Genomic DNA, 71,905 nt, shown 5'->3' with positions numbered 1-71,905 from the left:
TGGTGAAAAAGACAGCTATAATCCTGGATATTTGAATCTCTCCTCACTTACAGATAAAGCAAGCCCAAGTCAAATTCAAAATGGAGCAGAGTTCTATGTCAGAGAAGAGGTTACTTTTATTTTACTCAGTACAGATAAAATTTAAACTCAAAATTAATGCAGACATGCATATTCCTGCACTAGAGCTGCATTGTCACTAAGAATCCTTGACTATAATTTTGGTGTCTTTGGTCTTAAGGTAAGTTCCTAGTGGCACTGCTACTGAAAAGTGCCAGCATCAACCTTAATTGGCTTCTCCACACAAAGCTTTGAGCTGTACCAAAGCTTGGGAAATTATATTGGAATACATGAGGAGTTTAATGTGCTTTCCTTCCCTATTCATGAAAATTGAATTAAAATTTTTAAAATACAGAGAACCATATTTCTCAAAATAACTTAAGAAAAATATTTTAATATAAATGATTATTGTGTGTTTTTATATTTTAATGATTAAATGTAAATGTTGAACCACTAACTTTCAAAAATGGAAGATGAATACCTAGTATCATTGTAAGAGGCAGCAAATGGTGAAATCAGTAATAACTTTGGCAATTTTTTTGGTTTCCTATCTTTCTCTAGCAGTCACAACAGAGATGTCAGTGAAGCAATTTGTCTCTTCGCTTTTCATGGCCACCTCCTCCATTGTACTGCCTGGCTTGCTGTCCAGGCTTGAGCGGTCTGGAAATGTGGATGAGATCATCAGCTGGCTTTAGCAGCACCACTGTGGTGGGCTCAGTTTTTATGCTGGGCAGGGAGGTCTCCACCTGAGTCCTGCAGCGAGACAGCCACAGTTTAGTGCAGTTTCTGTTGCCAGATGTGGATGTTGGACCAAGCCAGACCAGTTCCATAGCTCCCACCATCTCCCTGGCCAACCCATGGCTAGCCCATATGAGCTGCATATGAGTTTCTATACAAAGTCTCTGGGAAGAAAGACACCCTGGGAAGAGGTCCTGTTCTTCATCCACCGATCAGTCTTTAATTAACCTCAGAAGGATGAAGAAAATCATAATTTAGGAAACCTGTTTGCAACTGTCCTAAGGCAGAAAAGCAGTCAATGCTGCTCCATTGCTTTCATTTGCTCACCAAGAGTAGAGATCAGCCCTTCTGTCCCCCTGGAGTCCCCAGGCAGGTCAGGGTCATTCTTTGTTCCCATCACCTGCAAGCACATACTGGTAAACATCTGAATGATGTCATTCATCACACATAGGAAATTTTCCTTTTTTCCAAAGTAGAAAGAATCTTTTATTTCTACAAAGTTAAATAAAATTACTAACTTTATCAGTATTTCTTTTGACTAATTTTTCTGTTTCCCATTTCAAGCATCTGTGTGAAGCTGTATTTCAAAGGGACAACACACACATCTTGCAGGGTAGCTTCTTTTCAAATTATTTTCCTGGAAAGCATATAGTTTAGTCATTAAAAGAGAAGTAAACGCTGCCCATTGAAATAAAGGGGTTCCTTTTAGAAATGTGTTTTTGCCACTTTCAGAAAGCTCATCAAATTGCTATTTCTATCTACTTTTTATTCTTCTAATGGTACAAAATGCAGACAATTATAAAAGCTCCTTACCTACAAATAAAGTTTAATATAGAGATATTTCAAATGCAGTGTTCCGGGTTTACAACTGTAAGCCTATGAAAAGAAATTAAAAAATTATTAAATAAGCTGTTGAGTTGTTGATACCTGACCCCATATTGGTTCATAATTTACACTGAATTATGAATTAACTTCATCAGTCAGACAAAACATTAATTACACAAATAAATATTTCAGGGCTCAAATGAGAATGAGAAATCTCATTCACTTTCCAATAAAATCGTTGATCTGTCAGTACTGGAATCTCAGCCACTGAATGAATAAACTCTTTGCTTCTCATATGCTAATATTCTCTTTCTGTGATCTAATAGATTAGAGAGGTTTTCTTATACATAGGTTTTCCAAGGTCAAAGATTAATGACAAGTTATGATAAATATTATTAGCTAGATATGACATTTAACACACATTAATGTAATTAATCTTTTAGGATACGAAGGTAAATTGTGGTGTTTATTATACAAGGATGCATTGCAAAGTTATTTCATACATGAGGGATTTTCAAAGTCCCGCATGATGACATTGATATAGTGCTACTACTCTGTTATAATCTTTGTATATTATTTAAGTGTAACAAATACTTCATTCACTGCCTGCCCTAAACTTTGCATTCGATGACATTCTTGCTGCTGTGTTAATATCGGGTCTATTAAGCTGGACCTCATGGTCCATTACCCTTTCTTTAGGCCTGACCCCATGAAGTTTAAGGGTCTTGAGCACAGTGTGAAAAAGCAAAGGGTTTCACTCTCACCCAAGAAGCTCATTAGGACTTTATAGAAACACAAAAAATACTCACACAGTACCAACATTTGCACTGAGGGGTACTCACCAGACAAACAGCCTGGTGTCAGGAGGTGTTCATTGTTCTCTTTTTCCAGGCCTGCACACCAATTTAGCAGGCTAACTAAAGGGATCACTCATTTGTAATCCCCCATTTCAGCCTTTGTAGCAGAGATTCATTTGCCAGAATCTTTAAACTCTGCTTCCTTGAAATTTCCATTTCACTTAGGACAGTGTATTTGAAATCAACTGAAATACACTGGCTAGGATTACACTTGCCAAATGCTACAGTGGGATTTGGAGGCTGTCTTTGTTTGCTGCCTCAAGGCAAGCAAACAGTGATTCACAGTACATCTTTAAAAGACCTTTTTGCAAATCATTTACTGACAGAGGGCCAGGTTCTGCTTTGTTTACCTGCGTTGAATAATGCTCCCTTTTTCCTAAATTGTAGCTGATTTACTGAAGGAGTAAGGAACTACATAAGGTGCAGAGGGCTGTCAGAATCTGACCCTAACCAAGATAAGAATAAGGAACTGCTTGCTCTCTCTTCTGCCACTAACGAAACAAGTTTTTTGCTTCTTGGGCTAGAGTCCGTCTGTGCACCTGTCTCCACAAAGCTCAGCATCTTTGGCAAATATGCTGTGTGCTGTTAGCGGCTGATAGCACAGTTCACTATGGCTTTAGGTGCAGTGTAAAACATCTCCCTAATGATCAATAGATCATTAAAGCTTTTGCAGTATTCAGTCTCTGAGCACAATGATGTAGGCTGTGTCTCAACCATATTCTAAAGGGGTTTTCTTTTATTTTTAAGACTCTGACATGAAACCCCAAAGTACTGATTTTTAAATCATTCCCGTTTTTTGAAAATTGATGCTCATTGCCTTGGACAGCAGCAGCCAGCTGTCTGGGTGGTAACCTTTGGTATACTTTTCAGAATTTCCACACCTCCCGTAAACACAGGAACAACAGATCTGCAGACCAGAGAGATTCACTTTACACCAAATCCAAAGGGCTTTTGCTTTCTGGCAAACAGAAAAATTGTGTAGATAATTTCTTGTGGCAAAAAATTCCGTTCAATATATTACAATAAAGTATCTTTACATCAGGAGAAGTAATTTAACATCCTAGCCACATTTCTCACATTCTTTGTGAGATGTTTTGCTCTAAGAAAGGGAAACTGACATTAAAATAACTACAGCTTTGGGTTTGGCCATGTGTGAAATCTGAAGAAAGGAAATTGATTGCACATAAATAGCATTTAGGTGGGTATTACTACTATTCCCTCATGTTGATATATATTACACTATGAAATCAGTGGAGAAACATACAGCAAGAATTTGTTAATTAGTTTCAATTAAAAACAACAGAAAAGCAGCACTGCATGACATCTGTATATTTTGGTTATGAGCAAAACTAGTTTTGTTTGTCCATGTATAATTTTTCTGCTTCAGAAAGAGCTACCCTGTAAGTCAATTTGGTGCCATCAGTGGATATGATGTAAAAGAAATACAAACAAAACAGTCTGCTAAGGAAATATCATATCCCTTCACGTTCACCAGAATGGATTTGGGTCACTGTTACAGTTCAGGAATGCCGTGCATTTTCTGACAAATAAGTTCACATTTAGTTCTTGGTCACTGAGCCCTGCCTGGAGTATTATGTGGGATTTATTCCCTACTACAACCTAGCATAGAAAAGTCTGCTTGTCAGCCATTACAAAGCTAAGTCCTCAAATCTCTATGGCCACAGTTTGGTTACTTTTTAGTTGCTGTGCCATCTCTGTGTCATTTTCTTGACCCATAAATTTACATATCTGGGAGCTTCTTAGCCCCAGCCCACAACTGTTTCATCTCAGTTTACCATTAATTAAAATAGTGAATATAATATTGAAAGGCTTTACAGGGGGAGATGAAGAGGCAAATGAAAAATTCTGCACCTCATTCAAAGGCAATCCAAAGGCTAAGTGGAAATGTTGAAAAGGATGCAATCAGATGAGGTAGAAAAGGGAAGGAATCACTGGTCATCTGGGTCACAGGTAGACTAAATGGTGATTTTTTGGAAGACAGCAGCCATCTACGCCTTTTCAGTACCTTCAGCAAGTGACAGGGCCAAAGGACAAAACACCAAACCAGTTAACAGCAATTTCAGCATAGCCTGTAACAACAGCATGTCCAAAATGGCTCATGTGAAGACTCATTTTGTCTTCATTGCAAAGTCACTGAGTTTATCCTAACAGCTTTTCACAGACAAATAGATTGATCTGATACTACTGATATTTGGATTCAGGAAGTTGCAGAGCCAGTTACACAATCGATTTTGGCATCTCTGATTTTGGCAGGCAGAGATGTGAGCTTGAAGGGGCAGTGCCATTTCCACAGTGAATGTCTGACTGTTGCCTATTACTTTGGCCTTTGGCCTCCAAATTTATTTAATCTGAGACATGGTCAAGACACTGTAAACAGGAAGGCTCCTGAAGCTATCACATCAATAATCTGTAAATTTCACTTTGTTCTCTCACAAGCAAAACAAACAAACAAATGTAAAAGCCATTCTTCCAGCTGCTGTTGTTCCTAAATACAATGCAGAGGAAGAGTTAAGTCAGCAGTTAATTGAATGGAGTCCAGTAAAAACCACTGCTTTTTAATAGCAAATTTATACTGCTTGAAGGCTTGTTAGATAAGGTGTAGCATAATAATCAACTATAGGTCATTGAAAATTTTAATATTTCCTGTATGGATTTGTTTGCATTCTTACACAGGCAGAGGCTGTATGTAACATAATCTTGCAACATTTTTCAGGATAGTATTTGTATTTTAGATGAAATAATTTCTTGAAATAAGTGGCATCTTTATTTTGTGTCCTATTGTGTTTGCCAGAATTTCATGCCCAGGTGCCTGGGGCCAAGTCCTAGGTGAGGTGGGAGAAGCTAAACAAATAGCTCTATCTGATAAGTAGTGCTCAACTTGAAAGTGTTTTTCAGACTTACTTGAAAGTAAGGCCAAGGCCCACCTGGAATTAAATCTGGCCAAAGATGTCAAGGACAACAAGAAGGGCTTCTTCAAATACATCAATAACAAAAGGAAACCAAAGGATAATGTGGGCCAATTACTAAGTGCAGGGGAGGGCCTGGTAACAGAGGACACAGAAAAGGCCAATGGGATCTTGGGCTGCATTAGGAAGAGCATTGCCAGCAGGGTACAGGAGGTGATCCTGCCCCTCCACTCAGCCCTGGGGAGGCACATCTGGAGTGCTGTGTCCAGTTCTGGGCTCCTGAGTGCAAGAGAGACATGGAGCTCCTGGAGTGGGTCCCACAGAGGGTGACAGAGATGATCAGGGGAATGGAGCATCTCTCTTATGGGGAAAGGCTGAGGGAGCTGTGCCTGTTCAGCCTCCAGAAGAAACAACGGAGAGGGGACTTTATCAATGTCTAGCAATATCTGAAGGGAGGGTGTCAAGAGGATGGAGCCAAGCTCTTCTTAGTGGTGCCAAGCAATAGGACAAGAGGCAACATAAGGAAGAACTTCTTTACTGTGCAGGCGGCTGTGTGCTAGAACAGATTGTCCAGAGAAGTTGTGGAGTCTCCCTGCAGATACTCAAGATACTGTCTGGATGCCATTCTGTGCAATGTGCTCCAGGATGGAGGTTGGACTAACGACCCACTGTAGTCCCTTCCAATCTTACCCATTCTGAGATTCTGTGAAATTGAGGTTTCTGAGCACTCTCAATGAATAGTTTTAATGTAGCTATGGCTAAATATAACTCATACTGACTTTTACGTCTGCATATACAGTTCTTTGTACAATGGACCATAACTAGCCACACTCTTGACATTCCAATTATATTAACACCAAAAATGTAAAAGTAATATGGTATAGTAAGAATTATATAACAGTGCTGAGGATAACTAATAGGGCAACCAGAGTAACACTTTCCAGTGTTACTTTTGTAAAAAATAAACCAGATGTGCAGCACCTATAAAGAATCATATATGGATCATATATGAAATTCAACAGAACCTCAAACAATGGTATGGTCTCATTCAACTATATAGGAATAGTGGATATTCTAGTATGGTATCAAATGGCAAAAACATCACGAAGGCAGGTTTAGATAAGAACAAAGAAAAGGATGATTACATGAGATTTCAAGTGAAGAAATTAATGCATGAGGTGCAAAGATTGGGCTAAAGTCTAACAAGGGTGAATGATGCTGGGATATTACAAATGCATCTTCAGGATGAGTTACTATACTAAAATACAGCTATGGGTTTGATATCTAGGATAAAATCAGAGAGGTAACTGGACTTTGAACCAAAACAGCATAATATTTTTTAAGTTGGACACAATAATAAAAACACCCATGCTACCAGCAGTTGATAGGTATCAAAGAAAAGCCTGTAAGTGACAAAGAGAAAATCCTGTAGGAGTGACTGGCAAAAATGTATTTCAAGCAGCTTGAAAATAAAATGCCCTCCTGTTAAAGATGGCATGAGAACAGTCAGAAAACCACGAAGTCATAAATTCTGAAAGTGACCTATTTTGTGATCACTTCTAACCTTCAGAAATGGCATTCCAAATTTGGGACACTATCAGTTCCTACGCAGGGAAATTTCAGGGGAGTGCTTCCCCTGGAATGTGTGGATGATCTTACTGTTTCACACTGATTAGTGTGAAACTTGGTATTTTAGCATCAAATCAAGTGACGATAGTAACATAATACAAGTTTTCAGTTTTGTTAAAGAACTTCTAGGCAAAAAATGATCGTGGTATTTTCAAGAGAGTGTTTTCCAACTAAAACCATTTTGTCAGCAAGTGTTTGACTAGCTGTAATGACTCTTATATGGCACCATTAAGATGTTATTTTCTTCTTCAGAGTACAAAGTTAGATGTTTAAATGACATGCGTGTTTGGCAAAGAAAGAAGAAGTAATTGTATACAAAGGAATAGGTGCTATGCAAATACCTGGCTAGATTACAATCTACCTTAATTGAGTAATTGATCACATCCTTTTGACTTCTGTTTCAATGGGTTGAGAAGAGAGTTTAAATAGAGGTTGCTGGGTGCAGTAATTTTCTTATAAGTAGTTAATGCAGAATCAAAGTTTATGTGCATAGGACTGACAGAATGACAAACAGTGATAGGTTAAATAGCACATGGTAAAGATGTCAGAGTGCTTTTCCCCAGCAGCAACATTTCTTTGTAACATTAATATATATCTCCTAAACAATTTCTTCTTGTTGGCTCAGTGTTTCAGTTAAGTGATCTCCCAAACACATGCTACCTAGGTATAATTTGTTTTATTAAAGAAAAACACAGAAAACAACAAAAATTGTTTCAGTAATACTTAGAAAGATAACTGGCAAACATGAACACACTAGTCAATATGGATATAAAGGAAAATTGTGTTTAACTAACACGATTCACTTCTTCATGGGAAAGACAATGAAAACTGACAGGTGTGAAGTAGACATCCTAAGTTGACTATGAGGAGGCATTTTGATTTAGCATCACATAAAAGATTGATATGTATCATAAGTAAATGTGGTATTGATGGTGGCATCTTACACTGGGGAAAAATGGTTCCCTAAATGAGATAAGTGAACAATATATGTAAGTAATAAATGGATATAAATGTAGGGATGGCATAAGAATTGTAATGAGAATTATGTTTAGAATTTCCTTCAGTAATATATACTCCTTGAAAAATGCAAACTGGAAAAAATTATAAGCTTGAATTCTAGTGAAAAGAAAGAAAAATAGTGTTTGAAATATAGATATTTTAAAGTAATGAATCTTAGGCCATATTTATTGTCAAAATTTATTTTTGCATTTCTGAAAAAATAATTAGAGAAAAGGTTTTTTAAAATAATAACAGACACTCAAATAAAATACTTAATACCTGTAAACATTTGGGAAAAGAAATATCTTCTTTGCTATTTGTTTTCTTGAAGATCAAAATGTAAATGAACAGCTAGAGTTTGATATGTTAATTTGGCCTTAATTCAAAAGCAGACAGGCAAAGAATGCAAAAGACACAGAGCACAGGTAGTAACACAGAGAATCTCATATATGAGGACCTTCTAATCTACAGAAAAGACAACTCTGTGGCAGCCTGCAAGGAATAAAAAGAAGAAAATAGGGTCTCTTATATACAGACCTGTATTTTCACCATAGCATAGCTTACACTTACAGCCCTTCACCTCATGATACTCAGAATCTCATCATTCTTAAAAAAATTAAGGTATAATCTTAAGTGAAATCTTACCTGTATTAACATATGCTTGAAATAAGGGTCCATGTCAGAAAAAAGACATCAGTACACCAAGACAGTGAATGCTATTCTTATTTGAAAATTATTCCTAAAATATATAATGATCTTTTCACTAATTTTGACTTATGAATTTTCTAAGTGAAATTCCCAAATTGGGCAAGACCCATAACAGAGATTAGACAGAGATTTCATTTCTATATTTGTCTTCATTAAGCCTGCGTAACTCTATGGTTAGGACAAAAAGTAGTGATGCTGGTTCACACGGCTTATAAAACAGTTAATTTCCAAGGAAAAAAGTGACTACATTAGTTTTTGCCATTATTAGTTTGAGCAGAAATCCTTGGAAGTTTTAATCATACAGTTTCAGCCAGATCCTTACCAGACACAACCTTTGAAGCATGCTTATACACCCCTCTGTATGGCATTGACCCAAACAAATTTCTCACCAGCTTCTGGGCAACTACAAAACATGTATTTTCATGAGTTAAACACCTCATGGGCTCTGAGTTCTCATAGACTATGGGAGTCTGTCACCCCAAGGCAGAGGTTGGCACCCCAATGTCTGTCACAGGCCTAAGCCTTCACTGGAACAGACATGTAGGATTTGCTTCACCAAAATTTCTGTAAGCGTCCTTTTTGTTCAACAGAAACCAGGTATGTATAATGGATGGAAAACCAGATTAAACACAGTAGTTGTCTCTCCTTTAGCCAAAAGACATCCAGTTACAAGATGATACCCATTTTTATGCTTTAGCCAGGTGTACAGCTAGTCAGCCTCAGGTCAGCTAATGCTAAGCCTAGAAGCAATCCCACAGCAGAATGTGAGGAGTCACCCCCAGGTCACAGAGTGGGGCTTTTCTTAATGCCTTCTCTCTTGCCCCACAGACCTCCTAGTCCTCACTGTGCTCATCTTAAATGTCATGGTATGTGATACAAAAAATAAAAAAAAATTTAAAGAGTATTTTGGTTTAAAAAAGATTATCTGTAAAAATAGAAATCAATATTTTTTACCTAGAAGATGCCCAAATACACAAGGACTAGAGGTTTTGTGGATACTTGTCTTATCATAGTACAGGGACACATAAGTAAAGGCTTATGTGCTGTACAGAAAGATCTAGAAATACTGTTTCTTCACTACCTTCTCTCAGCTCAGGGAACTTTCTCTTGAGGTCCAATAGATACTGTAAAGACTGTTATATGAAATACTCACAATTATAACATGATTAAAAATTGATTTGTTGTTGCAGCACAGTTTACACAGACTTGTCATCAGGAACTTTGTTCCTGAACACTAGAATGATCTCATAGGATAATTCAGGTTGGAAAGGCCTCAGGATAGGTCCAATAGTCAATAGTCCAATCTCCTGTTCCTAGCAAGGACACTTCTGAGTTCAGACCAGATTGCTCACAGTTTTATCTGTAGGTCTTAAAAATCTCTGGGGATGGAGACTGCACAGTCTCAGTAGTTTCTACCACTTCCCAATTTCCCTCATGGGAAATTTTTTTCTTTCTATCCAGTCTGAATTCCTTGTTTCAATTTATGCCTGTTGTCTCCTGTTCTCTCTACACTCTGCTGTGAAGAGCCTGACTCTATCTTATTGCTAGCTTCCCCAGAGGTACTGGAGGGCTGTTGGTTGCCCCCTGAGGCCATCTGTTTCCAGCTGAACAAGCCCTTCAGTTTCTGCTCACTGGGAAAGTGCTTCAGACCCTAGTCAGCTTGGGGACAATGCTGAACTCACTCCCATTTATCAGTCTCTTTCTTGCATTGGTGTGCTCAAAATTGGATGCAGTACCTAGATGTAGTCTAACAAGCATGGAAGAATGGGGAACAAATCCCTTCCCACAGCCCAAAGGCTTCATCCCTACTCACATCTAAGGCAGCCTGGCTGTCCTTGCTGGGCCTCCAGGGTGGGCCATTCCTGCAGACCTGTTCCCCAAGCTGGGCTGCTGCAGGGGTGCTTCACTCCCAGGGACAGCACTTCAACTTTTCCCTTGCTGAATCTCACAAGGTCCTGTTAACTCTCGTAGTTTCCCAGACTGTCCTTTTGGGGGATGCTTGCAACATTTGCCTTTCTTGACCTTCTCCAGTTGTTAGGGGCCTTTAAATCTCTAGGACCTTCCAAAGACAACAGATAATAGAGAATCATGTTTTAAAGATGAGGACATAGTTAAAGGTAATTTGCTCCTATTTGTTCCAGAAGGGAAAAAAAAAAAAATTAACAATTTTAGGAAGACATCATTTTTTTAAAAGACCTCAAATGCAGTGGGTGAAATCTAGGCTCTCTAGAAGCCTCTGACAAAGATCATGTTGCCTCCAGACGGAAATGTAATGGCATTTATAGTTTGGTTAGGGCTTGGGTTTCCTTGCTCTGAAATTTCAAAGTAAATGAAAGCAACTTTCATTTTTTGAAAGGTACCTCTGCTTGCTCCAACCATAACTCAAACCCCTGACAATGGAAAGACTACTTTATTTAGGTTAGATTACATCAGATCAGATATTTAATATGAAAATTTCTGTAATTAATTAACTCTGTTAATCAAGGGAAAAATAAAAAATCTGCAGGGAGCTTCTTGCTGCTGTACAAAGTTAGGAGCATGTGTACTGTGTCTTTGCTATTGGGTATTATTTTAATGGCAAGAACAGAGGAAATTTTCAGAAGAGATTAAAATGATGCAACAAGTCCTTTTTTTCTAATTAATTTCAGAAAACTATGCATATTTTACTGCTGCAGGAACACTCAGGCAAAGCGTATTTATTTAACTTAGTCTAAATCTAAAAGTTACTTTATCTAAAATTGTCTTTCTACCTGACAATCAAAGAATTTGTGTGTTCCTGTAGGGATTAAGTCAGGAAGCAGTTTTCAACAACAACAAATTGAAACGTTTACACAAGGAAGTGTTGCTTTTATAAGTGATGGGAAACTTCAAATTTGATTACAAGCAACCTTTGGCTTCCTATCTGTTCAACAATAGGCCATGTTGTTAAGGGCAATTTCCATGCACAGCATGTGGGTCCCATTTTTTCATCCTTAGACATGGTTGTTTACTGTTCAGAACTGTTTATGCATTTTAATCAGGCTTATTCAGCAGCCCTTAATAAATCACCACTAAGTGAATGTACCAAAACAAGAACTATTATACAGGATTTGTTCCCCTTATGCAGTATTTGTTGCCCTCAGGTTCCACTGGATATAAAAATAGAGAGTAAATGGGTAATTGAGTCAAAAGAATAATTATGAGACATATGATTTTAATGCCTTTTGCTGAGAAGTTGCCTCCAGCAACTTCCGTTAGCTACAGGAGCCTGCCTTTAAATTCAGCTCGGGCCAGAATGACTTAACAATTGGAACCTGCCTTCAGCTCATGGCACTGGCAGGCTTTTTGACGGGATGAAGCTGACAGCCCAGTTCCTTCCTGGCAGACGTTTACGCGAGACAAGGCAAAAGTCACAGAGATAAGTGCTTAAACATTCAGGTACCTTGGGGTCTGCAAACAACAGAGGAAAGCACTGTTAGTAAGACACTGTTACAAAGAAATAGATCATTTTTGTTATTCCTATAAGAAACACCCAGAGAAGAATTCTTTTTGCACAGTCTGGTGGGCAAAAACTTTCCAAAAGAATTTCAATAAATAGTAATGGTTGCATTAATAAATGCTTTCTGTGATAGCTTTACTGCATAAATAGAAATATTTTCCAGGAATGAAGTTATTTAATTTTCAAAAAAGGCATATTTAATCTTGAAAGAATTTTCCAATCCTGCTTTTGCTGGATTTCACTGGATTACTATCCCTTCCTGTGACAAACAGGGGAATTTTATAGGCATAGATCACGTGCAGGAAAGATGTGACACACATGGCATGGTGCCCTACATATGTCAGAAAGAAATGTCTGGGAAAAACAAAGTAAAATACAAGGACAAAAAGGGTTTGTACTATGTAGGGCAGAGCTTCTCAGAAACTACCTTTGAAATGCAAAGTATAATTTTGGAGATTATTTTGCAGGTTACTTGCCTTGATCTGTAAGTTTGCCCTGCTGAGGCCACTAGGACAAATGAGGGTGGGTAAATTTGGGCTCTATTTCTGTTATTTGCAGAAACCCTGCTTTCCTTTGTTTGTTCTTGGTCAGGCTGTCCAGTCTCAATGCTGCTCATAGCTATAAAAACTTTGTCTAGCAGCCATGCAGGACTTCTCACCTATTCTCCTGCTGGATCATAACCCTTTACTGTAGCTTTGCAGACCTTTTCTCCTCTCCCCCAGCCTCCCAAACTGTTTGCGTAGCACTTAGGCTGGTTTCCTAAGAAGCAGGATATTTGGGTTTTTTGCTTCAATCTGTTATTGCTACCACGATAATGAACATTTGTGAGCAGAAGGATTACCACAACATAACAAAACTCTGATAGCTAAATAGTGAGATTTGCTTTGGGAAATTATACAGCTCAGTGTTCCATAAACCTAACTAATATAAATTATCATCTTGACTTTAGTGATGCTCAATTATCATGATCAGCATGGAATCTAACTTTTCAGCTCGCTGGATAAAGGAAGCTCAAACCTTTCAAGAATACCACACTGAAACACCAATTTCTTCATTAACACCTTGGCTAGGCCTACACAAAAGAGGGTCCTTGAACTGTGCAGGCAAAGTGCTCAGTTACTAATACCAAACTGGCAATCGTGCCATTCTTCCTTTGAAAACAGGTTGCAGTCATTTCAACTGCAGAAAGAGAAAATACCTTGTCCTTTGATAAATGAATAACTACTCAACAATAAGGCTGTCTTATTAAATTGTTTGTTCTTAGGCAAAATGTGGCCAAACCTGTTTCTTGTGCATCATTTTCAAACAATGCCCAGCTCAGATCATGTTGGACTCTTAGCTCTGAATTGAGATTTTTTTTTGTTATTCTAGTAACAGCCTTGCTCCCTCAGTGAAATAACCAGAGTTTCCATGACTCTATGCTGGTATGCAGTAAAGAGAAGCTGTCAAAGGAAACCAGTCCACTATGTTTCATGTAGTGTTACCTGAGTGGGACTTTTAGTTGACTAATGGACCTTGTAATTGTATTGTAATTGTTAGGTTGAGACCTAGCTGTATAGATTTTACTTCTTTCACAACTGCACAAGCTATATGTGTTTTTCTTTGCCTTGAAATTTCATTATATTACCTAACACTTCAGTTAGGAAGTGCCATGTTTATTCAAGTCAGCCATTTGGGACCTAACCAAATTGTGAACCTTCACCTCAACAAAATACTTCTAAATGCAGTAACTCACCTCACATGCTCCCCTGCATTATGTTACAAAGTGTAAAAGAATTTAATAATGTCAATAAGTGAGCAAATACTCTTTTTTTCACACATATAACTGCACTTGAAACCCTGCTGCTTTTTGGTAAACAAGTATTTCTAATGTTTAAGGACAATGTTTAAAAAAATCACTGAAATCTCTCTTTTCAAAGGAAGCATGAAGAGAGTATGCACGCTCTGATAATATGATGGTGACTGATTTGTCTCCTAACAGCCTTATCTGCATGTATCTTATTGAAGGGCCCTTCTAGGTACAGCAAAGAAACCAGTACAGTAATAGAAATATATATAGGGAATAGAAAAAGACTGTCCATCTATCCCAGTTACTTTGAGACAGACTCACCTGAGCTGGAGCAGCGCAGCAGCATGCTGTGCCCTTTGACCTGAAGATGTTAAAGCTTTGGAAACTGTGACAGCAGCTGTAAAATAGGAAATATGGGATAGATGGGCCATATGAGAGAATGGACAGAGGAAGCTGGCAGGAAAGGGAGGAGCAATAGAGAAAACTGTTACTCTCTCACCTTCTTTAAACTACTGAAATCTATAAATTGTTAGAAGAACATTTAATAATTAAGTCTTTTGTAAAACTGTAGCTTGAAACTATGATATGCAAGAGGACCACAGTGCTCTGATCACATAGGTAGCTGATACTTTTGACCACTATGTGGATTTCAGCTGGTTAATCCAAAATTTAAAAACTTTCCTTAAAACAATTGCACAAGTTTCTAACACCATCAGTATCCCCAGAGGACAAAGGTACACAATAGAAGTTGTGTGAAATACCCAAGACACCCAGAAAACACATTGCTCTGATTTTTGTATCACCAGAAACCTGAAGTATTAACACTCCTGTAAATCAGTATATGTAAATCAGTATGCCAAGGTATACAAAACAGTACTGGACAGACTACTGGATAAACTCTACATTTCATATCAGCAGAGTTGTAAATATGACTTATTCTTAGGAATATAAATCATCTTCTGAGAAATCACTGTATGTTTTAGATACTTTTTCTGGAATCCTTTGTACCAGAGTGGGGACAATAGATTGTGCTACTGTCTAATTTAATGTGAATTACAAGTTCCTTTATATAAACTCTCTCACATGCTTTCTGTTATTCCTGATATGTCACAAAGGTGAAAAAAAAAAAAATCCAAACCATGAAAATGAAATTTCTAAATAAAGTCCTGTAGGACTGAAGCATTCCATGTGTGGTTTCTGGAGGAAGAAGCATAGTTAAAAAAGTGTAGTCACATCCCTATATCTAGCTTTCAACATGTGTTAAAATCATGCACAAAAGTCAGGGTGCATGCTGCAGTAAGATTTGTGCACATCTGCAACATAACTTGACAGGGAATCAATTTCTTTTCACACTTCAGTATTTCACTTTAGTGTATTTTTTTGCAACTTTCTGAGCTCTAATGCCAAGCCAGATTTGACGGAAATTACTTCAGTCATTTGAAACTGAGCTCTTGAAGCTTTTTATGGAACTGGATTGAAAGAATGCTAATTCCATCTGTGTTTGTTCAGAATGATGGTGACTCCTAAGCACAGCAGTTTCCTGGTGAATGGTTAAGTTCAGCCATGAGTGCTGTGAAATTCTTTAGCTAAATCTAGATTTCTCAAAAGCCTGACTAACCTGGCAAAGTTTACATTGCTTTCAGGATGTCAGGACTGTAAAAAAAGAAAACAGCAGGAGGTAGGAAGAGAACTAAGTGTCAAGGCAAACTGCCTCCTAAGAAATTAAGATGGCAACAACAGGGCGCCCCAAATCTTCTAATGTGGAGGATGCCAGCCAGTTTTGCTCCTCCCCCATAAGGCAGCTGTGGCTTGCAAGAATTGTGAGGCTTGCAAGTGGCTTGTGTGGGCAGCTACAGCGGAAGCCAGTATCCAACACAAGCCCACCCAGGCTCTCCTGGAGGCTGCCCCTTGCTGCTGCAGGCAGAACAAGACGGCAGCGAAGTTTCCTACTCTGATTTCTGAACACGGACTGTGTCTCCTGATGCACAGAAAATATTTACAAGGCAAATGGAGAAAATACTGAGCTGTGACAGGACTCAAGCCTGCACAGAGTGCAGAAATTAAATTTTCCTCTCCTTTCACATCCTTCCTTTTCCTTGAAAGGTAGACTGAAGGTTTTCCCCAGGCCACCTATGGTACACCCAGTCTTGAAGTGGTGCAGGTAACACTCATATACCAAAACTTGCACACTGCAAGTAACCACAACATTTTTTGGTGCCAGCTTTGTTAAGAAGTCAGCTCATAACAGGTTCATGCCCCACATGAGGCAGCTGTCATACCTTGAACTGTGTCCTAAGCTTCGTGGTAAAAAAAGCAGCAGGTATAAGCCAGAATACTTTGGGGATGGTACAAAAATGTAGAAATTAAACATGTAGTCAAAACATAAATCCCTCCTGCAAGCTGGAGTTTGCTCCTAGTTTGCTGAGTATTACTTCTACCATTGTTGTTCTGAGGTATCTCTGAGTTGGAGCTAACCTGAGTGGTTTGCATCCAGGTTAGCATAACCTGACAGTGAGTTACTTTCTCAGACCAGGACACCCACCAAATGATCATCACCAAAATGTCAAGGGAGCATTTTTGAATGGGGAAATTTAGAGCAAAATCTGCCTAAAAGTCTGTAGCAGCAGTGATGACATAACAGAGGCTCAGATTGCCAAACTTGGTAATACTTTGAAGAACATACTTTAAAGACTGCTGTCTAACATGCTCAGGTTAGACAAAACAGTGTGAGACAATTATCTCCAAGAATGTGGAAAAGCCATCTAACTTGGAAAATGGCAGATAGCTATGTTATTACAAATACATTTCAATGTGTAAGTCCAAAGCATTTTTTTGCCAGAGAAATTCAGGATCAATCTCAAAAAATGCTTTGATAGGATTCATGTATAATTCCTTTGGCTAGAATGTATCACTCCAAAGCTTATAACCAGAAATGTAGAGATAATGGCATTTTTTTTACTGAAAAAGCAAAATTGGAAATAATTAATGAGTTCAAACAGATGCTTCCAAAGTGTTGTACACAGAGTCCAGCAAAATTATGACTGGGTTGAGCTGCCTTTAGCACATCTAAGCAAAGACAGACTCAGAAAAGACATGTATTCCATTACCTCATCTATGTCTCCTGCAAGTGCATCTGTTTCTATATAAAGATCCTTGTTCTTGGCTTCATGGAAGCTATATGGCTTCCATAAACTTTGAGCATCTCAGGCTGCCAGAGAGGAACATAGTGTGGATGCATGGAGGCAGATGGCTCACACCATGTCAAGTCTTCACAACAGAAGACATGGCAGGTATGCTGAAGTTTTTGCATATCTGATTTTAATAGAAGGTAAAAGGCACTTAAATGAACATTTTATCTTCTTATATAAATTTTAGGCATTTTATCCATGCTGATTTGAGGTGCCTTTGGAAAAACTTGTAGTCAGGAAAAGCAGTGTGAATTTGCCCTGGGCCAGGTAGGACTTTTCCCCTATTTACATGGTTCTTTTGAATTACAAGGTTTTTCAGCTGCTGCTGTTACAAGGTTCTGGAAAATATCTTTCCTCCTGGGATACCTATGCTACCAGTTTCCAGCATTGGTTATGCAGTAAAGCAGCCTCTCCATCATCCTTTGGACACTTTGGAGTAATGTAATTGAATCACAGAATCATTCAGCTCGCAAAAAGAGCTATAAGATCATTGAGTTCAACCATTAACCCAGCACTGCCCACTTCACCACTAAACCATGTCCCTCAGCACCATATGTGCGCGTCTTTTAAATACCTCCAGGGCTGGTTGACTCAATCACTTCCCTGGGCAGCCTGTCACAATGCTCAACAACCCTTTCACTGAAAGACTTTTTTCTAATATCCAATCTAAACCTCCCCTTGCACAACTTCAGGCCAATTTCTCTTGTCCTATTGCTTGCTACTTGGAAGAGACTGACCAACACTTTGCTACAGCCTCCTTTCAGGCAGTTGTAGAGAGTGGTAAGATCTAAGCCCCCTTCTCTCCAGGATAAACACCCCCAGCTCCCTCAGCCTCCTCATAAGAATTGAGTTTCAGCCTGTTCACCAGCTCTGTTGCCCCTCTCTGGATATGCTCCAGCACCTCAGTGTCCTTCTTGTGAGGGGCCCAGAACTGGAAAAAACACTTTAAGTGTGGCCTCATCAGTCCCAAGTACAGGGGGACAATTGCTGCCCTGGCCCTGCTGGTCACACTCTTGCTGATACTGGCCAGGATGCCACTGGCCTTACTGGAAACCTGGGCACACTGCTGGCTCATGTTTACCAAGATGTTGAACAGTATCCCCAGGTCCTTTTCTGTCAGGCAGCTTCCCACATCCTGTTCCCCCAAGTGTGTAGTGTTGCATGTGCTTGTTGTGACCCACATACAATACCCAGCACTTTGTGCCTCATTGAACTTCATACAGTTGACTTTAGCCCATCAATGCAACCTGTCCAGATCCCTTTGCAGAGCCTTCATGCCCTCTACCAGACCAACACTTCCATCCAATTTGGTGTCATTGGGAATGTGACTCGATTTCCTTGTACAGATCATTGATAGAGATACTAAACAGGACCCCAATACTGAGCCCTGGGAAACCCCCTAGTGACTGGCCACCAGTTGGCCTCCATTGAACACCACTCTCTGGGCCTGAACATCCAGCCACCATTTTACCACACAAACACTGTACCTGTCCAAGCCAAAAGCAGCTCAGCACCTTTGGGTGGATCCCACACAGCCCCAAAGGCTTATGTTTGTCTACGTGGTGTAGCAGGTCACTGCCCATTTCCCCTTGGATTACAAGGGCTTCATTCTGCTCCCTGCCCTGTCTCCCAGCTCAGGGGGCTGGGTTCTCAGAGAACTTGGTCTTACTAATAAAGACTGAGGCAAAAAAGGCATCGAGTACCTCAGGCTTTTCCTCATCCTTAGTTACTGTTTCCTCTCCCATCCAACAAAGGATGGAGAGCCTCCACAGCCCTTCCTTTGTTGGCCACAAAGGTATTTATTGAAACATTATTAATGTCTTTTATGCAGTAGCCAGGTTAAGTTCTAGTTGGGTTTTGGTCCTTCCAATTTCCTCCCTGCAAAACCTCATGGCATCCCTGTAGTCCTGCTGAGCTGCCTGGCCCTTCTTCCAAAGATCATCAACTCTCCTTTTTTTTTCCTGAGTTCCAGGCAAAGCTCACTTTTCAGCCATGCCAATCTTTCAGCACCTGGGGACAGCCTGCTCCAGTGTCTTTAAAAGTCCCTTCTTGAAGAACAACCAGCTTTTCTGAAATCCTTTGCCCTTCAGGACTGCTTCCAAAGGGACTATACCAGTGAGGCTCCTAAAAAGGACAAAGCCTGACTTTTAGAAGTCCAAGACAGCAATTCTGCTTAGCCCCTTCCTTAGTTTTCCAAGAATAGAAAATTCTATAATTTAATGACTGCTGTGTCCAAGACTGCTGCTAACCACGATATCACCCACATCACTCTGTTCACAAACAGCAGGTCCAGCAGGGCAGCTTCCCCAGCTGGCACACGCACCAGCTGTGTGGGGGGAGTTATCTTCCATGCAGTCCAGGAACATCCTTGAGTTTCCTCTATGCTGTTTTGCATTTCAAGCAGACATCTGATAGCTGAAGTTCACCATGAGGACAAAGGCCAGAGATGGGGATTTACTAAATGTTAACTGTTCAAACCTTAAAATAAATAAATAAATAAATAAATTGAGAGAGCAAGCTTGCATAAAAATCATATGTACGTAAATCTCTAAATCTCACAAAAAAAAAATGTAGATGCTGCTAATATGCATCCTTCCTATTAAGCGTCAGAAAGGTTTGTAAGAAAAGTAATGGCAGGATTCAGCTTCACAGGAATTGTTCCAGGGAAGGAGTTGCAAGAGAGAAATCCCTGGGTCAAGGATGGAAATGCCATCTGAGGAAGGGAAGAGCTGATGTAGAAGAAGGATCATTAGGGAGACTTTGATGTAGTTGCACAGATCTTGTGCTTGGTATGTTACCTAAATTGTCTGCTCTGTCAGTAAGACTGTACTCTGGACTCTGAGTAGGGAAGGCTTAACTGAGTGCTGAGAAGTTCATGTACGTTCTATGTATCCCATTTTTTAAGTTTTGCAACCTGAGAAGTGTATCTTCATGTTTTTCAAACACCTGATACAAACCAAGATAGCCAGTGCAGGCAAACTTTCTTCTCCTTTGGTCTGATTAAGGTAAATTAATAAATTGACAAAATCCAAATGGAGAGCAAGTACTTTCCAAGTTTGCATAATCAAATGAAAAAAAAAATAAATTATTCACCATGTGAATACCATCTGAATGTCATCGCTTCTTTCTGAATGTGTCTGGATAATACACATCCAACAACTTTTCAGGTCCATGGCTAAGGATCTATTAGTCATGCAATTCCAGGCTGCATTCACCAGAAAGGATCTGTATTTTAGGGATGCCACTTGTTTTACTCTCAAATCATTCCATACTCCAGATCTGAACAAAGAATCAGTATTTCCTGCGCTCTGCTCTCCAGCTTTTGACAGGTTACAAATCTTGGGCCTGACTGTACTCAATTATCACATGCCCAGAGGACAGATGGAATTTGGTAGCTACTGCTCAGTAGAGCTGCAGATGTGTGTGTCCCAGAGACCAAGTGCTCAGAGGCTGTCCTGGTTTAATGAGCTCATTTCGCTACTCTGCTCTACCACCCTTACTTAACATCACACAACCAGTTTGAGGTCTCCACTGGGAATCTCTTGAAAAATAGTATTTCCAGTCTTATTTAAAACCTGAGTCCTGTGAATTGTTCACAGTGGTTTTTTAGTACAGCTATGATGGCAAAGTCAGAAAAAGGGTGAGAGGCCATTGATAGATGAAAATCAGAGAGAAGAAAGAGATTGCTTAAACACACATTGTGAGGCAGGGGTTAAACCCTGGAAATAGAGATGCAACCTGACATGAATTGTTAACTCATCATGTGGTTGATCACTCTTTTCCGTGCAGTCAAATGTTACATTTGTGGGTCACTTCCAACTCAGAATTGCGTTGTGTTGTATTTCAGTGTGTTGTGCTTGTATCTCACAGAAACATGCAACTTGCTAATCATACTCTGCTGAACTACACAGCTGAGATGAACACATTAATAGCCATTCTGGCATCAAAAGTAGCCTTGGAGAAAACCAAACCCCAGGTCTGTCTTTGAAGGCTATGGTCTTTGACAACCATCATTTCCTTGGTGAATACCTTTTATTCAGGCAGCACAGCTGGATGGACTAACTGCACTTCCCAAGTGTTGAATTATGGTTTTCAGTGTCTTGGGCCCTTGGGAGTTCTCTGAGAATCTGATCAGTGAAATGAAAGACAAAATAAATCCTTAAGTGTGAATAAATTTATGAGGCGTAATTGGAAAGGCAGCTACTTGCAATACTCAGACGTGGGTGCCCTCCTGGGAAGACTTGTTTCTTCCCCTTAGAAACATAATTTCTGCACCTTATACTACAACAATGCACAGTAGCTTCAGATGTAGTCTGAGATACAACAGCTTGGATCCTGTCCATTCTACAGCAAGAGTCTCAAAATGCTCACAAGTAAAATACTTCCATGAATATCTTTTGATGAAAGCCTTCAGATTTGCAAATACAAGTGCTCAAGCTGTGGAAATTGTTTAAGCTGAGAACACTTATGGGAATGTATCAGGGCAAAACTATCAGACTAGTCTTGGACTTCCTGCTAACAGCCACTGCTTTAAGACAGGTCAGAATACATGGGCCTCTGACATGAAGCAGCTTTATCAACTCTTAGGCTCCCATTCACCACATCATAGTATCAAAGGAGTTAAGTGCCAAAACTCTACCAAGGCCAACCCACCCAAAGATATAAAGGAAAGCTTCAGACATGTGAGCATCTAATTTAAATTCCCCAAGTTATTACTTAGTACCACAGCAGTTCAGACATCCTTCCCATTTCTCATCTGAGGGCACAGAGGATTCCACCAGTCCAGCTGGTTTTAGCTTTGAACCACACCAATGTCCAAGGGTTATCCCTCTGTTGCTATACAAAAATAAGGGATGCACCTCCTCCAGAGGATTTTGCAGGGAATTTTGTCAAGATTAGATTGGCGAACAGCTGCTTTGAAATAAAAGGATTTCTCTGCAAAACAGGGAGGTGCTTTCAGGACTTTGGAACAGCATCCAATTTTAACTTTCTGCACGCATGTTTGAACTGCAAAATGAGACATCTTTGCCACATTACGTGATTTGTAAGCAAATAAAGACTACATGCAAAGAAGTAAAAATGGACTAAGCTATTCTGGACAAAGAATGTTTATGCCCACACAAAGCTTTGTCCAATATCTCGAGAAAAACATGATTAACAGTACCGTGTTGATCTTAATCAGATTTATTAAGACAAATGTTGAAAATCCAGCGTGCATGTTCTGTGTGGTTAACTAAAGAAAAAATAAAAAAAAAAAAAGGCCAGATAAAAATGCCCAGAGGGAGTGAGCTAATGACTATCTTCCCATTACCTCATGGGATCATTAGGTCGGCATGATCTCTCCGCGGCCAGCACCGGAGCCACTTCCCCGCCGGGACGGAGGCCAGCGGCCTTGTCCTTCCCCTGCCGCCGCCTCGCACAGGTGCACCCCTGGGCGGGAGGCGCGACCCGCCGCCATGTCGGGGCGGGCACGGCGGGACAGCCACCTCGGCTCCCGCCCTGCCCCCTCCCCGGGGGGCTGCCGGGCAGGGCGGCATTGTTGGCCGCGTCCATCACTCCTCGTCCCCGGCTGACATAATGAATGCGCTTGGACACACCTTCCAGCCCGGCGGAGAGACGCCGCGTCTCCACGGACAGCTTCGCCGAGCTCTCCGCTCCGCTCCCCACAGCCCTCGGGAAGGCGCCCCGCCAGCCCGCCCGGCCCCATAGCCCGGCTCCCCGTCCCAGCCCAGTGTGGGGCCGCGGCGGCCGGGCCGGGCTGGGCAGGGCAGGGCGAGGAGGGTAGAAGCCCTCGCTATGCTGCCCAGCGCCCTTTACTGGGACCTGGTGGGCTCCTCGGCTCTCCTCAACCTGCCGGCGGCGCCGGGCTTCGGCAACCTGGGCAAAAGTTTTCTCATCGAGAACTTGCTGCGCGCCGGGGCGCCGAGCCCTGCCCAGCTCCGTCCCCTCCCCGCCAACCCCGTGCCCCTCAAGCTGTGCCCCGCGGCGGAACAAATCAACCCCTCAGGGGGTCCCTTCCCGGCAAGATGGGCTTTCCAAGTGCTCAACCCCTCTGCGGCGGACGGCGGCCGCCCGCCAGCGCGGGCCGCGGCGGCGGAGAGAGCCGGCATCTTCCCGCCGGCAGCCACAGGTGAGCGCGGCCCCCTCCCCGCGTCCCGCCGCCCAAGAGACGGCACCGAGGGGCTTTCCGAGGGCTCGGCCCCGCGCTCCGCACGGCGGAGACGGCGGAGGGAGAGGCGCGGCCGCTCCGAGGAGCCCGCAGGCGGCGGCGGGACGCCGAGCCCGCTGGGTGCCGTACCGCCGGGGTGCGGCGGGGGCTGCCCCGGGCTCCGGCCGAGGGTCTCGCCCTACCGCTGGCAACGGGACGCCGAGGAGCGGGCGGGGCCGGTGGTGCGGGCCGCCGGGCGGCGGCTTCCGAGTGCGGCCGGGCGGCGCACCTGTGGCTGCGGAGAGCGCGGCAGAGCCCTGTGATGGCCGCGACGGGTGCTGTTAAATGCCCCTGATCGCGGTTCTTTCGGGTCTTGACGTCCCGCAGCCTCAAGGGGTGGTAAAAGGTTCGTCGCTAACAGGCGCTCCGGGAAAGTCTGAAATGCCAAGTTTTGGGAGGAAGGCGAACGGTCCCATCTTCCTAAGCAGCGATAGCTCGGGAGGCAGCAGCCCCCTTCTCCGCACGCCCTGCCTTGCGGGACACCAAGGCGTGGAGGACCCTGCCAAAAGGAGAATTCAGCCATGTAGAACAGTTAATTTTCTGGAAGTTTTGACAAAACCAGGGCCGGGGGTAAAAAAAGAAAAGTTTTAAAGCGGTGTAAATGTGCATTATCAGCCGCTCGGCCCGGTGTCACACTGAGAGCCAGCGCCCCGCAGAGTGGTGGGGACCAGCTCGCGGCCGCCGGGGCCCGCAGGAACCCGTGCCATGGAATTGGAAACAAACAGGTTTACAGAACCCATTCTGATTCTTGAATGTGCCGATTTTCGTATAAATACATTTTGTCTGCGCATGAACAACATATTTTAAGAAATACGTAGTTCTATTAGTCATGGAACTGATTGAAGTTGCATTCAATTACTTCAGTATTAGACTATCTATATTGTATTTTGCTTTTCTGTTAGAAGGCAGAAATTTATTCCAATATGCGGTATTAAAATTTTTTTTATTTATGGTCACGAAGTTTTAAATGCATTTAAAATTAAAGTCAGACAAGCAGAATTGTATTTATTGAATTAAGTCTTTGAGATGTGAAACCAAAATATTTGTTTCGAAAACATAAGTAATTGTTTTATTTTCAAACATAGTTTTGTTTCAATTAAATCGTGCAAACTCTTCTTCAAAATCCAAAGCAGTATTTGATCCTTTAGCATTATGTTCTTTCAAGGTAGGCAGGAGAGAGTCAAAGTGTACATTAACGTTTCTGAATGTTCCTGACCTCTCAGGTAGGTGTTATCTAAAGCATATCAGTTACTTAAACATGTTTGTTTTAACTAACTATAGGCCAGGGAACAGGACAAGTATCATCTTCCTGCAATTCGATGAACATTATCCCTGCCTGCCCTTTGCCCTTACCCTGAAAAAAAAAGTTCTAGAGAAAATGCTATATTTTTTTGTGAAAATAGAAACAGCTGATGCCCCAGCACTCTTATTTGCTAGAGGTAAAGGTATTTTTGGGGTTTTATTTGTTGTTGTTAGTTTGTTCATCTGGAGTTTTGTTTGTTTGTTTTAAAAAGCTATAGGTAAATTACTGCAGAAGGTCACATTTTGCAAATGCTTGCTTCCAGGATTATTTCTTTTTTTGATTGACCCATAGTAGTAGTTGTGATTTTAGTGTGGTAGGTCTGCCTAGTGACTCGGAGTCCAGTCCTATTCTTCTTCTGATTCCACAGATCTTAGCAAAAGCACCAGGCTCTCAGATTTGAGCAGGGAGAAATACTAGTGTTTCCTCATTTGTTGTGCACCCACAAGAAAATTCTTCTGTGTCTGTACACTTGTGACAATGACTTTTCTTTTCAAACAGGGGTCTATTGATTCTGATCTGACTTGTATGTCTTAAGGTGATGAGGACGCTTAGTTGTCTCAATGTTCATAAATTTGAATTAGATTGGAACTGTCTTGCTGGAACAGTTTGTGGTTTCTAAGGAGTCTCTTGTCTCTAGTGTAGGCGTATACTGAGGAAACTGTTCAGTCAGACACTGCATTTGTGAGTAAGGCTGGGGTGGTCAGGCTGTGTGTAATTCTTGTTTATACAGTGATAGGGCAAAGGAGTATTTTGGCAGAACAAGAATTTTAGGCTTCAGGGACTAGTGAAGATATTTTAACTAAAGAATTTGTGCTAGGTAGGTTTTTTTAATTTCCTGAGGTTTTTTTAAGAATAAACGCCTAATTGGAACCTCCAAATCACGTGGCATTTTGGAAAAATCTTTTTTGAAGTCTTCAGTAAGACTGTTGAAAATTATAAAGCAGGTTGTTTTCAAAAAACCTTTCTGAACTAGCAAGTGCTTTATAGATCAAGCAGGGACTAAAAGTCCCCTAATAAACTAGATTGGCATAAGCCAAGTTTTCTTTTATTTTTTAATTTAAAAAAACCAACAAAGACAATTGAAAAAGTACCAGACATTTTGGAAACAGTAATCTATATTACCCATAAATCCCAAATTCTGGTGAGGTCGCCAAAAGTTCTTAAAAAGAAGGAAGTGTAAAATCACACCAGAGGCTGAACTGAATAACCTGAACTTTTTTATATGTATCCACATTACCTACAAAGGAAAGACATGAAGAAAGCACTCCATTTTAGGGTACCTTTTAACACTCCATAAAAGTGCTAAAGAATGTAAATCCTTTATTCTTTCTGTAAATTGAAAAACTCTTATCCATGGTGGCAAAGAAGACCAGGTGGGGTGGCTTTCTTGATCTGGACTATCTGGTCATGGTAATTTTTCCTTTTGTAACTTCTCAGCAACTGAGTTGTATCAGCAAGTTTCCTTCCCATAATTTATAGGCTTCATAGTATTAGTTGGACTGTTTCAGGTGCTTGTCTGCATCTGTATTTTATTTATATTTCCTACAAAACTATTGTGAATAAAAAAACTGAACAAGTCCTCAGAAAGTGTCACACCCTAAATATTCCATCATCTAATGAGCATGATAGAAATAAATATATTTGTCTGTAAAAGTTTAAATAATCACTTCCCATCGTTACATACATTTAAAAAAATTAAATCATCATAGGTGTTTGAAATCAGTTTGGTTTCATTTAAGAAGAACATGAAGAAAGAGCATGTTATATAAGACTTAGGAAGGAAAAGCAGAGGGAGCGTTATTGCAATACAATAAACTCATGAGCCTTCTGCAGTGGTATGCCAATTTATACTGGCTTGGCATTCCCACAGGCTTTTTTGCACTTTGCTTGAAGCCCCTTTGCTCTTTGCTGTCCTCAATTTCTTGCTAATCTGGGTTTTAGTCCCTTGACTCCAAGCCTATTGTTGTCTTCTGGATAAATTAGAAGACTTGACAGCTTTCTTCAGTGTTTTCTGACATATAAAAATTGTCCAGATGATGCTGAGATGCTGTGCCTTGTAGCACAGGTGCTGTAAAGAGGTCCACCCCACATATTTATTTCCTCATGACTTAGTTTCCAGAAATATTGGCTGGCACTAGAGCTGAGTGACCTTCTTAGGAAATATGAAGTTACTCTGCTACCTGGAATAATTTTTCTGAATATTTCTGCTCTTCTTAAGTAATTTGCCCTGGAGGAGGTAGACAGTAAGTGCTTTACAACCTGAATATGTTCATGTGGAAGGAATCTGTCTTTCTGCTTTAATTTTGGCATTTTTATAGATTAACTGAGAAAGGAGATTGCAAAATGCAAGAAAACCAACTGTGAGATAATTCCATTGTAAAACCTGCTGAGAAATTTATCTTAGGGGATTTTTACCTAAAACATCAGAATACATAGAGCAGAATGAAGGACAGCACATGTAACACAAAAGAAATTGGAAGAACTATACAGTAAATATAAATTTGATTTACAGTAAGCATCTGTACATGTACTTTATGCATATCCAGATACATTTGTGCTATATATTGTGCTATTTCTGCATTCTTTCTGTAACATTTGTGTACTTTACATTTTGATGAAGTTATCACAGTGTGCCAGTGAGACAAGAGAAATTTCTACTGTGTAGAGGAGAAGCTGGAGCAAAAAGAAATGAGGTGACTTACCTAAGATAATACAGAAAACTGGAGGGAAATTAATTGCAAGGAAATTAATCTAAGTCTTTTGCAGGCTAAGTCTCTGGAAAATTATGTCAGTTTTTTCCTTCTAAGGTAATGACAACAGTTCTATCCTGTATTACTTACTTGAATCGAACATACTTTATTTCCCATATTTAATAAACTGTCTTGTGTTTCTTTATGGCAACCAGGAGATAATTAAATTACTGAAATTTAAGTGATATTTTTTACTTTCCTTTTGGACCTCTTCTTAGTGAATTAATGCATATTAATTATTGATTTTGAGCCAACTGGCAGCCAGGGAGTGTCCTCAAGCGACATGTAACACTAGCTTTCAGTAAAATAAAAGACAGGAAAGAGCCTAATGTTTTGTCTTGACTCCCTCTAACTCAGGCAACAACTTGACTGACAAGTGTTAGGATTTTCTTGGTTTGTTAGTGTTTTTTTGGAGATAGAAAGCTTCTTTAAGGAGGGGAGATCTATTTGGCATCTTTTCTTATTCCCTGATTGCCAGGAACACTGAGACACCGTAATTGTTTTGAAAGTTCTTCTTTGGAAGCAAAGAAGTTTTTGTAACTATTAGAGATCACATACTCTGTCCAGCACGTTTCCTGTTTCCAGTTAACTTCGTGAGCCATTTAATAGAATTGGTCTGGAATTCCCAGCATATCTTAAGAGTGGCTGCAAAATGGCTTTTAAAGGACAAACTGTTGTCCTCACTGTGAGGTTGCCAGAGCTAGACTAGTGCCAGCTACTCTCCAACCCAGCCACTAGTCTGGCAGTCTGTGCTCAGTGAGGAATATGAGCACTGGCTGGACACTGCTTCTTCCTTTGGCTACTCTCATGATGCCATCTCCTAAAAGGAAGAGGATCCTGACTTTGGTCCTTAGCAAGATTTAGATACTGCCAGAAGATCTCAGAGCTGCACCAGGAAGACAAGTGATGGAGTTTGTAGAAAAGAAATTGACTGAGGAGAAACCATGGAATCAGTCATGCCTGCAGTTAGTAAATTAACTTCTGTAAAATGTATTTTGTACAGCAGAAAGAGCTGGTCTTCTGAAATCCTGTAGTATATTGCTCATGATTTTAGAAAACACATGACTGTGGTAAGGATTAATCTCATCAGTAAACTCAAGCACAGATTTCAGGTTTTATTGTACTGTGTCTTTTCTGTTAAGAAATCCTCTTAAATTTTGAAAGGCAAGTTCTTTGCTTCCATTGCCCTCTGAAGGTGTTTTGCATTATTTTATAAAGCAGCTCTGCAAAATAGCTGATGTTTTACATAGTACTTTTGCAGTCAATCATGATCCCATAGCAGAAAGAGGAGGTATTTTTTTCAAAATGAAAACAACTGCAGGTGGACAGTAGGAGGCTATTTCAAATGTTAGGTATGTAGACCATGATATTTATAAAATTATGCATCTAAATATTTTCAGTAACCTGGACAGTGTTTCTTCGAGGTGACTTGTCACTTTGGAGAAGTGGCCTTTGCTTTGTGCTGAAAAGCTTATGAAAATTTTTCATGAGAGGCTGCTTTTGTCTGCAGTTGTAGCGCATAATTCTCTTAAAGTATTCTGAGTGTGTGTTGACAATGTTACCTCCTTGTGACCATGTGAATATCTCAACTTTCAACTTGAAAAAGTATTTCCTTGTACAAATGTAATAATGCTAAACCCCTTGTGTTAAGAAAAAAAGAATTAAACGTGTTATTTTTTATTCTAACACTGTTTATATTATCTTGAGACTTTTGTCTGTTTGGAGCTAGCAATACTGCAAAAAGTAAAGACTGCTCCAGGTAAAATCTTTGGGTAATCAGTGCATACCACAGGAATAAATAGGCATTTTGGCCTATTGTAAGACTTTGAATTAGGGCTGCAGCAATGAAATATCACTGAAAAGTTCTCTTGCAGCAGCTGACCTTAATTTTGCCATGCTTGAGGAAATAATATCTAAACAAATTGCAGTATGTTGAAAATCAAAGAAAATAACTAATGTCTTTCTAGCTGAATTTTTACATTTTTTAGTGTCTTTATGGCTGTACAGATGATAATACTCTTTTGATGTTACCTATGAAGGATATGAAGAATGTCATAGTAATTCAGCTGTTTAATAAAAAGCAGGAATCTTTTCTAATGTGTAGTCAATACAGAGAGATGCCTCCAGAGGATGAGACACTTTCTGTGTCTGTTTTAAAGTGATTAATTGTTATGTAGAGCTACTTATCCCTTCTGTACAGGATTGTACAGGAGGCCAAGACAAGGAGCTTGGGCAAGACATGGAACTTTCAGACAGAGAACTGACAGTGATGCCTGTTTTGACAAGAACTGGTAATCATAAAGTGCTGAGGCACACTAGTACATGGGCATCCTGAGGAAGGACAATGCCAGAAAAAAAAAGCTGGTAAATCCCCAGGTAGATTTCCCATCTTCTCAACAGCAAGGCTGTGTATGAGGCATGGAGAGGGTAGAAGCCACAGTTACTCCTGACACCAGGGTACCCATGGAGTCTGTGGCGAACATTGTGGAGATTGGTTGTTGCTTTGAGTTGTAGAGGTGAGATCTGACAATGCATTGTCACCTGCCTCTGGCTGCTGTATTTCCTCAGGCAGTGAAAATCATGTACAACAACTTACAACATAATAATTAGGCATGTGAATGATGCCTCTGAAAACTGACATTGATTAATGTGGCTTCAGATAATCTAGTGTGATGCTCCTGGCCATTGCATTGCTGTAGATGTGGTGATTATGCTGTTAACACATTTCAAGCCTGTTTTAGGGGCTGCTCTGCCCATTTTTAAAAGCCCCACCATGACCCAACATATAAATGCAAGCCCATTTCTTGCATCATGTTTTATATAGGATTTAAAAATATGTATATTTAGGACTTTAAAACCCTTTCCATGAATGTTTGACAGTTTTTTAAAACTGATCTGTGGATGCTACTCCGCTTTTTCCTTTTGTCTTGACTTCCTTTGAGCATTCATGTGGCTGTGTTTTCCAGGAATAAATAGGAAGCAAATGGTAATTTGAGAGTGCAGCTAAGCCAATTTTGAGGGGTCTTGCACCACAGGCTCTTGCAGTAAGTTTTTCCAGTTCCATGTGATGGCAGTCACTTTTGGGTGAGATATGGCAGTGGCTGCTGCTTTGTTCTCGCAGCTGGAGGCTCCTCTTCAGCTGGTTGAAATGCTTTGGGGGTGCACAACTGCTGCTGGAGCATTGCACTCTAAAGACAGTAACTGCTAGGGAAAGAACCATGACTCATCATGAGGTCCAGGACTTGTGGTTCAGGAGCGGAAATGCAGCTCAGCTGGATCACTAAGCTGGCAGAGCTGCTGCTGGACTGCTTTTCAGGGAGCTGTTCATGACGTGAAACTTCCCTGCAGCTTTGGCCTGCTTTAAACGTTGCCAAGAATGATACAGGTAGGAAATTGCAGTTGTGCTCATGTTATGGGCACAAAGGTTCTCAGATGAAATGTTGAAAGGCATCCAAGGTTCTCAGATGAAATGTGATAATTTTACTGATGATATATTTAAGGGTCCTGCCAGGGCTGGATCCTTGACATCAAGGTGGAAAGCAGTTCATGTAGATTTAGCAATATTTGGAGAATTTAAGTGTTCATGCAGCTTGAGGTCTCTCTGGTCCTGTTCTTAGTTTTGTTATCTGGCTCTGGGCAGTTTTCTGAATAATTTTTTTTGAGGTGTTCCAGCTCTCTTCACAGGTTGATACCACATTTTTGTCAGTTATCTTTAAAACCCCACAACAAACTAGCAGCATGTGCAGTGAAGGAGCCTGTATAATACCAGAAGTCCAGAAGTTTACCACCAGTTTCACCTTCCCTCAATAGCCATTTTTCTTTCGCTCCTTCCCACTTTCCCAATGGCTGATAGCCTACATACATTCTTTACTGAGTTATTTCACAACAGTAGAATTAGGAAGAGTAAACAGTGTCCTTAATAACTTATAATAACCTAATAACTGAACTGGACTGTATTTGGGAACCTTACTCTCAAAAGGATGGATAGTTGGAAGGAAAACTTCTGATCCCATTGTCAGTATGACTTCATAATGGAAGGGCTTTTGAATTTAGAATATTTTCAGAGCAGGCAGTGTATTTTAAAGTACTTATATCTGAACTCCTTTTTGAATTTTAGCACTAGATAAGCTTGAGGTTTAGTATAATACATGTTTAGTATTATTTTATTGTCTGTAAAATGATTTCTATTCACAAAGGTAAATGTAGTGCACATTATTATTAAAATTTTGCATGCAGCACCAGTGTCAAAAGAATTTGTTTTGTGAAAAAAAAAACAAAAAAGCAAAACCACAACACCAAGGTATTTAATACTTTTGTATGTATGATCCAATACATTTTCTTTTAAGACATATAGTACAGTTTTTGAAGTACCAAAAGGCACTTACATCATACTTCAATGCTTTTCATGCATGTGTGAAGCTAAACTTGTAAAGACTGGCTTTTGTGAAACACTTAGTTCCACACAGTCTCAGTTTTAATGAAATGAAGATGTAAAGCAGAAAAAGACTTAAGTGTCCTGAATACAAGTTATCAGGATTTGGCCCCTGCTTTAAGTTCCTATACATATTTGGGAGCAATGGCTGCCTTTTTGGTTACTGTGTACCTCATTCTGAACAAAAATTGGCAGATTAATATTCTTACTTTTCAGCAATTTTCATCCTTATGTGAACAGCAAGGAATGTTTGCTTTAGGTCCCTTGATCAACAGATATTGATAGAGTTGCTGTGATACATGTCAAAAGAAAATAATAGGTAGTGCTTCCTCTATATTGTTTTCAAAACTGATAGGCATTATGTCATTTCTACAGGTACAATTCCAGTATAATTCTGAAATACAGTTATAACAAATTTTTTTCTCTGGACAATTTTAATTCTGTTAATGGAGTTACATGCAGCTAGTGGAAGCCATTTATTGTGATGAACTGTGTTGTTTTTATCAAAGATAAAAAATGTACTTGGATACATTATGTTGAAGCATTAACATTTTTCTCTATGTAGAGCTCCCACGACAGAGTTGAGTATCCCTTGAGTATCACATTTTTTTTTACTGATGTAACTCTGCAAAACTGCTGCATGTTGGTTTGAGTGCAACAGCTTCAGTAGATGTAGGGATGTACTTTCATGTACATAATGTAAAATTCATCTGTGCATCAGTATGGCTGCAGCACATTAAAAAAGGCTATTTTTTATACATAAATAGCCTTTAAAAAAGGCTATGGACATACATGTTGGCTACAGGTGTAGAGACATTGTGGCATTGTTTATTCCCCAGGATCTAGACTAAATCTGGAGAAGTGAGCTCAGGAACCTCTTTGTTCAGAGTTATGTGAGGATATCACGTGCATCTTATTTCTTAAGCAAATATTCTGCTTCAGAGAGATATGTACCCTCCAGGCAGAAAAAGCAGCAGTTGGTTGAAAGAATTAAGTAAAATATCCAGGAAAGCCAGCCTCAAGATTTCCATCAACTTGAGCAGAATTAGGGTCAAGATCTCTTCTGTTTGCATTGTGCTACTGTGCTAGTGTATTAAATCATTGTCAGCAACTTCCATGAAAATGTATTTCTTCTTTGGAGTTTGCTTAAACAAAGAGTTCACGTAAGTTTTCACACTGATCCATCGTCAGACCTTTATGTATGCAGCTTACTTGTTGAGAGATGTAGTGAATGGAGGAAACTGTCCTTTCCTATTCCTGTCATTACTTGCAGGAGCATGCTGTCCATCTAAATCAATAGCTTGTTCCATTCTGATTTATCCAGGTGTCTCTGCTTTTATCACATATCATTATGAACCCCACATTACCAAAACAGAGCGAGGAACTGGACAGAGTTAAGAAACTACAAGAGGGAATATCAAGGACAGGACAACAAGTCTGACCAAAATTGCATGTCTGAATAAGGTGCTGGAGCAATGATTGGAGGGAATAGGACATTATGGCTGCCAAGACATTAAAGACATTTAAGAAGAAAGCAAAGGAATGGAGTGTGGTATCTTCTGTATTCTAAGTTATATTTTCAGAAGTGGAGAGTTTTACCTGACTGTAAGGGAAATTTGATAAAAGCATGAGGAATGTGCCTCCTAAGGAAGGGAGGAAAAGCTCCTTCACCTGTGATTCTGGGAGTTGCAGAGCATAAAACATACTGTCAATGACGAGCTCTCATGTCCAGGAGCTTGGCTGATATTTATCTTCTACAGCTCCTGTGCTTCTTGAGTTAGTCAAATCCTTTCCAGCTTACACACTTCCTCAGTTGCATTGAAACCCTTTGGATACATGGGATAGGTAGCATTTGCCTGCATGTTCTCTACTATTCTAAGTTTCTAAGGATGTGGTTCCACATTTGATGGTCTTGTGTGGTAAAGAAGCTTTGGAATACTAATGCCTAGTGTACATAATTTTTTTTTGTAAAGTTTTTCAAGTATATGTCTCAAAACCAGGAAATTAATTTGTATTTCATTAGAAACAGCAACATTTCAATAGAAAGCTGTTCCAGCAAAATGATTATCAATCAGCAATTACAAGTTAATACTTAAAAAAATGTTTTGAGTTAGACTTGTACAACAATAGTATTTTTGCTCAGGGATAACAACAAATTTAAGGCTCAGAAAACTTATTTTGAGGTCCTAATACATACTGAACAACCTAATTTTGAGTGATCTTTATTTTTAATTCCAGTTGAAAAGCTTTTAAAAATTAGAAGCATGGCTTAGATATGTTTAACTTCCATTGTGATTATTGATTTTTTTTTTTACCTAAGTGTGCAGTTACTTTTTTTTTTTTACTTACTTTTTTTTTCTGGATATTTGTACAACTACAGTACTGGCTCTAGAAGCACTTATTTTCTGCCTAAACCAAAACAAGAAAGTGACAGAGATGTTTTGATGCTGATCACATTTTACGAGTGTACAGTTCTAGCAAGCATGGTGTATCATTTTTCAAAACCAAAAAGTATTCCAGGTTTCATAGTTCACTAGTACAAGCAGAAATTGATAGGTAATTAAGATTAATGGAAAAAGCCCATAAGCCTTATAGAAAAAAAAATTAAGGGATAAATAGATAATTAAGATATTTCCATGATTTGGAAGCACTTTTTAGATATGAAAGACTTAGATTAAAAAAAAAAAAACTTAGAAAATTTACCAAATATTACCTAATTCTGTGAGTTGATTTTAAAGATTTTTTATTATTTTTTTTTTATTATGTAGAGCCTTCAGCAAGTGGTTTATTTAAATTTACAGCACTTTTCCAGAAAGACTTAAGTTGACAGAATAACAGAATCAGGTTGTTTAGTATGTGCCATTAGAGCTCAGCTGTTTCATCTCATGGCATTTTATAAAGTTTATTAATAAAGGTTTCTTGTGGATGTTACTGGTTTGAGTGCTGTTAACAGCAGTGGAGTACCAGCTGATTTTTTTTTTCTAAGATTACATGCTTACTAGAGTTATTTTAAATAACTTTCAGATTCATTATACTCATTATTTCAGCAACACATTATTGAAACAATGTGTTCAATGCAAATATTTAGGAAAACCCCCATAATTACAGAAATTACAGAGGGAAAGTTCTAGTCTGCAGAGCTTCATTCTCATACATATAGGGAGAATTTTACACATTATAGCTAGCTACACATGTAAAATAACCTTGCTAAATTAAGGAGCAATTACTTGGTTTATCATTGTTTGCCTTAAAAATATCACCATCTTGAAAAAAGGAAAAAGAACTTGTGGGGCAGGACTTTACACACTGACTTTTTGGAGGACTGTTGTTATGAATATCACCTAAGCTCAATGGATAATCAATTAGATCTATGCTTTCTTTGCAGCTCTTTCCAAACACTTTTTTCTCCGAGCCCCGCCATTCTACTCGGCATGCTGTGGTGGGTCCTGTCAGCACCCTGCATCCCCCACTGCTTTTCCAAGTAAGTTTTTATGCTTCATCAGTAATGCTTGAGTTATTCTGTAAACCAAAGCAGCAGGATTTAATGTGTTCTGGAAAACTAATTGGTGATGCAATGGCAGCAGCTAATTCCTTAGTAAAATCACAGCAATCCTATTCAGAGGGTTTCCAAAGATTTATCAAACTAAAGTACACTGAGCAATTGTGAGAGGTTTCTAATGGCATTGAGACACCCAGACAGAGCTAACCTAGGAAAGTGCCTTGTTTTCACTTTGCTAGAAACAATTCTTTAAAATCAGTAACTCTTAAAAATCAGTGTCAATAAACATTTGCAAATAAAATAGCTGGAGGATTGTAAAATGTGTGCTGCATTTTAATGTCTGTTAGGGGTAAATTATGATTCAGGAAGCCTTAGGATTATTTAAATACAACAGTCATTCTTTTTGTAGCAGTCAAATGTGTGCACATGTTTAATTTGTTTCTCTTTCTTTAATCATAATGTAAAAAATTGAAGAAGTATGTTGAAGGGAATTTTGTTCAGTGTACACGTTCTATTCAGGATTAAGAACTGTAGCACACTTCCATTTAATCCAAAACTAAATTTAACCTTGATTGGGAAGATTGCATGAAATAGTTTAAGAATGGACAGTCATTCATGATTTTGTGTTTATGGCTCAGGAATGCAAACAGAAGGAGCATTTCTTTTTTCTTCAAAACAGAAAAAAGCACAAATTGCTTGTCAAATCCAAATGAAAATTGGAGTTTATGTATGCTCTGGCATATACTTTTTTATCACAGTTGCATTCAAACCATTCCTGACTAAAGTGCATGCTTTTTATGAATGTTTCAGAAGGGCAGTTGCTAAGTTGAATGATTCTTGACAAGTGAGGCAGCAAATGCTGGCAGTTTAATGAGCTGCAAGTTTCTGAGCACCTCTTTAGGGGGCTGACACTTTCCCACAGAGCGTTTTACATGGCCTAGGCTCTCCCACAATGGCTGACAGCACCATGACCAATCACCACTTTCACTTTACTCATCCACACGCGACCTCACCACAATTTTTCACTGTGCAGATGAACTTTAGGAACCATTTCACATTGAAAAGGCCTGGGCAAGGGTCAGTTGCCCTTTTGTATGGCCATAAAGCAATACTCTATGTGCCAGTCTTTTCTCCTGTCTCACATTCCAAGAGATTTTCTGGACACCATTTAAAGCACTTGACTGAAAAATAAAGCAGTGAATGAAACTGACTTTTATAGACTCATTCTAGCTCATCTTCCCATATAACCCTGTCTACCTGAAAAGGGATTTAGTGGATGAGCTGAGTGTATACAGGGACTTGCTGAATACATAGGCCCATTATCAACTGTGGGGATTGTTTATTAACCAGGACTGATACACTACTATTTTGGAAGTGACCTATTAATTGTCCATTTAACTAGAATGTATTGAATTCTAATGAAAAAATGGAAACCATGACTAAAGCTTTTACTTGCTCCTTCAAGGTGGTCTCTGCCATGAAGGCAAATGAAGATTGTTCCACAGATTAAGAGGACATTTATCACTATATATTAGGATACAAAGGGAAGACTTAACAAAAATCAAACCAGCAACCTAGGAAATAGTTGGTCACATTTATCTCAGCAGCACACTAAACCTTCTGTTGCATGTTCAGAATCACGAGCTGCAAGCTTACATATTTAATTTTGCTGGAATCGTTGAAATGTATAAATAACTGCCTATCCCACTGCACTGAAAAATCCTATAATCCACAAACTGAAATTTAGTTTTTGTATAACAGTTGGAATGCATTCTAGAAAATGGCTTATTTTTAAAGAAATTCTTCATGTTACTCATTTGGTGGTAGGTTTCAGATTTTTGACCCGTGTGCTGCTTGTTAATGCTTCTGAACATTCTGCTCAACATTACACTTTGTTTAGTTAATCTTTTAAAATCCAGCACATATTGTGCCTTAGAGTGTAAAGATGCCTCACTATTAAGTTGGTCTAATATAGGCGTTAAACTGGACCCTACATACTGCCTGTACAGGAATTAATTGGTGCCTCAGGGCTCCAGCAGGAGGTTGTTTCCTTGCTGATTGACTGTTAACAACCAGCCAGGCAAGACAAATTTTAAGGGGTCACATAATTTGGCGTCCTCTGTCCTTGGCTGACAACTCCATTGTGGAATGGAGGCAGGGAGGCAAGGACCAGCCCTGTTACGCCTCTTCCCTTGCTGGTGTCTCTCATCCCCCAGTGGGGATGAGAGAAGGTACCAGTTCTGCTTCTGCTGGACTGTACCTTCCAGTAAACCTCAGAATAGCTGACAATTCAGCTGAAACTAATAAGAGGCTACCTGGAAAAAGGTACCTAAATTCACTAAGTTTGAGTAAGAAAGAGAGAAAACATGCCTGAGGAAGGAAGGCTCCCAGCTGGCCCCCAGTTTTGTGGCCACGATTGGAGTATGCAGTGGGGGTTATGAAGAGACTCTGCAGTCCCCAGAGAGATATCAACCTGGCTTGCTCCTTGTGGAAACCTCCATTGTGATATTTTGACTTTTGCTTGGTTTTTTATTTTATTTTCATTTTGCTTTTGTTTGTATGGTTTTGGATGAAGTCTGACTGTGTATCACAGAGTAATAAATATCAGGAAATTAACCAGTAGTATGATTTTTGTATCTGGTCTTAGATATAATTTTGAAAATTGAAATACATCTGTGTAAATTAAAGGTTATTTATACTATAACATTGTAAATCATAATAATTCTTTTTTACCACACATTGTTATGAGGGACATATATAAAGATCTTGAAAAGTACAAGAAAAAGTATAAGAAAAGAATTGGCAGAATGCAGTGGCCTCTAAATCAGTAATGTTCCACAGGGGTAATCTTATTTTAGGGAATAATCATTGTACACTTGCTCAGCTTCTGGTACTCTACTGGTCAGAGCTGGAAGCAGGATGCAGGGGTAATGTATGTAATATCAAACTGGTAACACATAGCTACAAAAGTATTTAGTCAACTCTGCAAGACATACAGATACACACTTCAGTGTCACATCATTATACTACAATATCCTCAGTATATGTGTGTTTGTTTTTCTGTGGGTGTTTAAAGATACATATACCCATGTGTGTGTATATATATACTATTCAGAAGTTGAAATGTGGTGTAGTCCCAAGGAACAGTTTGTGGAGACTGCATCTGGATTTCATTAATATTTTCAAGAGCACTATATAAATTGAAAAAATGTATTTCATTTCCCCCCCAGCCCATTACAGCTGAATAGAATTGATAGACTTTTTCACCAAAAAAAAATGTTTAGTATTTTAGAGAATCTGCTTTTCAGGGGGAATTTGCCTTTTGCTTCGATACGAAAATGATCAGATCTGTTGTAGGAATTGAGCAGCAGCACACCTTTGCAGCTGCTATAACTAGAAGATGGGAGGGCAACCTAGGCCTTGGATGTGAGAAGGTGGACAGCAGGAGGGCAGCTTGCATCTCCTACAGCAAGACTGAGAATTGCAACTCCTACAGCAAGACTGTAGGTTTCAGTGGCTGTACAGCCATGGCACAGGTCTCTGAGCCAAAGTGCAGCTGTTTCCTGGCCTGCTTGCATCTCCCTAGTTATCACATGCCTCCTTGATTATGGGCCCTATTCAACTGGTCCCTGCTCCTGCTTCATGTATGAGTATTTGAGGAAGCTGGGAACACTGGAAGCATATGAAACTTTACCAAGGACTGTTTCTCCTTTATCTTTCTAGGAGATAAAGGAGAAACAGTCACCATATCTTTCTAGGGGAGAGGGAGCATGGCAAAGCTCTAAGGCTTTAGGTTTTATTGAGTGTGAGGAGCATGAGGGATTTATCTTGGGATTCTGTGATCTTTGTGTGACCACTTCTACTTCACTGCAACTCTGTCCCCCAGTTTTGAGGCTGTTTTCCAGGGTAGGGCTCCCTCTAGCATACATTAAGGGGATGTGACTGGATTCACTGAAAACTGTCCTCCTAGGACTTACTATGAGATGTCAAAGGATTAGAAACGAGGCTGAAAGGAATAAGTCCAAGTACTCTCCAAATTCTCTAATAAAGAAATTGCTGCAGTTTCTATACTAACTAAGTGAATGACCAGAGATTTTCTGAGAAATGGTTCACTCTGAAAGCCTTTCCTTAGGAAAAAAAAAAAAAAAAGAAAAGAAGAAAAAAAGGAAGGCCTACTTAGTTTCTTTGTATCAATACCACTTTTATCTAATTTTACACAAGGAGTAAGTAAACTCATAGGAAAACTTGTTGCAGTTTATTCAGTGGCGAGCACAGGCAAAGAAAAGTGAAGTTCCTCCCTGACTGTATTTGAATTTTGCAGTAGAATGGGCTCTGTCCTAATATTTATCTTTGAACTCATCTGATTTACTTTGCACCATGTCAAGGGGAGACTCTTGAGTACTGACAGCACCTCTAGATCCAAGTGAGAATTTAATCCTTAATGTACATAACTGAAGCATTACAACACACTTATAACACCAACAAATCCAAAGTGGGACAAGAGTCTGCAAGCATTGAACAGCACTTAATATTCTCTGGTATGTGCTAGATGTTACAGGAAACTCTCTCTATTTCCACTAGGGGAGGAAAGTGTGCTGCCTCTTCTGACCCAGGAATCTAACTCCAAATCCCGGAGAGGCATATTAAGAAGAGCTGTCTTTTCTGAAGACCAGAGGAAAGCTTTGGAGAAAATGTTCCAGAAGCAGAAGTATATTAGTAAAACAGACAGGAAGAAACTGGCCCTTAACCTGGGTCTAAAGGAGTCTCAGGTAAGGAATTTTTCCCTTTTGGGGAAAAATCTTTAAAATGGCTTTGAAGGAGGAAAAATGAACAGTTCAGGGGCAGCCCTGAGCTCTTCTGCAAAGACCTCAACAAATCAATGGTAGTTTAAATCAGGGAATACTCTAACAGTTTCCTCTATGTATACATTCAAAAATTGATCACTCCATTTTCACACGAAGAGACATGACCTCTGCATTTCATTTTCAACTCCCTTTTCTTGCTGTCTGACAGAGCCCCCATGGAGACTTTGGTGTAGGGAACTATGCTCCATCCCACTACTCTAAAGGCAGTGGAAAAAAACATGAGAGCATAGATCATTCCTTCATTCCACTGAGCACCCTTTCCACTCACAGATGAACGACTAGGGATAAGGCAGTCAACAGCACTTCCTTTGGAATTGGTCTGCCCCAAGAGACAGGCAACCATTCCTATGGAGAGACACTTGACTGCACAAAGAAAGAGATTTTCAAGCTGAGAGATACCTTAGGGAGAAAAACCTTGCAGGATGACCTTCTAAAATACTCCCATTTTACTTACCAATTCACATTTTATGGGATTTTTTGCATGAGTCTGAGTTGGTCTACTGCAGGATTTAGAGTTTAGCTGAGGATCTAATACCTCCACTGAGCTGTTCTGACTGAACAACTACATTAATAGTGGTGCTGAACAGCAGTAGCCTAGTCTGGAATCCTGGGGGTCTCATCTATCTGCAGATAAAAACAAAGGAAAAGAGCCTGGCTTGAAGAGCACAAAATCTGAAAGAAACTGTGGAAAAAAAAAAAAAAGTTTGTGAGGGCATGTAACAGCAGAAAATTAACATGGTAGTTGCTGACAGGTAGGATTCTGAAGGAGCTGGAGTAGATGCAGCCCTCTAGATTGCAGCTGAAAATACTGAGAGGTCACAGTACAATTTTGTTTCTTTGCATGCAGTAGGAGTGAAAGTGCTTAAGATATGAGTGCAGAAGCTGTCTAGGGGACAGAAAAGCCTGGGAATGGTGGTGAGAGCTCTCATCATCTTTATCTTGGAGATTTTCAGAACTTGAAAAGGCTCTCAACAATTTGATCAAACTTTGCAGTTGGCTCCAGTTTGCACAGGAGTTTAGATCTGGTGGTCTGTGGTGGTTCCTTGCAACCTGATGACTGACACCATTGCAAGCACTGCAACAATAAACAAAAATAAGCAGTGTGGTGTTTCTCAGTGTGATGTACAGAACTGTAATCTCTGCCGAAAAACTAGTTCAATGGAAATGTGTAATTGCATTCACCAGTGTGCTGCCTAAAAAATTTCCCCAATTGTAATTCTTAATATTACAGTTATTTCCTCGAGATTATTTTCTGTGCTCATGTTATTCAAGAGAGCTTGGGGTTGTAAAAAATAGTATAATGATACACAGATAACAACTACTACTCCAAGAATATAATTTCACGACAGTGACAGACCAGATGATATTTGTCTCTTTTTTTTTATTCCCCTCATGAGAGGAAGAGAAGTTGCTGTGAAGGTTACTTCTTAAATTTTCTGACCAGTTGTGCTGGAGGAAAAATACCTGTCATCTAAGACAATGATTCTCAAACCTTTGAAACCATAGCCCCTTTGTCTTCATATCAAGTATCTGAATACTAGACCTAAAAGCAAATGTTCAAGGGAAAAGAGAACACAGTCTGAATAATTTGATTGATCACTCTCACCTTTCGTCTCTTCATGTAAAACCAGTTCCTGGTTGTATATTCCCTCAAGCTTTCCCCAGCATTTCATAAATGTCTTTGAGTGCCTGTGTTTAAGAGTTGCAACTTAAAGTTTTTGAAAAGTTGATTTTATCTCAAAATCATATGGGTTCTAGACAACTCCTTAAAAACTGTATGCAGGCAGACAAAATGTCTTTAAATCCTCAATCCTGTGTCCTACAACACACTTTTCAAAGCTGTATGGCCAAGCTGATTTTATCTATGTTTGTGGAAGGTACAGTCATGCTTCTTCGTACAGTCTGTGTTTAATAGAGGCCTTCACACCACCAGTAATATCACTTAGTTTTCTTAATGATGATACTAATTTTCTCTGGGAGTTATCTTCTGTCTAGAAGGATGTTGCTATAGGAAGCTCTTCTATCCCTAGATATTGGGCTGTCCATTTTCCAGTCTAAGCTAAGTAATCACCTGTTGTAGAGCGTGAAAGTCAAGGAGAATATTTTTTCCGGGTGTAATAAATAGTGATGGGAAAATCCTCAGATAATGTCAGTCAGCTGGCTTCACTGGATCTCTACTGTAACAATGAATAAGGAAGGAATATGAAACTGAGAGGATGGAAAGAGAAAAAGCACTTGTTAGGGCAAAGTTGTTTAAAGCAAAGAATGATAACTAACTCTCATTAACTTGCAAACAGGTGAAAATTTGGTTTCAGAATCGAAGGATGAAATGGCGAAACTCCAAAGAAAAAGAAGTGCTTTCTAACAGGTGCCTCCAAGAAGAAGGTCTTCAGGAGAACTACCTCTCACGATCCACCATGAATTTTACCTCCCCATGCCCATCTGTGTGGGAAACGTCTGAAGAGCGGGCAAGTCCAAGGTGGAGAGAGCATTCTCCAGGAAATTCTGAAAGACTGACTAGTACACAACCACCTCCAAGAGCAAATTCATTGCAGAGCCCACTCTATTTGTATCCTGACCAAGACACTGCAAATAAGGCATCATCAAGTGTGAGGGAGTAGGGGCAGTTTGTAAATGGAGTGGGAGAGTGCAGGCTTCAAATGAGCAGTCTTTTAAGATTAACAATATTTGAACATTGTAAAGTTAACTAGTTTATGCTTCAAAAATATGCTAAAGTCTAACACATTAAAATTGCAAACAACTAATGATTTAAGAAGTATTCGTCAATATTCAATCTTTTCTTGTGTCTTTTCCAGTGTTATACTGACCTTTAAGTAAAATAGGAACTGATGGTAAGTAAAATGAAGTGAAGAGCATGAAGCTGAATTTGTGCTCTGATTTATACATCTGCACTGTATGTGGTGCTCATTAAAACACACACTAATAGAGAGTCACTTTTATTTCTCATTGTAGTCAGACCAATTAATTTCTTCTGTGCATGAGATAAGAGTTCTGTTTCTCTCAAGACAGTAAATGGATTTGGCTTCTTTTAGAAATTCATTAACACAATAGATTCGTATGGACAAATGTAAGCATTTTTGTTGTGTTTTCTCCATCTGTCCTCACCTATGTCAGTATTCAGTTAGCTTTATTATGATCACAGGTCAACTGATAACTTTGGTCAAGTATGCAATATTATAAGGCAACCAACCTACTCTATAAATACTCTGTGTTTAAGGAACTCAGATGAGAGTATGTATTGGAAAGTGCAATTCACTGACTTCTGTCTTTTTGCCCATGCATGAATCTACTAGCATTGTTAACACTGCAGCTTCTTTTTTTGGGGTGTTGGCACAATCTTTTGTATTTCAAAACTGTAATGACAGTGTGCAGAATTGTAGTCAAAATGCACTAAGCAACAGACCTGTAACTGGAAAAATTGCTACTACAGCTAGTTCAGAAAATTACTTATGGAGATGACATAGCATAGTAGCATTATTCCTGACTTACTGCTGTTTAAACTTGTGCCAGTAAGGACACATTAGCATATATCTGTATCAAAGACAGAACAGTATTCTGTGTAATACAAGTAGCTTCGAATATTATTAAAGCTACTTAAAATTATTTGCTTGCTTAGTCCAATTTAAGAAGATCTTAATGAAGGAATCTGTGAATTTAGGTGTATCTTTCTTTGTTTTATTTGCAAATCTTTGTAGTTTAAGATGGGAGCATAACATTCATTTTCATACATTTATGGATGCCTTTGCTGAGAAGAGGGACTAAAGATCTTTTATGTTACAGGCAAAACCTTTTGGAGAACATTATGGTTTTATAGGGACTATTTTCTTTCTGGCATTCATACATTTTACAGGTGAAAGATTATGATAATCTAGTCTGGCTTTTCTTATCATATATGCCTTGAATGTTTCTGATTATTCTTGCCTAGAGCTCCAAATTTTTTGAACTGTATTGTACAGCTTTGAAAAAGCAGTGCAATTGTTGTGGAGTAAATTGTTATTTAATGTTTTACCTTTTGATAGAGGATCTACTATTCCCCTTGTTACATTGTATTATCTGGGAGGTGAAGTTTAGATATATTTGCAGCTAAAAAACTTGAGATTGCAATGATGATGCTTGTATCATAATACTTATGCATGATCAGGTGAGTTTTGTATCTTGCCTTGTGCATATCTTGCCTTCTCAGTGGCCAAATATGCAGTCCTAGTCTTGCATTATGTGGCATCCCTTGCATGTGATCTCTTCTGTTTGATTTAAAGAAAAAAAAATTACAGAAGAATTAAGATTTATAAATTAAGATAAATTAAGTTATCTCTTCCTGCATTTACAAATCTTCATTCGTGTAAGTTACCTCAATACCTACCCTCAGAAAGTCCTTGAACATGTGTTATACACTGGTCAGTAATGAGTTTATTCCTGTCTTGCAATTGAAATCCTGGAACCAGCTCGGATTCTGTGAGAAGCCTTTGGGGGTGGGTGGGAACAGACAGATTGTGTACACATGGGGGTGAATTTGGTGTTGAAGTCCTGCAGTGTTTGACCAGCTCCTGCCTGAAGGACCAGCAAGGGTTAGTAGCCCAGATAACATGTATTCATCAGTGCTTCCTGTTTTGGAGGAAATCTGGGGTGGTGGGTTTTTTTAATCTCACCTCTAATGGAAAGGGAGCCTTCCCAGCTGCTCATACTCTTTTACTACAAGCCAATGAAGCATCAGTGTTACAGGCAACACTTTTGGAGATGGGAGATGCAATTCAGAATGCTCCTTGGGAAATCCTTGCAGTTTGTGGTGTTGCAAGCACAAAATGTGAGCTACTGTCAAAACCGTGAGCTGATGAACAGAATTCATCTGAAGGCTATCTCACAGAGGCAAAGATCGAGCAAGGCTCATTCAAAATTGGTTTCACAGTTGTAGTATTACAGGTATTTTAAATTGAACAAGTTACAGCTTCACTGTAGTTTCAGTATGCCAGATAAAACATTCTTTACCTGAAAATGCTGATCAAGCTTTTTAAAAAAACCCTAAATGCATACATGCAATTCTTGAATTATATCTAAAATAGTCTGATTAAATTAAGATTTAGGCCCATGAGACATACAACCTTGATTCCTCTGATTTTGTGCTACATAAAGGATATGTTTCCCTTCAGCCTATAGTGTGAAGACTTGGTAAATGAGAAAAAGCATCCTGTACAAATAATATATTTAGGGTGCCAATCTTTTCGTTATGAAGGAACAAGTAGTACTGGGTTGGTTCAAATACGGTATGCATACTAGTTTTAAAAAGAACAGAGAGGGCACAAGTATGCAAAATGCCCAGCAGATATTTGAACTGCTTCATAACAGACACAGTGCAGAGCTGAAAGTTGTAGTGCAGCTGGTATAAAGGAGTGACATGATAGATAAGAGTGACACCTAGGTTAAAACCAGCAGTGTGTTACTTGGATTTCAAAGATTTGACCTGATAGATGATCTTGGTTGTAGGCTATAGAGGTATTTCCTGTGTGTAGCATTTTGAGACTATAGTTACTGGCTGTATTATGAAGGACATTCATTGGGATCCTGGGACTGAGGAGAGTCTGGGTACCTCAGATTGCAAACCACAGTTAAAAACCTCATCTCTTCAGAGGCCACAAACAAAGCAGATACTTATACTTGCTGGGCACTTCTCTGTTGGTTCTGGCAACTTATCAATGCTAATGTAATACAGAATACAACACGGAAAGGGAGGAAAGGCTGAGACTCAGTACTCGCTTTGTTAACTGAGCTGCAGACGTCCATGTTCTCAGGCTGCACTGCTGACACAGAGATTTCTGCCCAAACCAGCAGCCTCAGGAACAGAAGAGGCTTTTCTCATCCCACCTATTGAAGATCCTCCATATGGATCTTCAACACATACATACATGCAATTCAATACGAATGTGCATCTTGAAAGTATGTTCTTAACATCAGTCAGAGGAGCTTCCATGATACCTAAGAAGCTGATTTCCTTTTAGACCTGGCTGTTGAACTTTAAAAATGTGTCGTAATGCAGATTTTTGCAGTCTGTATCAGGCACAGCCACAGTCATATTTTACTGCATGTGACAACTGAGAACCTGTGAACATGAGAGGACAGCAAGCTCCTCCATGGACCTCATAGAACCTTGTTAAAAGCTGGATTTGCTGACCGCAGCTATGTCAGCATTTAAACTTTGGTTGTACAGATTTACAGTATAAAATGATTTTCTGAAAGTTATCTTGTTTTTATTGATCCTTTGCCAAACAGAAAATAAGTGTTATGATCTTCTGAGGAGAACAGGGTTGCTTTAAGGCACAAAATTGTATTATTAGCTTCAGTGTCAGAACAGTAGTACAAAGGTCAAATGTCACTCCTGAGCTGCAGTAATACATCAGATTTGTTTTATCTGCTGTGATTTACTAGTACTGGGTTTTAAATACCAGTTGCCATCACTGTAGCCACACAGCTCCTCTGACGAATGTATGTTCTGCAGTCAAAAGACTGACATAAATTAAATACATTCACATGCTTCAGCACCCTCTACCATCTAGACTCTTCCTGATTTTCACATACTAGAAGGAAAGACAAACCAATTTCATGATGATAGCTGTAAATTCAGTGCCTTTAGAAAGGAACAGAGAGAGTTCAATTAACTTGAGACTCAGCTTTGAACCAGGGGAGACCAAAAAATCCCTAAAGAGAAAGGTTCACAGTGAATTAAATTGTCATGGACTGAAGAAGTCTTTAAATGAGCGTGCTTCTAAGCCATGTACCTGGTAACTGCTGCTCGCCTTTACTGTAAGGTAAACTGGGATAGTTAAACCTGAGTCTGAAATGCTCCCATGCAGACTTGCACCAAAATTCATGGCCAGAAAATGGCAACTCCTTGTTTTTATATTGGTTGTAATTCTGAGCGCTGAAGCTGGGCATGGTGAGCAGGGATGTCAGCAGGTAGCATCTCTGTAGTGATCTTCCAGTGCTTGCTAAAGCACACAGAAATGTCACTTTCTATAAGCATCCAATCCTTCAGGAATTCTTCAATTTTTCCAAATAAATTTTATTTACAGGTCAATATTTGAATGCGGGTAGCTGAACATGGATGTATTGTGTAAAGAAGACTTTCAATTTGTTTCTGTTTTGCTATCATATGGGTTTAGATAAGAGCTAAACTACAAGCGACATTAGCCACTTTATCTACCATGGAAACATCAGCATATACAAGATTCAGCCTAAATTTAAGATATGCCATCAAAACCATTTAGCACATTATGAAAGGAACAAAATTAATTTTCAGTCACTGGGAGTGTCTCTGTTGCATCCTTCATCATTCTGAATAAATGGGAAATATCTAATAATTAAAAAAAAAAATAATTTGACTGTACAAAAATGGCAGTGTTCTGGGATTATCCTGCCGTGCTTCATGGAATAAGGTCTGAAGAACAATGGAGATGCTTTTAATTCTTAAATTTATTTGGTTTACAAGAAAGTTTAATGGAAACAGATTGTTGCACAAATGGAAATTATACCATTACTTACCCATTTTGTTGCACATGATGCCAGTGCTTAACTGGAAGCCAATCCTGATTTTCTGATTTTCCATTAATTTACAGAATTGTTTCTCCTAAAGTAATATTCTGATATAAAAGCGATGAATTCTCAAACTCCGAAGCATTTGCTAGTAGCACGCGATTTTGCATTATTGAATTCTGCTAACCGGTTATGGTGCTGTCGTGGAGGAAATCATGCAGGAGATGAAGTATTCCCCTGTGCAGAAAGCAACCATCACTGTATTTCTGTTTGAGGCATCGGTGGCCACAGAGCAAAGCATGGCCTTTTCAGCCCACTGCTCAGTTGTTCCCTCAGTCACAAGAGGAGGCAAGGCAATAATAGCAATATAGGAAGGCTTTTGTTTTACCAGCGTGCCTCGCTTCGGCCAAAGGCAAAACTGAAATATAACACTAATGAGTATGAATGACTGTGGATAACACATCGGTGCGCTGTTGTTCCTCCTGTGCCACCCACTGTCTCATTTTCTCTGTTTTCACATTTCTGTACAGCAGTTCCCAGGGTTTAGCGCTTTGGCGGAGATGAGAGTTTTTTGTATGACCTGCTCCGTTTGCGACGTTTACCTCCTGACCCTCAGCTGCACCCCTCGGGAGGTGCTGCGGGTACGGCTGATTTCTGAGTCCCCTTGCAATTACTTGTCACCAAGCAGGACCAAGGGGGTCACGGCCACCTCCCATGGCAACACGGCCACCCCTCACCCTGTGGCGGCGCGGGGCCACAGCCAGTCCGGAGGGAGCTTCCTCCTGGACGCCGCCCGTGTGTGTGACCCCTGCGCTCTGACGCAGGGTGGCTGCCGTGCCTGTGCCGGTACGCGGGGACACTACCCTGGCACCGCTTGTCTCCTCAGTGAGGGCGTTTGGGAGCCAGCAGTGACCCCTCGCTGGCACGGGAGGCACACAACGCCAGCGGGCTGCTGTGCTCCGGGACTGAGGCTGCACAGATGGCCGCGGTGCTACAGCTGTTAATTGCTACTGCATCTTCTGTGATCGCAGGTAGATGCAGACAGTGTGGGCATCCCCCTCTGGTTGTGTCTGCTTGCTCAGAGGAGTCTTCCTTTGCTCTCTTTGGAGCTGTGTTTTGTTTCCTCAGAATTTCCTCAATATCTGCCATGAATGCTACTATTTCATTATGTGTTTGTGGTATGTTAGTGCATAAGGAACTGCAGCTAATAACTTCAGAGCAAGCACAGTGTAACCCATTGCCTTTCTACTACACCTGGCGTAGCAGGGACCAGACATGAATTGTGATCACTCACAGCTTCTAGCTGCAAAAATATGGCATCCATCTACCAGATAGGACATATCTGAGGATATTTTCAGTTATGGGGATGAAACTTATATTGTTGTTTCTCTGGTCTGCATAAATGTTTCTTTGACATCTTTCTCTGCTAAGTTTCTCAAGCCCAAATTCAGTTTCATTATTAAATGATCATTGGCATTTTACTCCTTGTTCTTGCTTGGCTGACCTCCTGCTACTGTCAGCAACCATCAAGATCATGGAAGGCCAGAAAAGAGCATTTAGTGGTAAAAGAGTCAAGAATATTAAAGATAAATCCATGTTGTTAAATCTACTTGTTCAAATGTCTCGGGCTCTGAATGCAAGGAAGTTTTGTTGTATGCACAGCCAGCAGCACCACCCTGCTGCTAGGAAAATGTGATTTCTATAAAATAACTGACAGCTTTCATATTTTTATTTGCAATGGAGTTTGTCATCATTACTGTAAAACCCAAGTCCTGTCCTATGTCAGCATGTGGAATGAGAAAGAGATTTATTGCTACTCCCTGCTCAGCCCTTAGACTAAAATGCTATTTGGACCAGAATTCTGACTTACTTTTCACAAACTTTTTCTTTAGGAGTTTCACTAGGTCTTTCACTGAAATCAGTGAAGCCATTACAGATAGAAAAGAGCATTCAAAATGAATAAAAATACTAGATTTTATGGGACACATATGAAAGCCCTCAGAGATCTGTAAAAAGTACCACATGAACATAAAAGTCTGGTATAGGCCCTGCAGTTAAATGAGCTAATCAACATCAATGCCACTCTTCAGTGTTAAGCAATACTCTACAGGTAGGTATGTATGTAGAAATGGGGGGAAATATTTTCTTTATGTAAAAATACACTTTATTGATAGTATACAGATATAGCAGGGTTTAACGAACTGAATCTTACTTTCAACTATGTTGTAACTATGTTATGTTTCAACTTCTCTAAGGCTTTCCACAGGGTCCCACTTGACACCCTTATCTCCAAATTGGAGAGACATGGGTTTGAAGGCTGGACTGGTGGTTAAGGAATTGGCTGGTTGGATGCAGCCAAGGAATTGTGAGCAGTGGCTCTTAGGTCCAGGGGGAGGCCAGTGACAAATGGTGTCCCTCAAGGTTCTGTCTTGGGACTGGTGCTCTTCAGATCTTCCTCAATAACACAGAGAGTGGCATGGAGAGCATCCTCAGCAAGTTTGCAGATACGAAGCTGAGCAATGCAGCTGACAAAACAGAAGGAGGGGATGTCAGCCAGGGGAACCTGGACAACCTTAAGAAGTGGGCCCATAAGAACCTCACAAAGGTTGAGAGAATTTGCATCGTTTAGCCTATAGAAGAGAAGGCACCAGGGAAATCTCATTGCAGCGTTACAAGACTTAAAGGTTGTCAAAGCAATCATAAAAAAGGGGGACAGCAGCTTAGTACATGGATAAAGAGTGATAGGATAAGGGGAAATTATTTTAAACCAAAATAGGAGAGATTTAAATTAGATGTCAGGAAGAAGTTCTTTATTCAAGAGCATGGTCCCTCACCAACCTGGATGGCATCCCTGCCAATGATGGAATGGGGGCTGGAACTTGATGATCAATAAGGCCCCTTTCAACCCAAGACATTCTGTAATTCTGTATATACATATATACCTAAACTGTGTGAATCAGCCATAGTATAGTCTGCCACAGTGTAACATGAAAGAACATTTATTTATCTAATGCTAGACCACTCCTTTTTATTGGTGCATTAACTGACATACACACATGAGGCTTTATTTAGTATTCCATCTGCATTGCTCAACTGTGTCAGCTTCCAAAGGATTTCAAAAACATTTTCCTATTAAAATTACTGTGAAAGTTATAATTAAGAAGTTCTATTTTGTAAATCTTTATAAGCAACATGCTGAAGACTACTTGTCAGGGGATTACAATTTAGCAACTATTTTCTGGCATAATCCTACATTTGAGAATTTTTAAGTAGCTTTGTACTTTATTGGAATCTCTCCTAAAACAGTGAATGAAGTCAGAGTCACTCATCATGTTTGCTTCATTACTAATTGATAAACCAGTGCCTTCAGATGATGCTATTCCATTTAATGAATTGCTGATGATCCCCATTGACTGCATCTGTATTGAAAACAAGAGAAGTACAACTTGTAACTACACATAAAACAAATCTTGAAACTACTACTGCAAAAGACAACTGAGATGTAACTACATTAGGCTATGCTACTCCAGATCTTTCACCTACTTAGGAAATTACATGTAAAGTTCCTTACATAGAATAACATTGTCTTTTTTATCCTTATGGTATCACTGCAACTTTTAAACTAGACTGAAATTTTTTGATACACTAGTAATGAATACTTCTAGGCAGATGAACCCCTGTTTGGTAATCCTTATTTCCTCTTGAAGTATTATAGCAAATCAGTCTTGAGACTTTTTTAACCATTTGTTTTAATGTTTTCTGGGAAGGAAAGCTCCTAACATGAGTATCCACCAGTGCTGTTTATTTAACCCGGTGAATTCTGCAGACTGTGATCACCTCTCAGAGTAGGTGCTTCACAACAAAAGCAAGTTTAGAATTTTCCTGTTTTAACAGAAAAACACAGATGCAAAATATGGAATGCATTAATTTTTGCAATTATATTTCTATCCTGTGGTAGGTATATCCATGGTACAGAGAAGTAAATACTTCAAAGATTTCCCTCTTAGTAATACTTTCAAGGGTGTTTTAGAAAAAATAAAGCAGGTGAATATACCAAAAGTATGTAGCTAGTTCAGAGTTTGTTTCAGCTACAAAATGAAACAAAGGTCAAGCTTTGAGGTTGAAGACTTCTGAACTTTAAGGCCATTTTAACCCAGAACCGTGGCTGCATTTGGATGATAGATTTTCCATTTGTAACTCTGAGTCACCTTAACCAGGGCTACGTTTTATTGTAGGGTACAATTCAGCCTATTCTAGTGATGAGCTGCTTACCATTTTAAAACTTGTATTCCCCAGCTGTGTTCATAAAGTTGAAAGGTGATCTACTGGTGTAAGATACTAGTTCATTAATCACTTTTTTAGTGATACGGACACCCTCGCAGCTTAGCCATTTTAGAGAATGGGCTCACAGATTTAATTTCTTCCAAAACCACAGTTAATTTTAGATATAAATGCAAAAAAATGAAAGGGTCAGGACTTTCAGGTAGTACTGAGAAGACAGAAATGGAAATAACAAATAATTTCATCTAATGATTTGTATATGATGTGGCATAATTTCTAATGGAGTTTTGAAATGATTTTTTGACTGACACCAGACTTAAGGAATGCCACTGTTGTCTTCAAGAACTTATCCCAACAGAAAAAGATTCCTTGCCTTAGGAAGGAGCTCTTTGCATCAGACAGCAGTGATACTTGAATTACTTAGAATGTAAATCCAAATAAAACAACACAATTATTAAGTATTTATCACGGTCTACCCACATCTTTTCTACTGGCCTAGAAAACTCAAGTTATTACTCATCTATGAAGCTATGAAGGGCTCTAGTCTTTGTACTCTTGTATGTTGTTCATATATTTCATATTAATAAAATACTGCCTCACATGTATGGACTCCTATAATGCCATCTACATATCTGCCAATCTATAACTAAGTCACATCCTCTGACAGAAACATTGCTGTATCTGAAACAAAATCCTGCATTTTGCTGAATAAGAGCCTCCAAACCCAAATGGGAGCAGACATTGCCCCCTCCCTAAAGTCACCCATACAACACAACTGGTATATATAAAAAGTACATCAAAAATCTTACCTTTTCTGTTACTTTCTCTACTCCAGTCTTCAGCTCATGTACCATATTGCTGATTTGCTTAGCTTTGCTAAGGCTGTCATCAGGTAACTGTTGATGGTGCTCAATATGCTGGTTAAAGTGGAAAAGTGGTTCTTTCCAGGCTTGCAAAAGTTTCAGTATCACATGAGTTAGTTCTTCTCTCTTATAAATTGAAATAGCAGAGAATGTCTCTGTTACTTAGCAGCAGATCATATGAATACTCTTAGTCTCATTGTGAAATCTCAGTGGGATTAAAATTTACATCTGCAATTCACTACTTGAACACCACTCATTATTTTTATATATATCTAATAGCACCCAGAAGTTGTATTTGTTGTGTTTTCAGCTAACACAAGCAGGGCCTCATCTCTCATTGCCCTTCCAGGGGACCTTCTAGAAGGATGTCCTGGGGGAAGCTCCTTACTCCATCACAACCAAAAACCAAAATGGTAACATTTATCTTTGTCTGTCTCCTAGAGACATAAGTTTCTCCCACTAGTGTATCCCCAACATTTTTGGGGGATACACTAGTGTATAGTGGGGATACAAACATGATTTGCTTTCTCTCTGTGTGAACAAACTCTTCCTACTCTTCTCTGAACTAATAATGATTTTTTTCTCTTTGCCATCACAACTGTGATTTAAACAAATTTGCTGTTTTCCCCCCTTACCTAACTACTGATTCAGAGGTGACTGTTATTTCTTTCTCCCGATTGCTATTTGTACTTTGCAGTGATACTGATTGATTTAACTTCTTTGCCACACACATAAGTTTCTAAGTTTCTGTTCCACAGAGTTTACCTCAACAAAATCAAAGGGTGTCTGTCAGTCATTCTGACAAAGTACTACTGCAGTATCCTTATTATAACCAGTATATACGATCCAAGTATAGGTAATGGCATGCAGATTTAAAATGAAACTGATTTAAAATTCATATGCAGTACCTCTGATGTGCACCTGTTTGGGGCAAAACCTTAGAAGCCTCTTTCATCTAGACTGTTGAAGCTGTGGGAGCATAAAAACCTCTCTGCCTATCTCCAACCCGACTGGAGTGAGGGGACCATTATTACAGCATGATGAGACATTTTGGAGTTCTGACAGGAAAGGAGGTACATTTCCCTTTTGTCAGGGGGGAAGAAGAAGGCGATGTGATCCGCAGAGTCCCCTTCCCGTCCCCCAGCCCTCGCGGTACCCCTTTCTGTCCTGTCTCTGCCCGCCGCCCTTGCTCTTACCGGGATTTTTTGGGCGTACTCTTTGCCGTTGGGGGTCAGCATCCCCGACGTGTGGCACTTCCGAGCGGGCCTTCCCAGCTCGTTGTCACGGGGAGGAAAGTGTTTTTGCTACGGGGGAACAACACCTAAACGTACACCGAGAGCACCACCACTACCCTACATCCTCCCACCTTTTTTCCTTATCCCGCCCGTCGGCAGCCGCTCCCAGGGCGGCGCAGCCCAGCTCCGCGGCGGCGGGGCCGGTCCGGCACTCACCAGCTCGGCGTAGAGCGCCGTGGAGAGGCTGTGGATCCTGCCCGAGTGCCGGATCACCCGGTCGAAGAGATCGGCCACGGTCAGGGGGTGACAGCCGCCGCCCCCCGGAGCGCAGACCAGCAGCCACAGCAGCGCCAGCGCCGCAACCGCACCTGCGGAGAGGGCGGCGGCGTCGGAGCGCGGAATGTCGGGGTGTGCTCTCTCCCGCTGTGCCTCCGCCTGCTGTGCCCCGGCCCGGTGAGCCCCCGCCCGGTGAGACCCTGACCTCAGTGCCCCCGCCCGGTGAGCCCCTGCCCGCTGTGCCCCCGCCCGGTGTGTCCCCGCCCGGTGAGCCCCTGCCCGCTGTGCCCCCGCCGCCCGCCCCTCACCTGCTCGCTCCCCAGCCCGGCTGAGGGCCACGGCCATGGCGCTGCGGAGCCCGTGCCCGGCACGGAGCGGCTGCGATCGGCCGGCGATGCCCCCGCATCTCCTATATATGCCGGCATCTCACGGTGATGACGGGTGTCTCCCCTGACGTGCTCAGCCCGAGGCCACCGTGAGCCAGCCCGCCCGGAGCGTCCCTGGCACCGGCGGGACCGACTGCGCTCGGCAGCCCGGCAGAAATGGGTCTCCCGGGTTCGGTGGTGGGGCTGCTACCGACCCCCACAGCCGCTCGCCCGTCACAGCCCTCCCGTGGGCAGAGCGGGGGGCGGCTCCGGGCACCGCACAGAGGCGGCGTCGGGCGTGGGCAGGTCCGTCCCAGCACGCCCACGGCCGTCCGAGGGGGTAAGGGTGGGAGAAAGGAAACCAGGAGAATAGATTGCTTATGTCCGTGGTAAAGGGGTTTACAAAAGGGCAGGAAAGGGCAAAATGAGGGGCAGGAGAGAAGCCTGGTCTGATAACATTCATCTTTTAGCCATCTCTTCAAATTACACTGTTAAGATCATATCTGCTTTTCCTGCTCCATTCCAGGTGATGAGGGGTAAGACTGCTGAAGATGTGAGCGCTGGTGACTGCTGGTTTGGTGGTGCAAATATACCTCAGGGTGGCTGGTCCCATGAGGCCAAATGCTCAGGGGGCTGCGCAGTAAAGGACTTAGATCAGGATCCCTAAAGGGGTGCAAGTCCTGTGGACATGGTTGGTGTCCTCTGTTTTGGGGCATGAGATCCTGACCGACCCCAGGACATGTAAGCAAAGTTGAGATGCTGGTCATGAGGAAAATTAGTTGACTCTGCCCTTCTTCTGGGGTTTTTCACTGCAAAGGAAGAAGTCTACTTAGGAAGGAGGATACATGTGAAATGAAATTATCTTTTCTCCCCAGCCATTATGCCAGAGTTATGTATCTGTTTACTAGCCCCTGAATCCTGATTTCACTTATGGAAAATGGAAGGGGTATAACTCTGCCAGAATGATGAAGATCATCCCTCTTCCCACCTTTTAAGGGCAGCTGGGTGATCAGAACTCATTCTGGAGGCTGAAGACTAGTTTGAGTCTGACTTGAGTTTGACTAGTTCTTGGCCAAGGTGAAGTGGAACTCTGTCACCTATACTCTGTGTGGATACTTAAAAAACTAGATAGAAAACAAGTAGAGGTAGCTAATTCTCTAGCCAGATCTTAGAAGTAATTGTCTGCTGCTGCTTCTGCAGAAAGTCAAGAGGCATTTCCAAAGGACTCACATTTTGAAAGCTTGATAGCCCAATGGGTCTATAGGATACTTTTAACCCCTTATTTTTTATAACTTCTAAAATTAATTTTAAAAACAGTTTACTAAGATGTGTAATGATCTACAACATCCAGCAGTTCTCATTCTCTTACCTCTGTAGTGTCTCTAATGAATAAAACTGCAATTAATTTCAGTGTTTAGTGCTGCTGAGCCAGTTTTTAATGGGGACCATACCAGTATGGCAACAGCTCTGAGCTCTTTGCTAGCTGTTAAACTTCTTAATGGCTTGAGGTCCAGCTGAAGGCTTGGAATATTAATACTAATTAATTCTAATAATTATCAGAAAACACACAATCATGCATACGACAGAATCTGAAAAACATTGGACAAACTGCAACATGAATCACATGGATCAATGAGTTATTTTTATTGGCCAATAGCCATTTTCATTTATTTTTCATGTTCTTGAAGAAATCCTGATATATGCATATCTTAAAAAGTTTCCTTAAAATATTAAATTTTTAAGTTTTGAAGGAGCAATGAACTTTAACTGTGGAAAAAGTAAATTACTTGAACAGCAACTCTGCCCCTTCCAGCTTGCCAAAAATTTGTAGTGCACGATAACTGGAGTCCATTATGTATTCAAGCATCACTCCTGAATTTACATCATGAAGGAGGAAAAGCTGGAATGAAAAGGTGTGTTTCAACCAAATACTGTCTACTATTGATTTGAACCTTTTCCTATAACAACAGAGCTCAAGATGGGAATGTCACACACTTCTGCTCTGAAAGTTGGTAATACAAGCTCTTGAAAAAACAGGTTGAAAATTATGTAACCTGGATCTTAAAAGGGAAATGAAAAAATAGTTAGCTACCTGCTTAAAGGAGTAAACCACTTTCTGAAAGCTGGATCTCAGATCTGTGTTTTATCTGAGTTCTGTAAGAAGAATCAATTAATGTAGAAGTGTTTGACTTTTCTTACTTTTTTCTCTTCTTTCTCTTCTCTATGGAAAGAGCTGTCCAATTCATGTCTCCCTGCTTTTGTATAGTAATCACTAAACTTGCTGGTTTTGTCTTGATTTGTGTTGCTTTTTGATTGTTGCAATCTTGAGACTTCAAAGACATAAACAATACAAGGTAAGTAAAAACATATAGTATTTTTCATTAGAGCTATTGATATAGCTTGGAAAATGGAAACAATGTTTTTAGGCAATGTGAACTTTGTCAGAGTGAAGCTGAAAAACTGTTTGCTTGATCAACTATCCATGTTTAAAAAAAATCTATTGTTTGCAAACCTCATCTTGCTCTGGGTTGTATATTTCCTGCCTTTATATCTTTCTACTTCTCCTTCCTCTCACTCTACACATTATAAACAATTTTTAGTCCACTCATCTTAAAGCAACTGGTTCTTGTCTCCAGTTGTCACTCTGGGCAAAATCCTTCCCTACCCTCCGTCTCATTAAATAACTTCATTCACTGAGAAGTTGTTTCCATACACTAATTCACTAATCTCTGCATGGTGGTGCATGGTTTTGCCTGACTGTAGGCTGAGGTAGGGCAGAGAAATCTCATTTTCTGTTTGCAAATGTAGTCCAGGAGCTGAGGGAGCAGGTGCTTGACACATCAAATGGAACAGGTGTGCTGCTTCTTTTTCTACTCCTCTGCCGGACAACCTTGTACAGACATTGCATTTTTGCCTCCCTTGGGGATATAGAGATGTGTACTCTTTGTGACTGCGATTGTGGCACACAAGTAGAGAGAAACATGTTTTGGAAACATCTGCTCTATTCCAACCCTCTGGAGAAGGATAGTTCCTTACCTTGTGTGCTGGCTACTCATGAGAATGAATTTCTGTGCTATTTTAGGCAAGACCTGTATGCACTCAAAGATTATGTAAAACCGAAGATACAGATCCAGTTACAAATGCAGGTACTTCAAGTTCTGCAATCCTTCATTATTATTATAATGTGTTCTTTTACATCCTGCTAAAGTAGTGGAATCAATTGGGTAAGGACAGATTGCAGTCTATGTGGAGTGCCTGAGCAGAATATTGCCATGCTAAAAAGATATTCCTATAAATCAGTGATTTTCACCATATTAAGCATCATAAAAGTCAAGTGGGAAAATCGATGTCTTAATGCTTTATTTATGATTTTTTAAGGATATTGTTTCAATTTATTTTTTAAGAGGAGACATTTCTGTTCTCAGCTCTGTTGGCCTCAGTGGGCTTGCTTGTATGTGTGAATTTAGATCTATCTGATAGAAGATTTACTTAATATTGATTTATAATACAAGCCAAATCACAGGAAAATAGGTGAAAATTCTGATCTTCACTGAAACTTAAAAAGGTAATACACCCTATGAAATCTTAACTTGGAATTTTAGGTCCTTTTCTGCACAAATTTTTGTTTGTGAAATTTAATTATTTCAAATTTACATTATATATTTTACATAAGATTTTGTATTTTTCAGTTTTGCAATTGGTCTTGGATGCAGCCTAGAGAAACAAACTGGATTCCAACATGAAAGGTAAAATCTATAATTAAAATATTTGATACTATTTAGACAATGAATCTTTAAGAGAAAAAAGGTTCTGCATTCAATTCCATTGAAGAATGCTCTTATAAATGCAAAAACATTTCTAAAAAATATTTAAAAAAAGAGAAAGACATGAATCCTACTACTTGAATATTTACAGTGTTCTTACTGTCTTAACATTACTGAGAAGGATGAGGTGTCATATTTTACCAGCTGCAGATTTTGGGAAATCCTACAATGGAATTTCCTATTCCTCTAAATCATTATAAAGGAAACCAGTCTTCTCAAAAGAAGCTGCACCCTAGTTATAAACATTCATCATCATCCTTTCTACTTCTTACAGTGTTCATAAAGGATAGTCTACATAGTGTCTCTGATGTGCTGAAATAATACTAAGTATTCCAAGCCTGCCTGTATTCCTCCTGATAAGAAGTGTGTAATTTCTGTGCCAGGAGGATCTGTAGTAACATAATAAAAAGATCTGTTTAATTTTAGAGAAGATGGGCTTGTATTTGGACAATCATTTTTTTGGTAGAGAAAAATAAAATTAGGTATTTAATGTTTGGAAATACATCAAGCAAAAATACATTCTTTAGCTCATGATCAGAAATTGCCTGGAGATAATTTCAGGCAAAGTCATTACCACAGTTCTGAAAATTTTAAGGAAATATAGGTATCTCTGTCACACAAAGGTAGCAATTTGAAGGCCATGTTCCAGTGTCCACTCAAATTTCTCATCAGCTTTGGCTGACTTTAGTAAACAGTGGGTTAGACCATCATGCTGGTGTAGCTCCACTAACTTCAGTGTATTTACTTTTGGTTCACTGATGTCACAAAGATGAGGTTCGGGTCCTGAGTCTATATTATTGAAAAACATCTGCAGCTGAAAATGATCTGCAGCTCCCAGGGTTAATTCTGTAATATCCATGTGGAAGGAATACATGCTCTGTTTAGGAAATCAAATTGTTTAGAGCATTTAGTGAAGTAGGGAAGAAGACACTACGGCTGTCCACAGATTTGAAATTATGCTTCATTTAAATTGTAACTTCCCATCTGCCACCATATTGAAGTCATCATTGTAGAACAGAATCTTGTCAGAGGTACCAAAGGTCCAAGTTCTTTATGAGGGTAGTATGGACATAACCTAACTGCAGTTAATTTAACATCTGGCTAGTTTCAAGTGTTGCCAAGATGTGGCTTCCTCACTGACATAATAATATTTTACAGGATAGACCACTTGGCAATATCTCAAGATTTGCTTTTTTCATAGCAGGACTAACAGGAAAAATGACATAAATATATAAATCCTCCACTATTTAAAATACTTTGTAATTTCTGCTACATTCTTTTCATATTCTCAGATATTATCAAGGCATTTGTTATTATGAAATGCTGCTGGCTGAAGCTGGAAATACTAACTATGCAATGGAATCTTCCTTTACCCTATTAGCATAAAAGCTAACATGTTTAATGACATGACTGAATGGTAATTTTTCTCATGGTTTCTACTTTGGCTTATTCAATTGAGTAAGTGGCCATTGAATTTTGGTTTTCTCCTGTTTTTCACTGTATGCTTTCATGCCTTCTTTACCCCCCACTGTTCCAACCCATTCTGAATACATAATCACCTTCCTTTTGGAATCTCTTTATTGCCCTCAAATACATGTCTGTTCACACACATTAGTTAATTTATTATCCCAGCATATTCCTGAGGTGGATGGATGCTATCATGCACATTTTGAGGATAAGTGACGATGCACAGTGAAATTACATGCTCATTTGGATAGTCAGCTTGCCATTCAAAGAATATGAATAGTACTTGAAGAAAAGCCTCACATCAGATTATGAAAAGCTTCATATATAAGTAATTTCTTTACTGAATTTAGATATAAAAGTCTTTTGTTTAGGTCCCAGCTCTACTCTTCTGAAGATACTTCCCTCACCACAACCACAGGGGAAAAATAGGTAATTTCACCCAGCTCTGCTTGGAACCCTGAGGCCTATTTTCTTTCTTTTTTTTTTTTTTTTTTTTAAAGCAAGAAGTAGATAGCAGTGGTAAATAATTATTCATCCCTGGGGAAAGGGGGAATTTTGCTGACACTAAGGTTGCACTAAGTGAGACCTGGGAACATTTTGTTCCATCTCAAGCTGTAAAGGGGCTGTGCTGTAGTTAGACAGAACTGTCATTCTCGTCTCCAGTACTGAGACACTGACACATGGCAGGTATTCCCTTCACCAAATAGTCCTAGTATATGGATATTTTCTCCAGTTCTCCCCTGCCTTCTTGTTTTGAGATACCTATTCAACCTGTTGCATACTTTTTCCTATGTCTTTTAGAAGTCTTTCTCTTCAGACTTAGTTATCCTATCTGCCTCATTAATACCTAATCTTTATTCTCTTCCTTGCACCAGACTTTTTTGCCCCCTTCTATTTGCTTTCTCACTAGTCAGGCCTGAAGCTTGAGAGAACATAACTGCAGTTTGGAAGGAAAATTCAAGTCTTGGCTCCTCTACCTGTGCTTCCCAAACTGCTCTACATGAGCTGATGCACATCTTCTCTGTATTTGAATTGGGAAAATTCTTCCTTCAGGGTTTCAGAGCACAGCATGGAAACAGAGGCAATGCAGATGAGATTGTGCGTACTCTGAATTAAGTGTCATTGCCAAGATCTTTTATCCCCTGGTAGTTCAGAGCTGCATCATCCCTGGGATGAAGGATGCTGAGTGGAGTGGGGATTGCTTAGAAAGTTTCCAGCTAATACCAAGAAGGTTATGTTGCATGTATACAGAGTGTTTTCTTTTTTCCATAAGGCTACAAATCAATAACAGGGTGAATTTGTACAAGGATAGAAAGTACCTATCTGAGCTTATAGTTTATAGTTGAGCTGTACCTGGCTTTTGTGGAACAAATCCTGTCTCCTTAACTTAAACACTTCTCTAGTTGCTGCCCACCCCACCCACAGCACTCAGGGGGTGGGCAGGCAGTGAACCAGATCTCACTCCCAGGAAGTACTAACGGTGTGCACTATCCCACTTACAGGTTTGGAGGTGTGTTTCAGTCATTTACAGAAGGAAGAAGCACCTGAGTGGAAAAGTGACTCTTCCAAGATGGTGCAAGGAGTCCTCCTGGCTGGGAGAAACCCCCATGTCTTTCAGTTCTGTGCTCTAACCTCAGGAATCCTTCCCTGGACAGGCTAGGTGCTCCATGCTGAGGAAAGACTAGTGCACATGCTTTTGACATTTATGTTAAAATAAATATTGTATAAAGTGACAAATTATTCAGAATCAGGAGAGAAAAATTTCTCCTTCTTGTTCCCCAGAGGTTATTTTTTGTGCGTGTGTGTCTTTCCAAATCACTGACTTTTACTTCCATTTATATTCACATGCTTATAGACTTTATTCTTGTGTCATCCCCTGACTGTGGCCATGTGACAGCCTAGTGATAGGGAGAAACCCTAAAGGTTTTCTTACTAAACTGCTGCAAACCATTTAATAGATTGGAATAAGTGGCTAACCTTCCACTTTCTTATGTAAGATGATGAACATAGATTATTTATAGAGGCTGCTGTCTCTAAATTTGTTTACTGTCACATGGAGTGTGTGTCTGTCTTTCACGTGTCTCTGTCAAACTCCTTAGAAAAAAATAAATCTACTACCAAATGGAAAGAGCCCACTGGTCTTGTTGTGTGTTATAGTTGACAAGGATGAAATATGACATACTTATAATAAAACTAATTGGAATGAGTAATGTGTATATATATATAATTATCATGCTCATATGTTGACATCTAACTCTTGCCAAAGGAAATAATTAAATAACAAATTACTGTAATGTATCTTAAGGCTTTATTCCAGCATTTTCTAATAATCCTTATTGTTCCCAGGACAAGAATTATTTAAAATGGGTGGCCAGAATATCCTTTCGAAAGGGAGAAGCAGTCATGCAAATTCAAATTTACTTTCCCCTGTGTATTTGCTCTAACTGATCTTTGTGTGAAAGAAGTGCAGAGAAGTAAAAATCCTCCTACCCTGAGCCAGGCATAAGCAGCCAGGAGTACAAGACCCCTCCAGTGTGCTCTCCTCATCTTCTCATCTTTCTGAGAAAATAGAGACTTACACTCCATACTGGAACATGGATCTGCAGGGTTCTGCTGGACTGTGCTGCAGTGTGTCACTTGCCAAGGTTTCCACAGCTCCTGGGAGCGGCCCTTCTTGCTCCAGCCAAGCCCAGGAGCAAGGGAAGCTGGAGGCCAAGCACTGCTCTTTCTTGTGCACTGGTCCTCATGTTCCATGGGTGCTGTGGCCCTGTGCTTATCAGTGTGCTCAGCTTGTCAGGGGACAGTGCTATTTGAATGGCAGGCTTTAAATCACAAGTGATGGGAAGAGTCCTTACCCTGACAGTGTTTCTGAAAATGCCTGATGATGTTCCTGATTTATATACCAGACACCCCATCACCTCTTAGTATGCATCTGCTGCCGAGGATGTGTTGTTCCAGCTGCAAGTAGGCAAGGGGAGAGCCTTCCAGAAGAAAGGGAAATTGAATCTTTAAGCAGAACAAAGCCAAGTGCAATGCTCTTACAGAGACTTCTGCTCCCCCTGACTCCTGTCTGATCTCCCTGATCACAAGATGGAACAGAAGAAAAAACATGAGTAGAGAAAAAGGACCATGGAAAGGCCTGTTATGGGGGGAAAAGGATTTGTGTTTCTGATTAAATCCATGATATTTTAAGACTCCAAGACTAACCAGTCTTGTGGTGTGGCATGAGGTCAGACTCCTCCATTCAACTTTATCCCTTCCCCAGGGGTTAGACAGACATAAATCTGTCTAAGGTGTAGATGACTGGCTGTTCACTAGCCCTAAGACATATAATAACAACATTCAGCTCTTATTGGCAAATCCAACAAGGTAAGGTCTATGATATTGAAAAAAGGAAAAAAAATAGAAGAACATTTCTGGAAAAAATAGGCTTGTGCTAAGAGAAAATCTGAGAAGGAAAAAGTAAACAGTGTTACAAAAAACATAAGCCCAGCCAGAAGGAATTAATGCTAAGGTTCCTGCAAAAAAATATCTGATTGCTTTTCCCTGCAATGACCAATTCAAACGTGAAGCTTGGAAAGAATGAAAAATAGGAAGGGAAGGCAGTTTGAGGCTAGAAAACCTGGTGAAAGGAGGAAGATCCCAGATGGCAAAAAATGTTCATCATCTCAAGCTCACTGCCTGGACTGGTCTGTCACTCAGCAAATGAGAAGAATGAGCAAACTTTTCCTCACCTCTGACACAGGCTAGAGAAACCTTTATATTCCCATCCATTCTGATTTAAGTTTCCCATTACTTGACAAGAGACAACAGTATAGTTGTGTTGGGGATTTTTTTGAATGTCAGTAGAAAAAAATCTGTAGGAAATAGAATGATAAAATCTAACACTGTACTTATCTTATGGATGTGTTATTGGTCCTTTCAGCTGTTCTTAGGTATGCAGGTGTTTTAGTTGATGTTTGTACAAAAATGAATGAACCATCACATGGTCAAATGCAAAACTGTATCTGGCATTAAGAAATAAATTATAATTGTGCATCACCAGCTATCAATGATCTTCAGGAAATGACAATTGCTATCAGTGAAAACTTGTCCTAGGCTTTGTAGTTGGCCATGCGAACCCTGAAGGAACCATTACAGGCAGACTCATCAGCAAATCCTTCTTTCTTTAAACTACAGACAGAATACGTTGACAGTGAAACTTAATTGCCAAGAATTTATTTGATTTAGAATTACTGAACCAAATATGTTGTCACATCATCTTTCTTGTTTATTTGGGGCCATTAATCATGCTACAAACCTAAGACTTAGCGAGAACAGTTCTGGTGGGTTTTTTAATGTGTATAGATTTTGAGCTATAGCTATTTCCTCATTCTTCTCTCCTGATGTGACAGTAATATTTTCCTCTCTGTCTCCCACTGTCAAGCCTATTGTGTAAATAGATGTACATATACAAGTCACTAAGTAGGACATTAAGTAGCCATATGAAGTTATAGTAACTATTTGTTTGAATAGCAATATAAGCCTGAAATAATGTAATTAAAATGTCATAGTTGTCTATTTCTTTGTCAGTGGCAGAGCATGCCTTTAGAAGGGAAAATCTGTCAGAGAAAATGAGTATAAAGACATCGTCTCTGCAGAGTATGAAGATAAATGTGTGACTATAAATGTTTGCTAGCTGGACTGAGCAGTCTGACAGCTGCAGGATACTTGAAGTAACCCCTGAGTACCTCTTGGAGTTCAAGCCTGAAATCTTAAGGGTTATATCCAGATAAGAACTCCTGCATCTGTGGAGAATCCTGGCCCATTAGGGTGGTCTGAGGAGCTGACAACAGCAAGGAAGTCCTGAAAAACCACCTCTGATGTTTTTGAAGATGGTAGCTGAAATTAAATTGTCTCAGTTGCCATTTGCCATTGTAGTTGGGATTCTCATTCACATCCAGCACTAATGCAAAACTAACTCCAGGCAAGATTTAAAATAAACTCTTCATTTGAAATAAAGACTATTAATAATCCCTGTGATGTGACAAATTATATAAGTTACAATGAGGATTTTTGAAGTCTGCAGTGATAGTGAATAGTTTGATTTCCAATTTTCCCTGTAATGTGCATTGTATGCCATTTAATGTGAGAGAACTGTGCTTTGGAGTCACATTGTTATCTAAGTAGTCTGACATTTATCAGATGTTTTTTCAAAGGGACAAAAAAAGAGAACAGCAAAGAGATGGGAAAGTCAGTGCAAGCTCAAGTCAGGGTCTTTTAAAGTGTTATCTTTAATTTAGTGTTTTTTAGGTAATATATAAATATTGTCTGAGAAGCTCAGTCTATTGTTTAACAAGTTAATATTTTGTCTTTGCCCATTAGCAAATATTTGACTCATACAATTCAAATCATTAAAAGTGTGCTTCAAGCATGAGCACGTGTGGAATTAATTTTTGTCTGGTGTCCTTATCATGTGGTAGATTTTCAATGATTAGGAGACATTGAATGAGTCACTTCATAATGCAAGGTCAAATGAGGATGATCTTGACCAGGGCTTTTACTGTCTTGAAGGGGAGGAGGTCACAGTACAGGTTTTTCTCCATTATTCTATAAGTTTACCTTAATTTTGACCTGCAGAAGTAGACTCTAGTTAGGCAATGGGGAATTTTGGTTTTATACTTAATTAATTTTTAGTCATACTTTGTCATTGGATGCTGGCCTCACTTTTTTTTTTTTTTGTAATTTGTGACATTTGTCAGTTACGTGACAAAGTGAAGTTAATATGAACTAAAGGCTACCAAAGGCCACTAAACTCAAGTCAATCATAAGCAATAAATCCAAAGATGGTACAGCAGTAGTGGTTTATTTTGTAACTAGATCTTTTTTCCAACAGCAAACATGTTTCTTATCTATTGCACATGGCATGTGTTGCCTTTACTGTCCAGCTTTTATCACTGTTATTTGACACAGTACCACAGGGCTGTGTCTGCTTAATAGCAGTGGATCTTCCAACTCTGACAGGAAGATTTGATAATTTGCCTTGTGGATTACAGCTTCGTTTTCTTTCCTACAGATAACTGCTCCAAGCCACTTCTGAAGAGAGAAAATAGAGACCAGCAAACTGAGAGCTGGTTGTTGGACAGCAGAAGCAGAGCAAGGCTGGATATTAGACAGAAGCTAATCTTTAGCTGTGATCCTTTATATCCACCTTTACCCACACCCTAGTCAGCCCTTGACTCAAGTCAAAGAGTGATGGCATAGCATTTTACACTCAGTTTGAAGACCTTAAGGAGGATCAATGATAAGGATGCAAGTCTGGAGGTGATGACAAAGTGTCTCTGATGAATCAGGAACTAGTACTGAGCAACATCATGAATATGGTGACACCAAAGCTGATGAAACACAGCTTCAAGGGGAACAAGAATAAGGAGATGGAAAAAACTGTAGTGGGAATGTGAAGAGGGGATGGCCAAGTGTAACCTGCCCTGAGGAGCAGTGTGACTGTCTGCCCTGTGGCATTGTCAAATACCAGGATACCCTGACACAGGGCAGGAGTACAGACATCCTCAGCAGGGCCTCTGGGAAGCAGATAGAAGTGACACAATAAAGTGGAAATTCAGAGGGGAAAGATGAGGCCATTCAGTCAATTTACTTAGATATTTGTTGACCAGGTTGGAGAGAAGAGCACTATTAAATGGAGAAGTGGAGAGTCATCTCACTTATGAGAAAAGTGGGTCACTGGTGGTGGCAGAATTACTGGAGGTGGACAGATAATGTTTGTTTTGGCTTGCTGAAGTCAGTAGGCCACCTGCTCTGATAAAAGTTGCATAACATTTTAACACAAGTTAAAAGGTAGCTGAAATTACATGGAATTCAAAAGCTGAAAGCAGATTAATTTTTGAGTCCTTCTGGGAAGAGTAACTCAAACCCAAATGAAAGTGGTAGTTTCCAGGTGCAAAGGAAAGACTTAGTCACTATGATGTCTACACAACCAAACATTCATCTGGCTGAAGCAAAAGCCATTCAAACAACGTTTCCTCAATTGAATGCAAACATTCCAAGATACTTAGAGATGTTTTGATTTAATGTGTATATGTATTCCCTTTTCTTACACAGGAATGTAAAAGGTACAAAGGGAAGAATCACTTTTAAAAAACACTTTCACTGTTAGAAGAGTTTAGCATTTATTCAATTATGAAAAAATGTATGAAATCATATTTACAGCCATAAGGCCATCACAGAAGAAGACATTTTGCAGCTTCCTAAAAGCTTCACCAGTCCACACTTTCTTCCCTTATCAATTACATCATCTGTCATTTACTAGAAGATGTTAGGTTTTGGGTGGTAGATTTTCCAGCAGAGTATTTAATATGGAAAATAACAAGAAACACATTAAAGCTTTTGCAGACATTGTTATTACAAGCTGTAAATTGTGTGAAATATTTCTAGAGAAAAAAAAACTTAAACAGTTCCACTGTCTTGTTTTCTTTCAGCCAAATGGCAAAAGGAAGAGCATTTTTGTATCTAAGTCTGCATTGTGGTGACAGGCAACACTTGTGTTTGCAATCAAGGAGCTAAATGTCAGCATGCTGCTTTTTATTCAGACATGAATTCAGAGGTGCTGGTGAGGGCTCTTCAGATATTGACCTACATGTCTAGTGTGTTACTGATAATAGATTTTTAAAGACAGAAAGCCAAAGGAGAAATTGAGATTCAGACCTACCTACAGCAGTTAAAGCAAAATGGTTGATGGGAAAAGGGTCATGGCTTCAGCAGTTGCTTCACTGCAAATTTACACCCCCTGTCTGTAAATACAGGTAGATAGTTAACAGAGGATTGGCAAAAGTACAATGTAATTCAGAATAAAGAAAAAGATTCCAGTCTCCTGAACAGGAAAACACTTTTTTAAAAAAAATGTTGCATCTTTTTGGTTTGCCAAGATTGGTACTGAAGAGTTTGAACTTCATTTCCATTTCAATCATCCTTTCCCAAAAAAAGACACAAAAAAAAAGGGAGAAAGGTTATTCTTAAATTTGAAAGAAAAACTCCAGAAAATTTAGTGGTTTTTTTTTTTCTCAAAAAAATTGTATTTGCATTGAGATATTCAGTTTTATATACTTTGGTCTGAAAGTTGTCTCCTTGAAACATGCAAAGTATTAGGGATACACATAAGTACTTAAATGGCTGGAACTATACTTATTGTCTTTGATTTCTCTTGGAGCCACTAGATATAAAAGCAAAATTCTTTAGATAAGTGTTGATTATGAAAAAATATACAGTGAAAGAAAACTTATTGGGAGAACTCTCAGCCTTGCTATTACTTCCTTTATACACCTGTTTTTTCAAAAAAATTCAGTTTTACTGTTTTTGTTGGGTTTATTTTCTATTTTTTTCTTTCTAAAACTGTTTTTGTCTCTAACAGGTTTTCTGTATTGCTGATCTTTTAATTATGATCTTTTAATTATATGTATTCAAGGCATTCATTAATAATACTGTACTTCAATTCCATGACCAGATGATATGTCCTATATCTTCCAAGAAAATGGTTATGGCTGTCATAAGGTATCAGCAATTTTATCCTCTCCCAATCCATAGTGCTCTAATCCTGCAATGTTACATTTAATTTTTACATTTTTCACATTTTACACCTCTATTTCTTTTCTTCTTCCTTTTTTTCCATTTTATTTTCTGGTTTCAGAGGGTGGTTGGGCCCTGGAATAGGCTCCTCAGGGAGGTGGTCACAGCACCAAGTCTGACAGTTCAAGAATTTGGACAGTGCTCTCAGGCACCATGGTGTGACTCTTGGGGTGCCCTGTGCATGACCAGGAGTTGATGATCCTTGTGGGTCCTTTTCAAATCAGCTTATTTTGTGATTCTGTGAAGCCATTGCATGTATCTGCATCTGTGTGAAAAAGAAAGATGTGGAAAGGACGGGGTCAAGGTGTGAAGACAGGATGGTGTCAGGATCACCACACGGAAAAGGATGCTGTGGAATTTCTGGGCTGATGTGAAGGAAACGTATCAAGTGTTGGACACATAGCACTGCTAATGGGTCTCTGAAAGTAGCCAGGCTTTCCAAGAGTGCAGTGGAAGCCAAAAACACCCTGAAGATGTGAAGCTGGGACTGTTTAGAGAATGGTACCTCAAGCTGCCAATATTGTCAAGAAGTTTGTGTGTTTCCACTGTTTAAAGTATTGAAGACCTTTTATTGATGGGTTTGACATCACAACTCAGTGGAAGAATCTCTTGCCAAGAAGAGACCACTTTCAACCACTTGGGAAACCCTTGCAAGAAATGTGATGAAGGGTTGAGAAAATTATCATCTTCTACCCCTTATTAGTAAAGCCTCAACTACCGGATATTTATTCCATAATTAATTTAATTTGTTTAATTTTTTAGGCTTTTTGCTTAATTTCTGTCTCAACCACAATCAGTACTCGATTTAAAATGGCTTTTGTTGCCACGAGATGGCAGTGCAATCCTTTAGATAACAACACGGGCGGGCAGCAAACTTTCTAAGAGACAAACCTTCAGGACAAAACACCACTTCGAGGAGACAGTCTCCAGGAGATTTATAGTTTAAGGAAAAAGGGCATGATAGCTGTTTTAACTGTTGTTATTCCTAATTCTGGCCAAAATAATTCACCTGATGTCTGAACAGGCACCACTGCTGTTTAATTATTGGACAAAGAAAACTAGTTCCATTAAATAGATTTGTACAGCAAAAGGAGGGTTTTGTGTGATACACTTTATATGCATCCCAGATGGTTGTAATATATGGATGGCTTATTTTAGTACTTTTCTTTTGCATGTACCAAAATGCAATCTCCTGCTGCCTGGAAGAAAGTTGGATCTCAGAGTATGCCTAACTGTTTTGTGGAATCAAGATACAAGACCACTTTAAAGCTTGACATCTGGCACTTCCTTGGCTTCCCCAACCTCCCTGCTGAAATGTAAAAATAACTGCAAGACCATTGTTGGGTTTTATTTTTCTTTTGTCAATGGCCCAGAAGTTTCCATCTAGATACCAGCTGGGATCACCTTGGGGGGAAAAAAAAAAAGAAAAAATATATAAAAAAAATCACATCTCTGGAAATGATCCAAAAGCAGCAAGGTAACAAAATGAGTCCAGGACCACAGTGCACTCCTTCAAATACTTCCTTCACAGAGCTCTGGTAAGCTATATGAATTTAAAGTTCCTTGAAGGAGCTTTCCATACTTTTTAAATACAGCCAAAGACACAAAAGATAGTTTGAAAGGTGAACTTAAAAACCTGCTTTCTTGTTAAGAATTTAAAACACAATGCTTGTCATCAGCATATAATCGGCATATAATAAAGGCAATTAGGCAGACGCAATTCTATCTAATTAAGTATAATAAGATATGTCAAAATGTCTAATTTTGTTGTTGCATTGATTTGTAAAAGCTTCTTTAGGTAGAGTATGGTTGAAGCTTGGGCTTAGCACACTGAAGCAGCTGAGTGTAATTCTGTTCACTGGCATGATTCCACGCGACCTTGGTGTCAAGGCGATGAAGAGAAAAACAGGGAGAGTGGTTTTTCTCTCAGTGTGTCAGTCTTTATCTCTGAAAGGAGAATTACAGTTCATCCCTACTTTCTCATTTGGATATCTCATCTATTTTGAACATAAGTGCTTTAAATGTCGTTGTTTCTGTACTTTTGCAAAATTAACTCAGCTAAATTGCATCTTCCAGCAGTATGACAATACTGCTAACGTTGTAATTAAATGCACTGTCATTGTAAGAATTAAACTTGGATGTGACTTAGCAATCTTGGTTTAGAGAAGGCATTTTCTCATGTATTTATTATACCAGTTCAGTGTTACACGCTGTCCTTAGGTGCTTGCTGGAATGGGGATTTTTTTTAACTCAGAAGACTTCAGTTTGCCATTTTCTTCTAACAACAGCACATTTTTCTGGCAGTATAAAATGTTACAAACGGGTCTCTTATTTAGCTGAATTATCGACAGTCAGGACAGGTGTAAGTGAGGTTAACAGGAGACACACTGACCTGCAGAGAGGATTACAGTCTACTACTTGCCCTATGATTGGTAAAACAGTTCCATCTTTTGGGAATTGCTTTCATAAAGTTTATCCTTGTTCATAAAAACAACACACTGTTGATGCATGAGAAGCATGTTTATTTTCTAGTTTAAACCTTTCTAGGCAAGCAGGCCACAAAGCTTCCTTTAGTGGCTGGCAAGGGTCAGATAGCACAGTCCCTGCCCCACTCTCTGCCTCCATCTCCTGGACATACAGAATTATTTAGGTTGGAAAAGGCCTCCAAGATCATTGAGTCCAGTCTTTGACTGATCACCACTATCAACGTGGTATGGTCAGCTAGACCATAGCACTGAGCCATATTCCACAGGATAATCTGCAGCTGTGCAGCACTCACTGCTCCTGCATCCCCTGTGGGTGCCTGCAGATAAACCCTAGCTGCTGCCATGAGGCTGACCCAGGCAGACAGCAGCAGCCTGTTAGTTACAAAATAATCACAGAGTTCCTTCCCAGCCCACTAGTTTGGGCAGGTCAGAGTCACTGGATGGTTCAGCTGCACCTTCCTGGGGACCCCATTCCACAACAGGAGATGGATGAGATATGGAGCAGCCAAGCCTCAGGAGAGACAGTGACCCAGTGCCACCTCAGAATGAAGTGTTTACTCTGGGACTGTTCCTGGAGAGCACTCAAGAAGGGTCTGGAAGAAGGAGGGATGTGGGTTCTTGTGGGGGGTCTGAAACCAGCAGGAGAAATTAACTCCACACAAATACCTTGCAAGAGATTTCAAGACAGAAATTAC

General features: G+C 39.8%; 2 protein-coding genes and 1 long non-coding RNA gene across 4 annotated transcripts; 2 read left to right on the top strand and 1 right to left on the bottom strand.

Moving 5' to 3' along the window:
* The first annotated feature begins 22,695 nt into the window (after positions 1-22,695).
* On the top strand, positions 22,696-43,876 carry DBX2 (developing brain homeobox 2). Its single transcript, XM_015628158.3, has 4 exons — positions 22,696-23,325; positions 35,274-35,369; positions 39,969-40,156; positions 42,550-43,876. Exons 1-4 carry the CDS (start codon positions 22,992-22,994, stop codon positions 42,871-42,873), a joined length of 942 nt encoding a protein of 313 aa, XP_015483644.1. The 5' UTR covers positions 22,696-22,991; the 3' UTR covers positions 42,874-43,876.
* Positions 43,877-50,582: 6,706 nt separating this feature from the next.
* On the bottom strand, positions 50,583-55,006 carry LOC107204650 (prolactin-like). 2 transcript variants are annotated; one of them, XM_015628160.3, is made up of 5 exons: positions 54,758-55,006; positions 54,390-54,541; positions 54,135-54,242; positions 52,885-53,064; positions 50,583-51,213 (listed from the first exon to the last, which is right to left on the bottom strand). In XM_015628160.3, the coding sequence occupies exons 1-5, from the start codon at positions 54,792-54,794 to the stop codon at positions 51,019-51,021; spliced, it is 672 nt and encodes a 223-aa protein (XP_015483646.1). In that variant the 5' UTR covers positions 54,795-55,006; the 3' UTR covers positions 50,583-51,018. The 2 variants fall into 2 exon arrangements, with proteins under 2 accessions (XP_015483646.1, XP_015483647.1); XM_015628161.3 differs by lacking the exon at positions 54,135-54,242.
* A 2,865-nt stretch (positions 55,007-57,871) lies between these two features.
* On the top strand, positions 57,872-65,721 carry LOC107204651. The gene is made up of 3 exons (XR_004497549.1): positions 57,872-57,960; positions 58,504-58,560; positions 61,608-65,721. It is a non-coding gene; the product is annotated as an uncharacterized LOC107204651 (long non-coding RNA).
* The last annotated feature ends 6,184 nt before the right edge of the window (positions 65,722-71,905 follow it).

This window comes from Parus major, chromosome 1A (assembly GCF_001522545.3).
Source record: "Parus major isolate Abel chromosome 1A, Parus_major1.1, whole genome shotgun sequence".
Classification (NCBI taxonomy): Eukaryota; Metazoa; Chordata; class Aves; order Passeriformes; family Paridae; genus Parus; species Parus major.
The sequence above is the reverse complement of the archived record's forward strand: the minus strand, read 5'-3'. Positions and strand labels throughout refer to the sequence as shown.

What these genes read in the sequence shown, in the direction of transcription:
- DBX2 (XM_015628158.3), top strand. Translation starts at nt 22,992, where the DNA reads ATGCTGCCCAGCGCCCTTTACTGGGACCTGGTGGGCTCCTCGGCTCTC. An exon ending in CTTCCCGCCGGCAGCCACAG is followed by an intron (nt 23,326 to 35,273) that starts GTGAGCGCGGCC and finishes CTTTCTTTGCAG; the next exon opens with CTCTTTCCAAACACTTTTTT. An exon ending in TGGGTCTAAAGGAGTCTCAG is followed by an intron (nt 40,157 to 42,549) that starts GTAAGGAATTTT and finishes ACTTGCAAACAG; the next exon opens with GTGAAAATTTGGTTTCAGAA.
- LOC107204650 (XM_015628160.3), bottom strand. Translation starts at nt 54,794, where the DNA reads ATGGCCGTGGCCCTCAGCCGGGCTGGGGAGCGAGCAG. An exon ending in AGTACGCCCAAAAAATCCCG is followed by an intron (nt 53,065 to 54,134) that starts GTAAGAGCAAGG and finishes TCAATTTATAAG; the next exon opens with AGAGAAGAACTAACTCATGT. An exon ending in TAGAGAAAGTAACAGAAAAG is followed by an intron (nt 51,214 to 52,884) that starts GTAAGATTTTTG and finishes TTTTCAATACAG; the next exon opens with ATGCAGTCAATGGGGATCAT.